Here is a 72,089-nt window from a genome sequence, read left to right on the forward strand (position 1 = left end):
ACAAATCAATGCAAAATATAGTATAAACCATTATAATACACTTGCGAATGTGAAGAGAAGAGATGTCGATAAAATATGTGATACTTTGGATCCAATAATTCAAGCACTGCCAATAAATCTCTCTTTCTAGGTTCACAAATCGATGATCTGGTCTCGACTGGTGGAAGGGGTCCCATATCAGTGATGGCATCCAAGCAATGTCCTTTCTCGGTAGCCTTGATTTCTTTCCTTCTTTCAATCTCGTGAAATGCAAAGTGTTCCTTATGAAGGGAAAATCATCTTTTGACAGCCTGATCCAAGAGAGAATGCTGATTCTCTGAGTGCCTGTATTCAGGTATTTGCCACTTGCCCTTGGCACATCGAGGATATCTTCAGGCTCGATGGAAATAAGCTGAAGAAGTAATGGAAGAGACCAAAAGATATACCTCTCCATGTCTAGCGTGGAGAGGGACCATTCCGTTGTCGCTCTTGGAGCAAGAACACGCAACGAGAGCATGTGCGCTCGTACGTGTACTCAAAGTTTGAGGAACAAGTCTCTCCTCAGTACTTCACTGGGAGAGCACCTGTGTCGAGAGCGGATTGGAGTGCGACTCTATACTGAGTCCTTGCGATTAAGCATTGTTCACTGTGTTGGCCGCTACACTTATTGTGCGGTGTGAATGGACAGAGTTATAGTTAAACGCCTGCGAGCGAATTTTTGAGTGGCATCGCGGTGGACTGGTTATCCGACCGGTGTACCACTCCAATAGACTAGCGGCGAATAGGAGACCTTCACTTCATCAAGGCATAGGGAGAGTTTGATTGGCAAAGGTCAATCCAGATAGAACGAGATTTATCTTATTTGTCAGCAGCGAGCGGCGCAGACAGCAGTCATCGCAGCTTACGGTATTGTGTGCTACAGCTCTTGCGAGCCCCATTTCCTCCACAACAATACACTTCACTGCATTTCACACGTGACAGCCTCGACCGTACCTAGCAACATTCTAACGGATAATTATTCAAGTTGAGTAGCCGCGGCCCTCAGCCATTCTGTCAAGTCAATAACAATCTTAAACTTTGTATAGAAATTTCATTAGCGAATCCTATTCTTAAGAGGTAACTATACATTTCGAAAAGAGCCTGGAAATAACTTGTTCAGTTCATAACTAAAAGTACCATTGTGATTTCTCAGAATTTTTGCAAAATAAATAATAATTTTCGTTAGTTTCATGTTTTTCTTACACTAACTAGCACTACTCCAGTACCCAAGTATCCCATGAGTTACGTAAGAAATTTTGTGAATTTTTGTGTCATTTCCTTGCAGCCGACGACTCCAGAAGTTATTTATTGCTGAAAGTTTTTCAGGCATTTCTCTTTAGAACGTTAGGAGCGTCTGCCTGACTTCTGTAGTAGTGTGGGGGTGGAAACTGCATCTTGCAGGAGCCACAGGGTAAAGGGTACATCTCAGATTAATCCGTTGCGCAGAATGACAGAATAGCACCCACACTCTCACACCATGAAGGGATGAAAGTGGTTCTTAACTGTCAGCGTACCTTCGATTACTACCACAGGTCCCATGCAAGTGCAGGAGAATGTCCCCCACAGCATAATACTACTCCCACCAGCCTGTGTCCGTGGCGCGCTGCACGCTTCGAGCCGCCGTTCACCTCGATGACGGCGTCCGTGGAGACGACTACTGGCCTAGTGTAGCAAAAATGTGATTCACCGGAAGAGCCAACACGTTTCCGTTGATCGACGGTCGAATCCCGATGGTCCTGTGTCCAATGCAATCGTAACTGACGATGTGGTTGAGTAGCAAGTGAACATGTAGAGGTGATCTGCTGCCGAACTCCATGTTCAACAATGTACGATGAACGGTGTTCTCCGAAACACTTGTGCGTGGACCAGCACTGTGCTGTTTCGGCAGAGACACACAGACAGATATCCCACTTTACAGAGCACATAAGCCTACGAACCCAACGTTCTGTGAAGAGTCGTGGACTCCAATCGTTAATAATCTGTCCTTTGTCAAAGTCGCTGATCTCAATGGATTTGCCCATTTACAGCCCATATCTTCGCCTGGGTTATCCCCGTCCGTGTCTATTCTGTTTACATATTTTTGTTACCGCGTCGCGTGTCTGCAACGCCACCAGGCGGCATCGAACGTAGCGGTGGGCGGTGGTCATAATGTTTTGGCTTATCAGCGCATGTCATCCTGTCCCTCCTTTCTGGCTGTGTCTCCAGTAGGTTTCTCCCCTTGTCAGTTTAGCGGAAAATCCTCTCATTATTTATAGTATGAGCTCACCTACTTCGCAATATCCTCCCGTTGCACAACATCTCAAACGCTTCCATTCACTCTTTTCTATTTTTATCACAATCCATGTTTCACTACCATACAGTGTTGTGCTCCAAACGTATACTCTCAGAAATTTCGCCCTCACATTAAGGCTTATGTTTGATATTTGTATATTTCTTTTGGCCAGGAATGTTGTAATGTTATTTGTGCCTCACTGCTTTTTTTAAAACTAATTTGAGTCTGATTTTATTCTGAGAAGCTCAGTAATGCATGTAAATACCGTAAATGTAAATTTGATTCAAAAAGTACTTGAAGTGAAGTGAAGCGCAGCTGGACAGCAACAAACGCATTAGCGCGCAATCCCCGCAACGATGGTAGTTGAGTTGTAAATCTTTGAGTATGGACTCTTAAAAAAAAAAAAGACAATTGATTTATAAAAAAAAAGAGAACTGTTAACCTGTATCTTGTGGAAAGAGGACGTGTTGCTTGCCCGTCGCTCTGAACGTATTGTTACATTTAATGAAAACTGATATTTTAGTGATAAAACCGAGTAATGTATGTGTAAGAGTTGCCAAACATTTATGTATACAAATTTTCTGGAAGTGAAGAATAGAAATATCTTGTTTTTGGAAAAGAAGGTGAACTTCCTTGTCGTCGCCGTCTATCAATCGACAGAATTGTAAGTGTAAAAAGTTCACTAAAATACAGGGAAAGAAATGCTTTCTCTATAGTTTTCATTCATGATTTATTAATTATAGTAATTGGATTATGTTCCTATAAGTAGTATGGTGCTGAACTCCATTGACCAATTCTGATGTAGCAGGACCTTTAGTTTGAAGGAAGTTTGAGTGCCAAGAAATCTCCTTTTCTCTCGAAAAGCAGATTACTGTTTGATCTTATTTACTTAGGTACGAAAAGCTACGAAAACTTGGGCTCAAAGCTATCCGCAATACGGCGAAGTAACTAACAGAGTCGTATTTTAAACCTTAAAGAATAATAACATCATCCAAATTGTAATACGTCACCGACTGGTGCAGAAGCTGATCATTCAAGGAGGCAGCAACCAAAATTCAGGTTCCAGTTACGACTTAAAGTAAAAATATCTCAATAAAAAATCAATCTCTCTCTCTCTCTCTCCAAACACATATATAAATATTCACAATTATTAAGATGAAAGTCATTTTATAATGTCTTCTTCGCCTTTGTTTGTCTGCTTCTTATGTCCTGCTTGCTTCGTCCGTCACTTGCTATTTTGCTTCCAAGGCAGTGGTATTCCTTAACTTCGTCTGTTCCATGGTTGCCAATTTTGATGTTAAATTTCTTGTTATTCTCATTTCTACTACTACTCTTTCTCCGGTTTACTCTCAGTCCATGTTCTAAATAATTAATACTGTTCGTTTCATTCAACAAGTCCTTTAATTCTTCCTCACTTACACTGAGGATCGCAACGTCATCAGCGAATCTTATCATTGATATTCTTTCTCCCTGAATATTAATCCCACCCTTGAAACTATCACTTACTTCTGCCATTGTTTCTTCGATTTGTATATTGGACAGTAGCAGCGAAAGATTGCATCCATGTCTTGCATCCTTCTTAATCAGGGTACTTAGTTCGTGTTTGTTCAATCTTATTGTTCCGTCTTGGCTCTTGTACACGTACCTTACACCTATTTTGCTGAAAATTTCGAATATTTTCCAACACTTAGCATTTAGAATTGTTTTCCCTAGGTTGATAAATGGGATGAATGTGTCTTAATTTTTTCTTAAATTTTGCTTCCATCACTAAGCACAACGTGAGGACTGCCTGGCAACAATTTTTAACTTTCCTAAAGCCAATCTGATCGCCTCTTTCCATTCTTCTGTATATTATTACTGTCGACATCTTGAATGCATGAGATATTAAAATGATTATGCAACAGGTCCCGCACTTATCTGCTCTTGCTGTCTTCGGAATTGGATGATATTTTTCCGGAAGTCAGTTAGTATGCTGCAGTCGTTTGATAGTAGCTCCCGAATGATTTTTGGAATTCCAAAGCAATGTTATCCATCCCGTCTGTCTTATTTGACCACAGGTCTTCCGAAGCTCTGTTAAATTCTGACTTTAATGTTGGATCCCCTATGCCTCACACATAGATTTTCATTTCTTCTTCTGTTACGTCACAGAGAAGTCCTCTCCTTCCAATGCAATCTCTCCTCTCTGTTTAACAGCTGAAATTCCACTAGACTCTTCACGCTGCCGCCCTTGCTTTTAACTTCAACGACCGTTGGCTTGAGTCTCCTGTATGCTGAGTCAGTCCTTTCGATGTCCATTTCCTTTCCGATTCTTCACGTTTAACCGGCAGCCGTTTCGCCTTATCTTCCTTGCATTTAATATCTGTCTCATTCCTAAGTGACTTACAACGCTAATACCTATATCTCCCTGAACATTTTTGTGCGTCCCTCTTTCGTCAGTCACTTGAAGTATTTTTTCAGTTTCCCAAGATTCCTTATCAGTTGTCTTCCTTGTACCTATGTTTGTTCATTCCAGTTCTGTGACTGCCCTTTTTCGAGATATTCATCATTTTCAACGGAACTGTCTATTGTGGTATTCACTATCGCAATATCTACAGCCTTAGACAACTTCAAATAAATCTCACCATTCTTCAACAATTTAGCATCCCATATTTTTCACAACGATTCATCTCGACGATTCTCTTGAACTGCGATCTACCTCTTCATCACGACTAAACTGCAATCAGAGTCTATATCCGCTTCTGGTTACGCCTTACAGTGCAATATTTGACTTTGGAAGCTCTGTCTAACCATTGTGTAATTAAACTGGAATCTTCACGTGTCTCGAGAAGTTTCCCAAGTATATTTACTTTTCATGTGATTTTTGAACCGTGTATTAGCTGTTAACAACTGAAATTTATTGCAGAACTCAATTATACTTTCTTTTTTTCTAATTCCTACTACAAACCCCACATTCCTTCATATCTCTTTCATCTGTTCCTTCACCTCCTACCACTATAAAGTCTATGATGATTACTATATTTTGATCTCCATTTACATACGGAGCCACCCATTCAATGACCTCATATACTTTCTCTACCTCATCATCTTGTGCTTGTGATGTCGGCATGTATAACTGAACTGTAATAGTTGGCATTGGTTTGCTGCCGATTGTGATGACAACAACTCTATCACAGAACTTTTCAGAATAATTCACTCTTTGCCTTTTCTTCCTATTCATAACGGATACTACTCCTATTATACTACGTTTTACTGCTGGTAATATTTCCCTATGATATGTCTGAGTAGAAATCCTCATCTTTTTTTTTTCATGTCAGTGACTCCACTGTATCTAGAACGAGCCTTTGCTTTTAACTTTTCAGTTTTTCTAGTTTCTTTTCCAGATTATGTATTTAATTAGGAGTTTAAATAGGAACGTATCCGTGATGTAAATTTTCGTAATGTCTTTTCTGTGTCACTTCCTTGTGAGAGACTGATTTTGATTGTGTTGATTAATCTCGACTTTGAAATTTTCGGAAGATCATGTAAAAGGTAGCAAACTTCCCTCTTCTGCATACGCCATTCACAGTTGTCTTTACGAAGTTGGTACCGCATTGAAATCGTGTTATTTCCGATTGGACGGTTCATCCACGCCCTACACTAGATGAACCGGCGCAGTCTCGTGTGGTGAATTCGTTATTTGGAATTGTAAACCGAAGGGGTTGCCACGATGCTTTTACTAACGCCGGGACGTCGATCCTCAAGACGCAAGCACGGAGAGGCCTGGTTATCATACCACTTACGTCCAGGGTGTGGCGGGGCATACATTGACCATGCACCTATTGGCTCCACTTTCCAGTAGAATAAAGGAGATAGTGTGTGGGCGTTCAGACTGATGACGAAGTTAGGCCACCCACAAGGGAAGGGGGAATGAGGTGGTTGAAGTGGTAAGATTTACCTGTGGTCATCTCTGTCGCTGTCCCACTGCGAGGCTTCTCTCTGCCGTGACGCTCTAGACATCAGGCTCCGACGGCAGCAGTTCGACCAGATCATGAGGCTGCATCCACAGTGACGGTAGAGGTCGTTGGGAAACCACACCTCTTCAGCCTTCTGCCATGTCAGGAATTTCATTTATTTCGCATCCCTCTCTCTGTTATGACGTCCCATAGCAGCAAAGCGATGTATCTTCTTGTAATCTTCAGCTAAACGAAGGTGCTTTCAGGAAGCTGGGGTCACGTGCAGTACAAACCATTGTGAGACTTAGGAGTGGAAATGAGCTGTGACCTGCATGGGCAAGCAGTAATGCATTAACCTTTTCAGTCTTTCTTTGGGCTCGTAGAATGAATATTTTGCCAATTATTCTTTTATGTACTTTTTGATTGCCATACCTCAATCGGTAAACACGGAACCAATATACGAGGGTAGTTCGGAAAGTAAGGAACGATCGGTCGCGATATGGAAACCACAGTGAAAATCAAAACTGTTTTCTTTGCACACTTAGCTGCTCCTTCCAGGTACCTCTCTACATAGTCGCCGCTCCGACTTAGACATTTGTCGGAGCGTTATACCAAATTTCCAACACCGTCGTCATAGAAGGCAGCCGCCTGTGCTTTCCGATAACTCTGTACGCTGCTCTACAGCGCGTAGCCTGCGCCGAAGTGTTGTCTTCGTATCCAGCGTTTCATGTGAACAGAGATAATACTCCGGACGTGCCAATTAGGGCTGTGGTCGAACACTTTCCATCGAAAAGGCTGCAGGGAGCGTCTTCACTGCTCCTGCGGTGTGCGGCTGAGAATTGCCATGAGGAAGGAAGCGCGAGGCAGTTGTGTCAGGTGGGCTGCATTCATCAAGGCGAAGTGGGCCCTCCCACTTGGCGGGAGACATTGTTGTTCTAGGCACCTTTACTCGCTCACAGCGCGCTCACAGCTGAAAAAAAGTTTCTTGATGCGATCGATTTATGTCACGTATTAAGGTCTATGGTTACTTGGGCATTTAAAACATAAGCTTCAAAGTCATTGCAAACAAAGGACACCATCATTTACGTCACATATTTCGATACTCGCAAACATATTGATTGAAACCTTTAGCATACATAGAATCATGAAATTTGACAGTGTGACGCCTCCTATTGCTGCCTACTGGTACTTCCACGATGATTTTCTATGCCCAGCCAGTATTCTTCGTCTCGTCTAGAAAACGAGGCGACACAACACTATCTGTTATTGCAATAAATTTTTTTATGATTAATAAATTTAGATCCAAATTACGTATTACTACCGGCTAGCTGCGTCGTTTAGCGGTTGCCGCCAAAGATGCTCATTAACAGTTACTACGCGGCCTATTCGCATTGCAAAATGAACTAATATCTTCGGTTACTAGAATAAATAAATATGTGATCAAGATTTATTTTAATAGTAACTACTTATACACCGAATTAGTTCCTTCAAAAGTCACAGACGACGTTTAACACAGCACGATGTTTTGTCTGTTGAAAATTATTCTCTTTAATATTGATATGGTATAAACTATTGCTGTTATTATTATTATTACTGTCCAGAGAGAATCCAATACACGTTTCACTACTCGTGACACTCTGTTCGAGATTGTAGGACACAATAGTGTTTCTTTACCTCGGTTTTTATTAACACAGTTTCTTTGATATGATTCGCTGCTATGAATGGTCACAGTTAATGCCGATAATAAATATCCAGACAGGGTCTATAATCGAAAGTCAAGTTGCGACGCGATGCTTCAATAGTGACTTCAGTAACAACCATAACTCTGAATATGCAATTAATGATACCAATCTTTTATCGATTGACATGTTCGCTGGGTGTTAGCGTTATAGCCGTCAAGGGTGGCCGAGCGGTTCTGGCGCTTCAGTCTGGAACCGCGCGACCGCTACGGTCGCAGGTTCGAATCCTGCCTCGGGCATGGATGTGTGTGATGTCCTTAGGTTAGTTAGGTTTAAGTAGTTCTACGTTCTAGGGAACTGATGACCTCAGATGTTAAGTCCCATAGTGCTCAGAGCCATTTTTGTTAGCGTTATCTCAGTTCTATCAGTTTTCGTATTTTTGGCAATAAGTTAAACGAACGGAAATTTACTTTTAACTAGCCCGGCTTCCAACGAAGGTAACTATTTCACACAGTGGTGCATGAACTTACGAGATGCGGATGTTCAGGACTCAAACGCTAAAAAATCTGGCACTAAAATCTTAAAAGCTAAAGACTCCCAGGAGCCAAAGACACACAGACGCTAAAGAGCTAAACAATAGGTGCGTTGTGTTTATTTAGGAGTTGTGAAACAAAAGTGTCGTTCGTTAGAAAACTGGAAATTTTGGAAAACTTGGAAATTTGTGGTAAGATCTTATGGGACCAAATTGCTGAAGTCATCGGTCCCTAAGCTTACACATTATTTAGTATAACTTAAACTAACTCACACTAAGGACAACACGCAGGGAGGACTCGAACCTCCGACGGAGGGCTCCGCGCGAACCGTGACAAGGCGCCCTGGACCGCTCGGCTCCACCTCGTGGCGGTCGTTAGAAACTTTTCGAATAAAGCCCCATGCTTTTTACTCTATTCCATTGGCTCTTGTTATTCTTTTATTTTGCTCTGCTTTAAAACGGGAATTCGTGATTTTACGCGAAATGTGGGAATTAATCATGGCTAAAAAACTAAACTGCACCCAACAGGCCTCGGAAGGCCCAACGGTACCGACCGGCGCCGTGTCACCATCAGTCCACAGGCGTCACTGGATGTGGATATCGAGGGGCATGTGATCAGCACACCGCTCTCTCAGTCGTATGTCAGTTTATGAGATCGGAGCCGCTACTTCTCAAGAAGTAGTTCCTCAGTTTGCCTCAAAAGAGCTAGTTAAGATAAATTTTAGTTTCGAAAAAGACCGGATATGTAATGGTGGGCTACAACAAGAAGCAAGGTTTCTCAGTACAAGAACAGGATAAACTCAGAAAATTGTTAATTTGTAATTATACCTCACAAAAAATATTTCTTTTGGTATTTGTTATCCAATTTCAAACTTAAAACATTCTCGAAAGTCTTGGAATTCCTGGGGGCGATATCTTTCCGCTTTCAGTTTCAATAACATGTAGAAACCGTCGAGATTCTACACTGCTGGCCATTAAAATTGCTACACCACGAAGATGACGTGCTACAGAAGTGAAATTTAACCGACAGGAAGAAGATGCTGTGATATGCAAATGATTAGCTTTTCAGAGCATTCACATAAGGTTGGCGCCGGTGGCGACACCTACAACGTGCTGACATGGGGAAAGTTTCCAACCGATTTCTCACACACAAACAGCAGTTCACAGGCGTTGCCTGGTGAAACGTTATTGTTATGCCCCGTGTAAGGTGGAGAAATGCGTACCATCACGTTTCCGACTTTGATAAAGGTCGGATTGTAGCTTATCGCGATTGCGATTTATCGTATCGCGACATTGCTGCTCGCGTTGGTCAAGCTCCAATGACTATTAGCATAACATGGAATCGGTGGTTTCAGGAGGGTAATACGGAACGCCGTGCAGCATCCCAACGGCCTCGTATCACTAGCAGTCGAGATGACAGGCATCTTATCCGCATGGCTATAACGGATCGTGCAGCCACGTCTCGATCCCTGAGTCAACAGATGGGGACGTTTGCAAGACAACAATCATCTGCACGAACAGTTCGACGACGTTTGCAGCCGCATGGACTATCAGCTCGGAGACCATGGCTGCGGTTACCCTTGACGCTGCATCACAGACAGGAGCGCCTGCGATGGTGTACTCAACGACGAACCTGGGTGCACGAATGGCAAAACGTCATTTTCTCGGATGAATCCAGGTTGTTTTTACAGCATCATGATAGTCGCATCCGTGTTTGGCAACATCGCGGTGAAAGCACATTGGAAGCGTGTATTCGTTATCGCCATACTGGCATATCACCCGGCATCAATGGTATGGGGTGCCATTGGTTACACGTCTCGGTCACCTCTTGTTCGCATTGACGGCACTTTGAAGAGTGGACGTTAGATTTCAAATGTGTTACGACCCGTGCCTCTACCCTTCATTCGATCCCTGCGAAACCCTACATTTCAGCAGGATAATGCACGACCGCATGTTGCAAGTCCTTACGGGCCTTACTGGATACAGAAATTGTTCGACTGCTGCCCTGGCCAGCACATTCTCCAGATCTCTCACCAATTGGAAACGTCTGGTCAATGGTGGCCGAGCAACTGGCTCGTCACAATACGCCAGTCACTACTCTTGATGAACTGTGGTATCGTGTTGAAGCTGCACGGGCAGCTGTACCTGTACACGCCATCCAAGCTGTATTTGACTCAATGCCCAGGCCTATCAAGGCCGCTATTACGGCCATAGGTGGTTGTTCTTAGTACTGATTTCTCAGGATCTATGCATCCAAATTGCGTGAAAATGTAATCATATATCACTTCTAGTATAATATATTTGGCCAATGAATACCAGTTTATCATCTGCATTTCTTCTTGGTGTAGCAATTTTAATGGCCAGTAGTGTATATTCTCGGATGGACGAACCATCTCTATTCACAATTAAGTTGGTACGGAAATCTCAGTGCGCGAACGCTGCTGGCACCTGTTGAATTTTATCTAATACAGACAGCACAAAGACGTGCCTCGCACTGGTTGTCCCTACAACGGCTGACCTATTTAGGGCAAAATATAATCTCGTATTATATGCCTTGTGAGCTTAATCTTTTAAATTAATTAAGTTTCTCAGTCTTCATTCTTCGTGCCACAAACCCAGTTCCATTATTAAACCAGATAGATAGTTAATAGAGAGTAAACTTTGGTTTGGTGACAACTGCCAGGATAGTTCAGTTAATGATTAAGATGCGGTAATAATATAAAGGAAATTGCCTTTCAGTGTGGTGAGTGGCTCTTAGCTTCAACTTATATAGTTAAAAAAAAACTGGTCGAATTAAGACTGATGACCACAGCCGCTCGAGCATGGCAGCTGTGTGGCAAAAACAGTGCATGACTGAGCTTCCTGGAGCACACCTACCTCTCGTCAGTTGATTACAGCACTCACTGGCGATGTCCGTAACGTGACTCATGTGACAGAATAAGACGCTGAGACCACTCTAACGTGCTGCAGCGTGCCACAGCGCAACGACGACATCACGATCGATTATCGTTTACTGTGAAGACGTCAGCCATGTGACGCTAGCAGTCTTCAAGATTTACGGTCCGTTACTCAAAAAAGCGCCTGCTTATCTCATTATGGACCAGTCACCACTTGAGCATAATTTTTGAAAGCAGTTAACATAGGTTTTTGTGCAGTTCCGATCTTGCGATTGTTCAAAATCTATTTGCACCCACGCTCATTAGTTAGCTAAAATTTAAAAGAAAATGCAACATAATTCATGAATAGTATACCGGATGGTCTACAGACAAAGCTGCTTAGGGACTATACCGTTTCAAATGGTTCAAATGGCTCTAAGCACTCTGGGACCTAACATCTGAGGTCATCAGTCCCGTTATACACTTTCCAAACCATGTATTTTGAGAAGTTATAAATCAAAAGGAGGAAGACAACAACAGGCACTTCTCCGTTTTTCCCCCCTTCTTATCCGCCACACTGCAAGGTAGTTACCATACATGCTTCTGCAGCTTGTTTCAAATACTTCTTATACTCAGTTTCTAGGGAAAGATCTGTGCGCTTGCTTGACAGAATCTTCGGTAGCAATTCATAAGCTTCTCATTATGTGCCAGAAAAACTCCATAAAATTCAATCCTGAGATTTCACTTTCGAGACAGCCATTACCGCTCATAGGTGGGAAAGTTAGGATAAACAGCAGATCTGAGAAAGATCAACGAAGACACGAAGCTTAACGAACTACAATGCCTCCCATAACCGAGCATCTACTCTGTGATTACGTATGCTGCCAAGTTTATATTAGGTCTACAACTTTGGTTCTGCCGTTCTGCAATAGATGGCAGTAGCGGCAAGTGATGGTGCAAGTAGTAGGTCGTGTCACACAATAAGTGCAGGCGTTTGTGAACGTAACTAACACTATCAAAATGTTAGTCGATTAGTGAATGCATCATAAAGTTACTCTTCACAAAATATATCAACTTACGAGCCCAACTTCCGCCATTTGCGTGAAGTTTAAATTTTCTGCTTTGACATCATGAAATTTGCCGCTGAGGATCCTAAAATGCTTGGTAAGTTCTCTGGTTAGGTACTCATTAGTGAAAGAATATGCAGGGAATCGTTTCAACTCTTCAATAACGATGACTCTCATTTCGAAGGTCGGCATGATGTTTCAAGAGAAAATGTTTTCGAAGCTACTGAAAGCGATGGAAACAATCATAGGAGCCCATTATCGAAAGCAATTGGTGCGTCTGAGCCGAGTATTGTGAGAGAAACGACCACAATACAGCGACACACCTGAAAAGGTGCTTTTGCATCATGGCGAAGCAGGACCCCGTGTCGCATAACCCATCAAAACAAACCTGGAAACGTTGAAATGGGAAGTGCTACCGTACCCGCCGTATTCTCCAGACATTGCTCCCTCCGACTACCAACTTTCTCGATCAATGGCATACGACCTGGATAACCGTCACCTCTGATCACATGAACAAGTGCAAAATAGGATCGATTCACGCATGTCCTCAAAAGACGTCCAGCTCTTCCGCTGCTCGAAAGATGGGAGTAATTAGTAGCCAGCAATGGCCAATACTCTGCATCGTCAATTATTCGTAAGTTTTTCACAATAAAGCCTCGAGCCTAGAGAAAAAAGGACGGAAACATGTAGAACTAAAATTATTATGGTTAGGTTATTCTCTGTACGTAACAGTCCACACGCAACGCGACGGTGCTGTCTGCAAAAAAGATGATTTTATTAACACATATTTCTTATTATTGGGTCGCAAGGAATGTTAACATTCCAGTGAAAACATCTGTAACAATTGTTGCTAAAGCATTTACAGTAACAGTATAACAGTACTGCAAACTTCAGCACGTGTAATATGTTGCTAGCGATAAACATAACAAAAATAGTAAACTTATGCAAGGAACTATCACAAATGTAGCTGAAGTTTAAATGGAAGCTACCGTTTTTGGGGCAGAAACTAGTTCCCACACCGCTACCAGTTACCAAGGCGCAGTGTCACTCTGCCTATTCATCTCTTCTGCATTCTACCAAGTCTCCATGCCTACATGACAAGTTCTGCTTACCAAGTCTTCACAGTATGTGAGAGCGAATTAGGAGCGAATGGCTTCTGCTAGATAGTCTCTTGGGCACGTGTTCAGGAGTACCAGTCAACTAGAGTACAGTAATTCCACCTCCTCACAGCCGCTCCTGCTAACTTCGGGGAGTCCTGCGGTGAGTATCTTCAACACGTGGCGGAACCATGGTGAAACCACGTCCAAACATCGTGGGGTCTCTCATTACAGATGTCGGACGTCGTAGGCTGGGCAGACTTGTAAAACAGGACAGGCGACAAACTGTGATGGAACTGATATCAGACGTAAATGCTGGGCACAGTACAAGAGTCTCTCAGACTCAGTACACGAACGCTCCTACCGACGGGCCTCTGCAGCCGACGAACCACTCAGGTGCTAATGCTAACACCACAACATCGACAACTACTACTGAAATGGCACTGGACGTTGGCGCAGCAGCAGAGCGTTGGACCGTGTGAAGAATCCCGATACCTTCTCCATCACGCCGATGGGAGAGGGCGAATCCGTCGTCTTCCAGGGGAACAAGTTCTTAACAGCTGCGCTGGAGTGTGATGGAGCGGTTAGAGGATCACAGCGGCGAGTTCCGATTGATGTGCTGGCCTCCCAAGTCGCCAGATCTGACCCCGATGAAACACACTTGGGATGTGACTGAACGTGGCGTCAGAGCTCATCGTGCCCCTCCCCGAAATTTACGGGAATTAAGTGGCTTGTGCGTGCAGATGTGGTGCCAACTCCCCCCAGCGACGTAGCAAGGCCTCATTGCTTCGATGCCACAACGCGTCGCCGCTGTTATCTGCGCCAAAGATGTACACACTGGCTATTAGTCAGGTGGACATAATGTTCTAGCGCATCCTTGTAACTGCTGGTGTACTACTGTGTCTGTCTGTGTTTGCAGACCTGTGGGACAGTATCTGGCGCGCACACTCAGAGAGCCACAGCCGCAAGCATCGCCAGGTGTCCATGCAGCTCGCTAATGCCAGTCCGTGTCAATATTTTGACCTACTGTGGCGAGTTTAGAGAAACTGTCTGAGAATTTGGACCTGCAAGGTGGCCCGAACAGCTCCCTCGCGTCTCCCGCCCAGCACAACGCGCAGAGAAACCAACGTACAGAATTCAAGCCCCTTACATCTTCTCTTTCCCAATCAAATAAAAGGCAGTGGCTGTCACGTCCGGTTTCATGTCAACCGAAGACACATCCTCAGGCGACTCGCACAAGAATTAATAAAGAAAGAAAGTTGCAAAGAGCTCTTAGCAGTGGCCTGAAGACTAAAGGGACATGAAGTATAGCATCATACGACAAATCTCGAAAGTGATGGAAGCCGAAGAAGTGAATTAAAATTCGTGTCACGGTCTGGACTTGAATCCGAGTCTTTCTGCTGACTAGGCAGGAATGCTAGTCAACACACCACCATGGCACTATAGCTGACATTGCTGCACGGATACTTAAGTCCCGGCGGAGGCCCGAGTCCTCCCTCGGGAATGAGTGTGTGTGTTTGTCCTTAGGATAATTTAGGTTAAGTAGTTTGTAATCTTAGGGACTGATGACCTTAGCAGTTAAGTCCCATACGATTTCACACACATTTGAACATTTTGAACTTAAGTCCAACGCCCTCTGCAACACAAACTTCAGTTCACATCTTCAACTTACTTTCTCTTCCTAGATCGTCACTGATTGAAAAGTACTCACAGAGATTATATTTAACAGCTCTTAGCGGAAAAGTAACTGGCTCAGAGAAACTCCCCATCATTCACGTCAAGCGATAAACACACAGCGCGGTACGCCAGAGGTAAAATGAAGGTGATAGCATGGCACCTATAGAAAAAAAAAAGTGAATAAAGACCATGTGGGACAAACGGATCTTAAGACTAGCAGCGCACATTTTCAGTGTCAGTGCACGAACTCAAAAAGCGAGAAGAGCCTTAGAATGCGGAAAGGCGGCTGAGCGGCAGCAGGCAAAGCAGTACGGACCGCTCTGCAATGTGAATTTTGTGTATCAAGTGGCGTCAGAAGCGACGTCACAGTAGGCGTGAATGGTGGAGGAGGGGTTGGTCAACAAAGGCTGAACTACTTGATAAATATGTAACACAGTATACAGAAGATTGAGTCTGTTTATAAAAAACTGAAAGTGGGCAATTGAAATCTAACATATTAACAAAACCTCAGTGCTAATACGAATTCCCTCATCCAAAAAAATACAAATATAGGTTAACGGAAGAATTCAATAGGCTGTCTGGGAGGCTAAAGACCTCTGCTAATAACGAAGTGATACACTGTAGCCGGCCGCTGTGCCCGAACGGTTCTAGGCGCTTCAGTCCGGAACCACGCAGATGCTACGGTCGCAGGTTCGAATGCTGCCTCGGGCATGGATGTGTGTGATGTCCTTAGGTTAGTTAGGTTTACATAGTTCTAAGTCTAGGGAGCTGATGACCTCAGATGTTAAGTCCCATAGTGCTCAGAGCCTATTGAACCATTTTTGATGTACTGTATAGGTGTAATGTTTGTCTGCTTGCACCATCAGATTGTATTATACTGTATTGCCAGCGAACTTTCGTTTTTCCAGTATTTTATAAATAGGACTGAATCTTTTGTATACTGTGTTACATATTTTTTAAGCAGTTCAGCCAGTGTTGAGCGGCCCATCACACGTCACGCCTTCTGCAGCGACGGTTTTGTTTCCGTCCCCTCAGACGCCACCTGTAAACATCTTCCGCACTGTAGGGCGGTCAGTACTCCCTTATAAAATGCGTGTTGTCAGTTCTTTCGGACCTCTACGAAAGAACAGACACCACTCATTCATATAACTGATACGCTAGCTGAGCAATGGATGCGCCTCCTTCAGAGCAGATGCACAAATATGTCCGATCTCCTGTGGGAATCTCAGAGTAGCGGGCGTTGTGTAAATGGACAGGGACTGCTGACAGGTGGCGCTCGGTAGGAATGTGGAGCGGCCGCGAGGCGTGATGAGACAGTTCGCACAGATACGATAACGCTGTGTCCCGGATGGCGTGCCTAGTGAGCATCCGTCTGCTTTAGAGATGGGCAAAACTGTTCTTTTCAGAGATCGGAACCGAACTGTTCACTCCCTGAAATGAACTAGGTCTTTTTCATGGATCACCACTCATTCACAATAGAAAATAAATGGAAGGCACATTGCCCTTTAAACTTGGTTTATTCCAGTACTATACCTGTATTTTGATCTTATTTGATCCTATTTTGAAGTAACACAGATAATGAGTAAGAATTTTGTATTGTTTATTGAAATTTCCACGATATGACAAAGTTTTTGATTATCGATTTATTTTGCACTATCGTGGTTTTTTGGGTGATCGGAAAATGTTGTAACTTGAGATTTACATTAACAATGTATTTGGCTATAATGTATTAAAATTTCATTAACCTCGTACAAATACATCCCAAGCCATATATTTTTAAAGTGAACATTTCCTTCCGAAGACGTCCAAAATCGCAAAATCCGTACAATTAGAAAAAAAATATAAATTTGACTGTAAGTCCAAAATGCTGCATATAGCCTTATGCAGAATAAAACAAGGAAAATATTGGTGTATCACATTTTGCAATACGTTTATTGGTTCGCTCGTAATTAAAGTGTAAATTCGAGTGTCCATAATAAAAAATCCTATAGTAAGAGGAGTCGTCAGGAACCTCATCTGATCAGTTTAAACAAATAAAAATAAATTGAAAACAAATGATGTATACATAACATAATTATGTAATATACATATCGGTATTAGTACGAAGAACAATATCCAGAATAGACGAACTCCGATGCAGGGGCGCTGAGTCAAGCTGGTCGAGCCGCGAGCTGTATTGCTGCATGAGCTAAGACCGCAGAGACCAGAGTGACACCTGAGTTGCTTTGCTCAACGCTCTGGCTAGAGTCGAGAACGGTGGGGTGAGCGTTGAGCGGGCTAGTTCCGTGGGTGGGTGGAGCAGTGAGCGGCCACCACTCACCCGCTCAGAGGCAAATCGTCCATTCTCTTGCGAGCAGGTTGTTGCAAGTAGTTCTTATGTTCTCCGCTAGGAGGCTCTCTGTCCTGTTGCTCGCATCAACCGCCCAGAGGGCAGGACGTGCGACTGAAACGATCGCCGACGGAGTGCGATGCTAAGTTAAGGTGCGCCAGACACTGCACGCGGCAAGGGAAGCACAGAGACGGCACGGCATATGTGAAACACAAAATCCAATGGGGCACTGCACAATGCAGGCAGCCAGGGCAGAAGCAGGGCAGAGGCCGGCGCCGGCTGTGTTGTGTGGCGTGCAGCGTGCTCTGACCAGCAGAGGCCCCGCTGATATGCTCCGTCTCTCTCTCTGCTGTGTGAAACGTTTGGAGCTACCGTTCTTTTTTTCTGAATCACTGATTGTTCACTCCTTTGAAAGATTCAACTCTATAAAACAGTTCAGGAGCGGATCCCCCATCTCTAGTCTGCTTTAGGTGGCGGCGCGGCACGGATCTGCTGTCCCGGCCGCGGGCGAGCGTGGACGAGGAAGTGTTTACACCGCTGATACTCGCACGTGTTGTTGTCTGACTAGATCGCCACTGTTTTAGAAAGACTACGCTGCAATTTACGTTTCACAACGAATATGGCAGACCCAAGGCTTTCGAAACGATCGTTGATTGAGGGAAGAAATTCGTTTACCTGCTACAGACCTAACTGGAACACACCGATCCATTTTAAGCAGCACAATGTACTTCGAGATGACGAAAGAACTAACGCCGCTGCTCAAAGAGAATTTAAATTTCGACATTCTGATGGCCACATCAGCGATGTAATAGTAGCTCCGTCAGGCTTAGGTGTGAGGGACATTTGGATCTTTGAATTGCCGTTTCAGGTACCAGAATCGATGGTTACTGAATCGCTGCGACCATATGGAACGGTACTCAGTCATACCACTGAACACTGGTCGAGCTTTAGTACCTATCCCGTCCTAAACGGCGTCCGACAGGTGGGGATCGTCGTTAACAAACATGTTGTTGTTGTTGTTGTGGTCCTAAGTCCTGAGACTAATTTGATGCAGCTCTCTATGCTACTCTATCCTGCGCAAGCTGCTTCATCTCCCAGTACCTACTGCAACCTACATCCTTCTGAATCTGCTTAGTGTGTTCATCTCTTGGTCTCCCTCTACGATTTTTACCCTCCACGCTGCCCTCCAATACTAAATTTGTGATCCCTTGATGCCTCAAAACATTGTCCTACCAATCGATCCCTTCTTCTAGTCAAGTTGTGCCACAAACTTCTCTTCTCCCCATTTCTATTCAATACCCCCCCCCATTAGTTATGTCATCTACCCATCTAATCTTCAGCATTCTTCTGTAGCACCACATTTCGAAGGCTTCTATTCTCTTCTAGTCCGAACTATTTATCCCCCACGTTTCACTTCCATACATGGCTACACTCCTTGCCATTGCCAGTCTACATTTTATATCCTCTCTACTTCGACCATAATCAGTTATTTTGATCCCCAAATAGCAAAACTCATCTTCGACTTTAAGTGTCTCACTCCCTAATCTAATTCCCTCAGCATCACCCGACTTAATTCGACTACATTCCATTATCCTCGTTTTGCTTTAGTTGATGTTCATCTTATACCCTCCTTTCAAGACACTGTCCATTCCGTTCAACTGCTCTTCCAACTCATTTGCTGCCTCTGACAGAATTACAATGTCATCGGCGAACCTCAAAATTTTTATTTCTTCTCCATGGATTTTAATACCTACTCCGAATTTTTTTTTGTCTCTTTTATTGCTTGCTCAATATACAGATTGAATAACATTGGGGAGAGGGTACAACCCTGTCTCACTCCCTTCCCAACCACTGCTTCTCTTTCATTTCCCTCGACTCTTATAACTGCCATCTGGTTTCTGTACAAATTGTAAATAGCCTTTCGCTCCCTGTATTTTATCCCTGCTACCCTCAGAATTTGAAATAGAGTATTCCAGTCAACATTGTCAAAAGCTAAGTCTACAAATGCTAGAAACGTAGGTTTACCTTTTCTTAATCTAGCTTATAAGATAAGTTGTAGGGTCAGCATTGCCACACGTGTTCCAATATTCCTACGGAATCGAAACTCATCTTCCCCGAGGTCGGCTTCTACAAGTTTTTCCATTCGTCCGTAAAGAATTCGTGTTAGTATTTTGTATCCGTGACTTATTAAACTGATTGTTCGGTAATTTTCACATCTGTCAACGCCGGCTTTCATTGGGATTGGAATTATTATATTCTTCTTGAAGTCTGAGGGTGTTTCGCCTGTCTCATACATTTTGCTCACCAGATGGTAGAGTTTTCTCATGACTGGCTCTCCCAAGGCTGTCAGTAGTTCTGATGGAATGTTGTCTACTCCCGGGGCCTTATTTCGACTTAGGTCTATCAGTGCTCTGTCAAACGTCAAACTCTTCACGCAGTATCATATCTCCCATTTCATCTTCATCTACATCCTCTTCCGTTTCCATAATATTGTCCTCTAGTACGTTGCCCTTGTATAGACCCTCTATACAGGGTGTTACAAAAAGGTAGGGCCAAACTTTCAGGAAACATTCCTCACACACAAAGAAAGAAAATATGTTATGTGGACATGTGTCCGGAAACGCTTACTTTCCATGTTAGAGCTCATTTTATTACTTCTCTTCAAATCACATTAATCATGGAATGGAAACACATAGCAACAGAACGTACCAGCGTGACTTCAAACACTTTGTTACAGGAAATGTTCAAAATGTCCTCTTTTAGAGAGGATACATGCATCCACCCTCCGTCGCATGGAGTCCCTGATGCGCTGATGCAGCCCTGGAGAATGGCGTATTGTATCACAGCGGTCCACAATACGAGCACGAAGAGTCTCTACATTTGGTACAGGCGTTCCGTAGACAAGAGCTTTCAAATGCCCCCATAAATGAAAGTCAAGAGGGTTGAGGTCAGGAGAGCGTGGAGGCCATGGAATTGGTCCGCCTCTACCAATCCATCGGTCACCGAATCTGTTGTTGAGAAGCGTACGAACACTTCGACTGAAATGTGGAGGAGCTCCATCGTGCATGAACCACATGTTGTGTCGTTCTTGTAAAGGCACATGTTCTAGCAGCACAGGTAGAGTATCCCGTATGAAATCATGATAACGTGCTCCATGAGCGTAGGTGGAAGAACCAACTAAAATGAGCTCTAACATGGAAATTAAGCGTTTCCGGACACATGTACACATAACATCTTTTCTTTATTTGTGTGTGAGGAATGTTTCCTGAAAGTTTGGCCGTACCTTTTTGTAACACCCTGTATACTCCTTCCACCTTTCTGGTTTTCCTTCTTTGCTTGGAACTGGGTTTCCATCTGAACTCTCGATTATCATACAACTGGCTCTTTTTTCTCCAAAGGTGTCTTTAATTTTCCTGTAATCAATATCTATCTTACCCCTAGTGAGATAAGCCTCTACATCGTAACATTTGTCCTCTAGCCATTCCTGCTTAGCCATTTTGCACTTCCTGTCGATCTCATTTTTGAGACGTTTGTATTCCTTTTTTCCTGCTTCATTTACTGCATTTTAACATACATATCCCTTCATATTTATATATTGGCGGATATCGAGCAATTGTGATTTACGATGGCCAACCACGCACATGTTCTGGCTGTGGTGGAAAAGGACATATCCGATCGCAGTGCATACAACGCCTCGTCGTGCAACTGCCACATGCAGAAGCGCCACAGCGAGAAGTTCCCACGCAACTGCCAATGACGTACGCGTTGGTGGCCCGCCGGGAGGTGTTGTCGAGTTCATAGCGTGACAAAGACGTGTTGATGCAAGGGCAGACAGAGTTAGGGCAGCATGGAGGTGACACGGAAAATGCTCCTCGACCTACGTCACGTCAGATGAGGGACGAACCTTCCGCACCCTCACATGTAGCACGCGGCGTGAAAGTGGAGGTCGAGACAGTGGCGACAGCAACGGACCAACAAACGCACCAGTGTGGCGTCGCCTACGGCGGCAGAGGGCAGGGCGCACAAACTACGATCGCCGAAGCGTCGCAAAAAGCGTCGCCGTAGTTCGGGTGACATGTCATTCGAGCAGAAGAACTGTCTGACACGGACGCTGACAGGATTCCTTCAGATGGTGACCGGGTGTCCTGACTTTCAGACTGCCCCTTTTCATTGACACCGACTGACCTGTAACTGCCAACGGAGGAGTCATGGACAGTGACCCGGCAGCCACATCAAAATGCATCAGAGTACGTTTCTGGGATTGATGACCAATGCGACTGGGCAGAACCAGTCGAAGAGATACAGGAACTGGCACCCCCACTTGATGGCGACTCACTTACAGGATGCACACCATGGAAAGAAAACAGCGGAGGGCAACCGGTTGGCGGGCACTCCTCTCAGCAGGAGTAGTGGACTAAGGCCCTTGGAGTTCACAGTGACATGGCACGAGCATGACAATGACAACGGACCAAGTATATAATGTGGAACAGTGAACATTAACACAGCAGGATCGCATGCAAAGATGCAACTTTTCCGGGACATGATTTACGCCACAGACGTCGATATTCTGCTGGTGAAGGAAACCTGCAGTGCTGCCATTCCCGGCTTGCGTAGTTACAACACTTACCTAGCGCCAACTCCTTACGTAGGACGTTGCACGGCGATATTAGTTCGGAAAGGGATTCCGGAGAGTGACCTCGATTATCTCCCTTCGGCTCGGGGTTTGGCGATGACCGTGAACGGCATTCGTATTGTCAACATCTATGCACCCTCCGAATCTGACAATCGACGGGCGGAGGAGATTGGGCCCCTGTTCAAATGATTCAAATGGCTCTGAGCTCTATTGGACTCAACATCTTAGGTCATCAGTCCCCTAGAATTTAGAACTACTTACACCTAACTAACCTAAGGACATCACACTCATCCGTGCCCAAGGCAGGATTCGAAACTGCCACCGTAGCGGTTGCGTGGTTCCAGACTGAAGCGCCTAGAACCGCTCGGCCACAGCGGCCGGCGGCCCCTGTTCCATGGGACATATTGTAAGTAGGCTGTTGAGGTTTTTTTATTGGTAACGCCACCTCTGTATGAAAATCACTGGCTGTGCTGTGTGCAGTCTGTGGCTGCTTTGCATTGTTGTAATACTCGCCATTGTAGTGTTAGGCAGCTGGCTGTGAACAGCGCGTAGCGTTGCGCAGTTGGAGGTGAGCCGCCAGCAGTGGTGGATGTGGGGAGAGAGATGGCGGAGTTTTGAAATTTGTCTTGAACTGCTATATATATTATGACTATTGAGGTAAATACATTGTTTGTTCTCTATCAAAATCTTTCATTTGCTAACTACGCCTATCAGTAGTTAGTGCCTTCAGTACTTTGAATCTTTTATTTAGCTGGCAGTAGTGGCGCTCGCTGTATTGCAGTAGCTTGAGTAGCGGAGATTTTTGTGAGGTAAGTGATTTGTGAAAGGTATAGTTTAATGTTAGTCAGGGCCCATTCTTTTGTAGGGATTATTGAAAGTCATTTTGCGTTGCGCTAAAAAAAAAAATATTGTGTCAGGTTAAGCACAGTCCAGTAAAATTATTCAAAAGGGGACGTTTCATATGTCGACCCTTAGCCGAGGATACCTCACTGGAATCTTCTGATTTTTTCTTGTAGTTTGTGTAATTATTGTAGCTTTTGTTTATTGCTAGCGCGTAATTGTAGAGAGAATCTCCTTTGTAGTTGCAGTCTTTCATTGTTGTACAGTAAAACAGTTGTGGCATGCATGTAGATTTGCACCAAGGATTTCGCAGCTGCAATTAACTAGATATTATTTTCAGTGTTATGTTAATGTGTTCTCTTATTTTTGCTCTTCAAATTGTGCTTTTCTGTGTTGTTGTGTGAAATATTGTGACAATAATGGCGTGTGAAAAACGTAATACTAGGCTCCAAAGTAAACTGAGAAATGACAGTGAAAACGAAAGCAGTGTGTTAGCACCACCGAGTAATGAATTAACTGATGTTGAAAGTAGTAATTTGGTAATTGTGCATAGGGAAATGGAGCGGGCGGCAAACAATGGCGTAGACAGTGAAACAATTAGTGAAGAGGGAAGCATTATCGATCGATCGGTCGGCAACAGCTCGCCTCAGGAATCGGGAATGACAGGACACAATTTTGCAAATATTGTAGACTCAGGTTTTGGGTTCTCACCGTTTTCTCAAATGAGTCAAGACACATTTTCCACTTGTCAAAATGTGAATGTTGCCGGTGCAAATTCATTGCCGAAAAGCACTGAGGAACATGTTTCAGACACCAGTGCATTGTTATTACAATTAATGCAAGAAATGGGACAAAAGCTTCAAAAGTTAGACACAGTGGAACAAAATCTTAAAAAATTAGACACAATGGAACAACACCAGAGACAAACACAGCAACAGTTAGACACAATGGAACAAAATCAGAGACAAACACAGCAAAAGCTTCAAAAGTTAGACACAATGGAACAAAATCTTCAAAAGTTAGACACCACACTTGAACAAACACGTGAAGATTTAACTACTGAGTTACATCAAATCGAATCGAAATGTCAAAAAGTCTGTAATGACGTAAAAACACAAATATGTGAGCATTTCCAACCTATTTTCTCGCGTCATGAAAATGCATTACAGAATCATGAAGCAGCCATAAAAGAACTGCAAACTATTGTTCATGAAAATCACGACACCCTGCAAGCTAAAATTGATTCAGTTCCATCTACCGATTCGGTTACGCAACTTGCAAAAACTCAAGAAAACTTAAAGGACACAGTAGATACGATTTCAACACAAATGGACAGTCTGAAACTTGGTTCAGAAAAACACACTGAGGAAATAAGTACACTATCAGAGAAAGTAGTTGAACTTTCGGATCAGCTACGAAGGTAGATGATAATCTGAATGACACAGAAGAGTGCGAACAAATTAGGAAATTCAAACAAAATCAGAATCAAATTAATACGCAACACCAAAGAGAAATCCGGGAAGTACAAGATCAGCTGACACAGGTAATACAAGAATTACGTATTTCAGAGGACACTCGCGCCCCAATACAGGAAGAGGGACATAGAAATACGGAACAGCCACAAAATAATAACACAGCGCATTTCGGAAATTATGAAAGAAATTGGCAAGCTGCACCGAATTTTGAAATGGAACCGCCGAAACGACGTAACAATGACCGATATGCGACTCGCCGACATGATGACTTTGACTATAAGCTGTTCATTACTACACGTAAATTCAAAACATTTAAGAATTCTGCCAACGACATTCATCCACAAGCGTGGCTCCATCAATTCTCTCATTGTTTTCCCCCCAAATGGTCATTAGAGCACAGATTAGAATTTACGTGTGGCTACTTAGAGAATGAACCAGCTGTAAGAATGCGATCGGTCATTCACGATTGCCACAGTGAAGGAGAATTTTACCATGCCTTCCTCTCAGCATATTGGTCTCAAGCCACACAAGACCGAGTAAAACATGGCATCATAATGATGAAACATTTCGAACAATCTGAATTCTCCAGTCTTGTGAAATATTTTGAAGACATGTTGCACAAGAATCAGTACCTGTCAAACCCATACAGCCCCTCAGAACTCATCCGCATTTCCTTAATCAAATTACCTGAACATTTACGACATATTATTTTGGCAGGACCTTGCAAAGATGACATTGAAGCTTTTCAGGGGCTCTTACAAGAACTGGAAATTGACACTGACAGTCGCGGAACGCGAAAACAGGAGCACAACAATTACAGGTCACATCCGTCGCAATTCCGCGATGAAAGAAATAATAACTGGACACGACAAGGCTATTCTCACAACGCAAATCGTGACCAAAACAGACACCACCCATATGACAACCACTGGCAGAGTAATAATAGTTACAGAGAAAGATCGCATTTCCGTAGTAATGAATATGGCAGAGACAATCATAGAAACAGACAATATGGTAACCAGAACTATTATTATCAAGGGAGACAGAATACTTTCAGACGCAACAGTTCAGCGCGCAGTTACGATTCAGGGAGAAATTCTCCACCACATGACCAACAAACAAGAAACTATGTAAACTACCGACATGACGACAGACGATATATTCGTAACGACAGACCCGAATTGCATCAAAACTGGCGGGATTTAAACAGGCCAGGGCCTTCTCGTCAAAGTGAATTTGTAGAAGTTAGGTCTCCTAATCCCAATAACGGCGCGCGCCAACAAAGAGACAGACAATGACTCGCACAGCAGGCAGCCGCGTGCGCCAGCTGGCTCAGGGAAAAATAACATAGACGCTAACCTTGAGAAAAATTCCAGTATTCTTTACCGACGTATACCACTTTATAATTGCGTTAAAGTTGAAACTCTGCGTACTAGGAAGAGCAAAGGTTTACACCACATTTCACACGTAAAACCGTTTATTGAGAAATAATGTGCTTTTTTAACTTGAGATCTTAATGCAACATTTTGGTTTGAAAATACATTCTGGATTTAAAGTACTTTCTGTGAGATACCAGATGACACAGTGGTTAGTTTATGTGACAGCTACACGATTTTATCACGACGCTACTAATGAGTGACAATATACAATGTTGCTTTTGCAGTGTTTCTGTTTTATATCTGCACAGTTTTCTGAATTCTTCTGGAAAGTAAAACATGTTTTAGTAGTAACTTTTGTGGTATAGCTACAATGAGACAGCCTTTTCCATAGTACAACAATACGTTACAGCATGGTAGTTTCTTCTTCATGGCAATAAGCATAATAACTAAAGATATCTATACACAAAGCATTTTACTTTTGTTTATCATGAGGTAAGTACATTGACTTCTGCAGAACTTAGCTTTCGGAGGACGATAACTACGAGACTTCCACAGAGATTATCTTACAACATGACGCACAGTTTAGCGCTACAGTACACGTATTTGAGTGATTAATTTCGCACTCAAAACATTTATTTTTTAAGATATTTGAAGTACAATGATACAAGGGTTTTCCGTGATATATTTCATTCCATTGCTGTAATCTGTAACACCTGAGGGTATAATTACATTAATCCTCAGGGGGGTACACGCCTACTTTGTGTACCATGTGTTTGGCAAGCACAAGGAGCCCTAGCTAATATGGTATTTGCTTATACAACTTTACACATCGGTACCATATTTCTCTAACACAGAATTACACAGCTATCTGATTATTTACCTGAGAGAGACAAACATTTATTTTACTACATCAGTGACAGACGTTTACATAATTACACCGTTTATAGCGTCCCCAGTGCCATATTATGAAAAGACAATATTTATAAAGAAGACATTCATAATTTGTAAGAGATTTTTTTTTCATGTAGCCGTAAAATAATAATTTCTCTGTCCAAGTTTCAAATGCAAAGAAATAATTTATGACAAAATGATCTAAAGAGGAGACAAGATACACTCTTTTGTTAATTTTTTAGTCGTCTTCATTACTTCTTCTCTTGTCTTTATTGTGTGTCGACGGACATCTTTCGAATGCTGGCAAATGTAAGCATATTTGTATGAGTTAAGCATATAATACACTGATTTAATATTATTGTGCGCTGTTAATTTGTAAGAGGTGATCCCGATTTCATGTCCGCCTTCCTTGAATTAACCTGCATTCAAGTAATTTACAGCTCAACAACCGCAGCGGCCGATGCCGCCAACGACGCCATTACGTGGCGATATTAACTTATGAAAAATTTGCGGAAGCGGAAAACTCGCCCGCTATTAGCATAATATTAATTTTTCTCCACAGCCGCCCGACGTTGCAGAAAATACTTAGCTTTAAGATTCTTATTTTCAGTACCATAGCCGAGAGCCGAGCCAGGACTCCGACTACAATACAATGGTTAACGGAGGTAAGAAAAATACTCTCGCGCGTGTGTGGGCCGCAATTTTAATTAATAACTAAAGCTCTTATGCTTTAAAATGAACTGACTAGCTGAGGAAATTAATATGAAAAGTTTATTACATTGTTCAACTTAAATATCATTTTTATTAAGGCCTATCACGTAAGTCGGCAACAATCAAAAAATAATAATAACAATAATAATATATATATTAAATTACGACGGCCGACGGACGCGAGATAGGCGCCCAACGTGGGGCTCGATTAATATGAGTCTATTGTAATGAATGTAATTATGTATGTGTCTAATTGTTGTAAAATATTAATGCTTGTATGAATTCTTTTACATGTACAACAACAAAACCACACCCTGAGGAGATCTGGAGAGGAAAAAGTGTAGAAAAGAAAAAGAATTGCGAGAAAGAAAAATAAGTAAGGTAAGGCCTATTGTGCAAGCATCCTGTGTAGCTCTGTGCGGAATATCGAACCCATGTGCACATGAGATACCTTCGGTGTTTTGTGTATTTATGTGTTTATTTTTGGAGGGGATAATTATTCGTTTTGTTTATTTATAAGTTTATTTTAGGAGGGGATAATTAATCGTGTGTGTATCAGTGTTAAAGATTCGTCAGTGGCTTAAAGTGAATTTAGTATGGGTAAGATAGGACAACCTAAAGCATTCGTACCAGAAGAACAAAATTCTGTTAATATGGAAAGTGAGGATCATTTGCAATACGTAAACGAATCCCAAGCCACCGCCTCGGATAACATAATTTCCAGAGCGGGGGGCGAGAATCTGTGGACGGTGAATGACGCTCCACAGCAGAATGGTAATAGAGTAACAACTCCACTGCCTGGGCAGGGGGGCCAATCGAGTGCTAGATTAAGCGGGACACCAGTATGCTCACCGATTGCAGACCCATTTGCAGAATTTCTGTGCAGGTTAGAAGAAAGAGATAGGGAAAAAGAAAGAATGTTAGAACAGAGGGAAAAACGAAGAGACGAAAAACTGGCTCAGATGCTGCATGAGCAGGAGAAAAAATTAACGCAAAAGCTCATTGAGCAAGAGCAGCGCAGTGAAGCAAAACTAGACAGTATCCAAAGCGAACTTGCCGAGATGCGGGACGCGTGCAAAGAAATACCCGATCTTGTGCAAAGCTTAGCCGGCGAAATGCAAAAATTACAGATATCGCAGGCTAGGCTTGAAGATAATGTCCAGACTTTAACCAACCGCGTGGATAATGTGGAGATAGATGCACGGAAAAGTATTGACGCACATTTGGAAGTGCAAGCTCAAAAAGTAGAAAAAGAATTAAATGAATGGCTAGAAGTAAAGGATCGCGAGATATCTGCAAAGATTGAAAGCGATGTAAAAACAGCTGTAGAACAAGCGACTGCGGCCGCGAGTGTAAATATTGACGCTAGCGCTGCCGCACTACATGCCGAATTAGCACAGATCAAATCCCGTGTGACAGCGGAGTTGCCAAATTGGCAACAGGAGGTCACGCGAAGACTGTCTGCGTTGGAAAGCAGTGTAAACAGTGGCGGACAGATCATGAATCCGACTCCGCGTACTGCTTACTATAATAACGCTGACGGTAGGCAGGGTGCGAGTGCGCAACCGCAACCTAATGCGAATTATGAGCACGAACAACATGCGATACCGTGCAGCGCACATCACGAAGTGATGAATGTCCCAGAATGTAGCAATCAGACGTGCAAAAAAGAGGACAATGTAATAAAACACAGGACATTCCAACCTTTCAATAGCGAAAAACGAAATGTCCACCCTGTTGTGTTTATTAAGAGCTTCAGGAATGTGTTTCCCAGGACATGGACGGAAAGACAAAGAATACAGTTCGTGGTCTCCTTTATTCAAGGTGACGCGGCACTGTGGGCCACCGACGTGTCCGAAAAATGTCTAACGATGCAACAGTTTGAAGGTGCATTCTTGCAAAAATTCTGGTCCGATAGCGTCCAAGAAAGACTACGAAAGGAGTTATACAGTCCTGAAATGTACAATCCTAAGATGGGAACGTTACGCAAATATTTCGAAAAGTATATAAACAAAACCAGGTACTGGGACGAGCCAATGTCCGATCGTGACATAATCAGATTAATAAAAATGAAGTTGCCCAGTGAAATTAAAAGATATTTCATCAATGTGCCGAAATACGATATAGAACAATTCATGGAAATAGTGGATTCTGTTGACTTATTGATCGAAGATATGAAAACCGAAAACAAGTGGAACCATGCAGGCTGTAATCAACAAAAAGCCGATTACAATAGCAGCCACAGTAACGGTAGTAACTTAGTACCAAATGGTAACGGGGTAAGCAAGAGAACCGGCAACAGAATCGAGGCACAAACAGTGGCAATGGTTATAACGGCAACGGTTATAATCGTCAAAATCGAAAGAGACATCATGATGGACGCATGAGTAATGGATATAATGGTAACGGCAATCCGCAATGGCGGAACAACCGAAACCAGTGGCGTGGTCGTAACGAACCGACACCACAGTGGCAACAAAACACAGCGCCACAATGGAACGCCAACCCAGGTCCATCACAGAGCATGTCAGGAAGTTACAACCGACCACCGCTAAACCAGAGCCATACACAATATCAAAATACACCATCGGGGAGGCAGGGCGGCCAACCCAACAGTAGCAACAACAACAACCAGAACCACAATGTGAGGTTAGTGGAAGTGACAGACAACTGTCAACCCACTAATGCTCATCCGTTAAACTAAAGACAGCCACAATACGCTCTCCGTTGTTGGCTGCAGGATGGTGTAGTGAGAGCACATTACGGATGACAGCCATAAACTTTGTATGCTGAGATACAATGAAGGAACAAAAATAGAAAAGGAACTTGTAGACATACCGCAGAAATGTAACCGAACCGACAAAAGTGTTGTGCAGGCTATATTGCAAGCAGATATGTACGGAGCACCAATACAAATAATAGTCGATACCGGCGCTTCAACCAATGTCATGAGCGCAATTTTTTACAAGTACTTGAGTCAAAATAATAGAATACCAGTATTGCCAGTGAAGAATTGTCGTGTAACAGGTGCAATAGGTGCACAATCTCATATCATAAAGCACCAGGTGCAAGTCGAGTTTACGGTAGGAAATGAAGCAATGAAAAGCTCGTTCCTAGTAGTTAAGGGATTAGGTGTTGCTTGCATCCTGGGGATGGAATTTTTACGCCAGGGGGACGCAAAAATCGACCTCTTGTGCGGGGAAGTAAGCCTTATGAATGAGGATAGACGTGTAGTTTTGCCATTGTTGAGGACACGGGAAGTGCACGGTAAATATTGCCGGAGCTTTCAAACGAGATTCGAAGGAATACAGGTAATGAATTTATATTCTGACTTAAGTACAAGACAAGCATGTTATAAAGAATTTATTACTGAAGACAAAGAGGAAAAAAGGAAACTGATAGCCATGAAAGTTAGGGAGTCAGAACATTTGACTGAAGCACAACAAAACGAATTGACTCAGTTACTTACAGATTATGAGAATGTGTTTTCGGAAAAACCCGGTGTTATTGAGGGCTACACCTATAACATCGAAGTGGTACCTCACGATACCTTCTGTCACGGAAACTACACCATCCCGTGGTCAAAGGAGGAGGCAATTACGAAGGAAATAAGAAAAAATACTTACAAAGACTTAAAGAAGTTCGCTCAGTAGAGCAACGTTTACATTTGTGTGTAGTAGGTTAAGTTTATAGTGTATTTTTTTTCTGTGTGTAAATGTTAAGATTTTAGTGTAACATTTAAAGACAATGAGGCACACAAGATTAGTGCGATTCAGTTTTGTAGATGTTAAGGAATAATAGTATTTTTAAGCAATTGCATTTTGAAGAAAAAAAAATGAACGTAGGTTTAAGAATATGTTAAAAATTTCATGTTGAAAAATGCTTTAAAAATATTAAAAAAAAATTCAACAGCATGTAATGATGAAAGAATTTTTCATTAGTGTGTCATGAATATTTTTGAACTGCAGTAGTAATGCAACTTATGAAATTCAATATTATAGTGTATATGTTGTTCTATGTATTTATGTCTATACCGATCTTGAAATATGCTCAATCATAATTTACTAAACAACATGAGTACAGGATGTACATCACCCAAGGTACCTCATGTGTTGTGGACAAGGTACAAAGCAAATCAGTAAACGCGACTACCGCTAAACACTGTTAAAATATATTGCCATCTGCTAAGGCAGAGATTTGCACGAATTTGTAGTGTAAACAAAAGTCACAAATCTAACATTAATCTAGGAACTTGCACGCTAGGCCTAGATTATAAAATGTGTACAATAATGCGAGAGGCAAGGTTTTGTAAAGTCGAGCCTGGCTCTGGAGGGCAAGTACGCAATGAGTGGGCAGACATGACATGGGGACTTACCTCAGATGAGACGGAAATACAATTGTATAGTCAAAAAATCTGAAGGCAAGTACCACTCTAAGTGGAAAATGAAAAGAGATAATTAGTGCGAGAGACTGGTAAAATCCAGCACGAGCCAAAATCCAGTTCAGACTGAATGAAATACATTAGTGTTTATGAACTAATCGAAACAGTTACTTTAAACAGTGTGAAAAACTGTGAAGGTGAAACTGTGATATGGACAGTGAAGTGCTAATATTGAACGTTCAACAGCGGTAACGATGCCAAACGCCAATATTACGCACGAAAAAGTGTGAATTTGCTTATAAATGTGAACTGTTAACGTGAAGTGAACCCACAGTCAATATTTTTGGGACAGACTGTAATTTAAGTGAGTACAACAATGCGAGATTGGAATGCGATGCGTGGACTGTTGCAAAACAGCGACCGCAGAAACGGCGAATGTTTGTGCTAAACTCGTATTGGGACACTCACCAGTGCCTGCGAGTGTGGCGAAAATAAATAATTTTGTCAAGACAAAAACTGACGTGTAATGGAAACAGTATTGCATCAAAACTGCATTCACGGGAGAAGGTCCATGTCATGTATTCTGCAAGACAGTGCTAGCTTGACACTCGGAAACTGGCGAAAACTTAACAACTACTGCCGCACTAATAAATGCTTCTTTCCCACTAGCGTAACCATCTGCAGCGGGAAACAAATATTACGTTGCTTGTGTGTATGTTTCATGTACTACGTCGGAGATGCGTAGCAGAGCTGACTCCTACCAACAAGAGCGGGGGGCGAATATCATCCCACTCCGCCACGCCCGGGCGAGACAGAAGCGCATCGCCAACGGTGCAGCCGATCAGCTGATTCTGATGTTCCGCGACGACGAGACACACGCTGGCGTCGGGCGGGCGTTGACCTCTCCGCAGCCGCCGCGACCGCCGAGCACAAAACACACCAACCGACGCCGTCGCGAGCCAAACGTCGCAGCGTAGATCATCAACGACACCGCAACCAAGTGTTATAATGACCTCATTTTTTGCATAGTGCAACAAAAATATTTATATGCACATCCTGTACTCCAATGACAATCCAGAAACAATTAAGTGAAAGTGACCCAAGCACTTAGTCTGTCGCTCCACCGATGTTTTCCCCAGGTTTCCCTACGGCCGCGCCAAATGGGGAGCGAACAGTTGACACCCCTGGGACTTCAAATATTCCGGACTAACTCGTGGTTGTATACCTTGAACTTCATCTGTATTACACCTTGTGTGCAACACACCTCAGTAATTACTACTGTGTAAATATACGATGTGACATATGTAAACTGTGAAAGAAATATCTGCGTGTGGACACTGTGGACATGAAAGAGGAAATATTTATGTCAAAAAACACGAACATTTTTTATGACATAAACATTTCGGGGGGCAATATAGCGTCCCCAGTGCCATATTATGAAAAGACAATATTTATAAAGAAGACATTCATAATTTGTAAGAGATTTTTTTTTCATGTAGCCGTAAAATAATAATTTCTCTGCCCAAGATTCAAATGCAAAGAAATAATTTATGACAAAATGATCTAAAGAGGTGACAAGATACACTCTTTTGTTAATTTTTTAGTCGTCTTCATTACTTCTTCTCTTGTCTTTATTGTGTGTCGACGGACATCTTTCGAATGCTGGCAAATGTAAGCATATTTGTATGAGTTAAGCATATAATACACTGATTTAATATTATTGTGCACTTTTAATTTGTAAGAGGTGATCCCGATTTCATGTCCGCCTTCCTTGAATTAACCTGCATTCAAGTAATTTACAGCTCAACAATCGCAGCGGCCGATGCCACCAACAACGCCATTACGTGGCGATATTAACTTATGAAAAATTAGCGGAAGCGGAAAACTCGCCCGCTATTAGCATAATATTAATTTTCCTCCACAGCCGCCCGACGTTGCAGAAAATACTTAGCTTTAAGATTCTTATTTTCAGTACCATAGCCGAGAGCCAGAGCCAGGACTCCGACTACAATACAATGGTTAACGGAGGTAAGAAAAATACTCTCGCGCGTGTGTGGGCCGCAATTTTAATTAATAACTAAAGATCTTATGCTTTAAAATGAACTGACTAGCCGAGGAAATTAATATGAAAAGTTTATTACATTGTTCAACTTAAATATCATTTTTATTAAGGCCCATCACGTAAGTCGACAACAATCAAAAAATAATAATAATAACAATAATAATATATTAAATTACGACGGCCGACGGACGCGAGACGTTGGATAACTTCACACTTACGAAATTGTATGTTGTTTGTACTTTGTGAACTGTTCATATTTTTTCAGAACCATTGTGATACTATGAGAGCTTTGAATGATGTATTTGGTATGGGATCATGATTTTTAAAGTACGTTTGAGGTAGATGACACCACTGACATGAGCAGAGAATTTCTTTTAGGTTTTGAAATTATTGGAGGAAGCTACGACGATTTTGAGAGTTGACTGAGGTGTTATGATGTTATTATTACGATGACTATGTGTATTACGCTGTTGCGGTATGTTTATGATCAATAAGCTGATGCTATATGAGTTATTTGATTATGCTACGTATGTTATGATGAAATATTGAAGAAGTGTTGACGAATAAGGTAAGGAATAATGAGTAGTGGTTAGGGACTCTGATTTGTGGAAAAGGATGTTGGGAACCAAGAATCGTACTTTAAGAGTTATGAAATGTGTGTAAATGCGTGAATGTATCACAATGTCGACGAAAATTTTTTTGGACACTGTTATATCAATAAGATTTTGTTTCTACAGATTTGTAACGCTAATTCTTGCCCTGTGAAATTTTTTATATGAGACTGGCACTGTAGCGGAAACTTCTGTCGTAAATATTTCAGTAAGAAAGGTAAGTGACCTTGATGTAATGCGTTGTGGCGCCCAGCTGGGCCAGTCGCCCGGAGAAAAAGCCATTAGGTGGAGAAAAAAAGAGGCCATTAACCTCGCTTCTGACATTCCTTTGTAGAAAGCATCGCAAAAACGACACGGTCGAACTTGAAAACATATGATTACACTGTGGAGCTCTTAACTTATGATATTTATGGAAATGCCTAATGAAATGACGAGAAATATTTTTACATCTGCACACCTGATTATGACAAGCGTCTTTCTACGAGAGTTGAGAGAATTTCTACTAACTTATGAAATGTCACATGACTATTGAATGATATTTTTATGCTTTGGTTTGCGTAATTGCGTATTTCATTTGATATCTGGTTTCCAGCTGTCTTGCAGCATTGGTTTCATAAAATAAAATTAAATGCATTTGCTAATGTGAACACTTTTTGTCAACAGATCTATTAAATAATTACTTTATGATCCACATTCTTCGAAAAAGGAGCTGTTGGAATGGAAAGAACAATAAGAAAGGACTTATAACAGTAACTGCATATATAATTTTCTTTTCAAGTACTTGGTAATTTTTATGGTAGAGTAAGTTGTGGTGCACCACTTTAATTACATAGACATTAAGATGTGAACAGACATTTCCCTTATCTGCATTGTTGTCTTTAGTGTACTATTTTTTCTGCTTGAGCTTTGTCATGTTTAGATGCTGCTGCTGTTTGCCATGCATAGTGCTACTAAATTTCACTTTGTATTATTCTTTTAAGCCAGTTTTACTACTGATTTATTTTTCTTGTTTGCTGCTCATTGCCTTATATTAGTTGTAATTTATGCTGCTTGCTTTGCCTTTTGTATTTTTTTATCATTGCTGTTTGTGTTAATTGTTTTGTGCTGCTGCATTGCCTCGTTCCTTAGTTTAGCATCTGAGCTCAGTAGATTTAAGTTAGCTCAAGAGGGGGTAGACTATATAAGAGAATGAGTTGCGATGAATTGGAAGAAATGCATTGAGATGTCATACGAAAAAAGTACAGAAAACAGGTATAGATAGGACTTTTTGGAACTAATGAGGAACGAAGGGAGATCTCCGAGAAGTAAAGAAAGCTTTGTTTGCAAAATACTGCAGTAAAAGAAACCCTGTCCTTTCCTTGTGTTATCCCACTATGTGTTTGTGTTCCCTTGTGTATTTATGTTTTTCCTGTATTTAAATGTTTATCTGATAAGACTTATATTGTAGAATTTTTCTAATACTAAGCTACATTCACTATGATGAGGAATACTGTTATCCTCAAATATAATTGGCATTAATAATATGTTATTTACCTTGTAAATATGCTTAGACATTATTTATTCTGTTTTGTTTTAATGCTCATGTATAAAGTTGATGTTTCAAAAGTTATTCTGATCTTTTATGTATCTACTTATCTCATAATTCCTGTAACATTGATGTATATGTTTATTTCTATTCTGTTGTTAAACCTGTACTACAAATGTTATCTGTATTGTTATGCTCTTTAATGATGTATTTTGTACCTTTGTTATTGTATTCTTATGTTATAAAATTGTAATTGACACCAGTTCATCAAATTAAGTAACTTGTAAGTTACATTTCACTGCACACGTTTCTGTTGGTCATAGCATATGGAGAATATGTGAGAAGTAGGGACTGTTAGTGTTTGCACGTGTGTTAATAATTCAGCAAGGGACTGGATAACAGCATTGTTGGTTCTAAGGACAATTCCAAAAACTCTGTGAGTGCACAAGTGGTGGTTATGGTCTTGCTATATTAGCCGCAAGACTCTTCAATGGTGATTGTGCATCTGCACAGTCACAACAGATGGCTGCTGGCCATCTCTACAAGGACTGCAGTGGGTCTGCATCTTTGATGACCCAGCAGTACCATTATCTCTACAAGGACTACAGTGGGTCTACATCTTTGATGATCCATCAATACCATTATCTCTACAAGGACTACAGTGGGTCTGCATCTTTGATGACCCACCAATACCATTATTTCTACAAGGACTGCAGTGGGTCTGCACCTCTGGTGGCCCACCAATACCATTATTTCTACAAGGACTGCAGTGGGTCTGCACCTCTGGTGGCCCACCAATACCGTAATCTCTACCAGGACTACAGTGGGGCTACTCTGTGATGACCTACCTACCAATATTCTTCAAAACTTCGACTGACTCTGCGGTGGGTTTGCTCTGTTGAGTACCAATACCTGTCTGCATGTCAAGAGTCAGCACTGTCTTTCCGTTGGAAGGACAACACGACTTCTTCAAGATTGCATGGAAATCCACTAGTTCCGTGTGCATTTTCTTTTACTGTTCATACTTTGAGAAAAACACTGCAATATGATGAATGATCAGGACTATCTTTATGGACTGTGAGAAAATTTTAGCTTTTGACCAACATTGTATCAATAAGTGTGTGCATTGGATTTCTTTGTTATTGTAATTATGAAAAATTTTAACAAATATGTATTGCCCAGTGCCCAAAACAATTTGTAAAATTTTTTGTGGGGAGCATGGGGGCTATGTAAGTAGGCTGTTTAGGTTTTTTTATTGGTAACGCCACCTCTGTTTGAAAATCACTGGCTGTGCTGTGTGCAGTCTGTGGCTGCTTTGCATTGTTGTAATACTCGCCATTGTAGTGTTAGGCAGCTGGCTGTGAACAGCGCGTAGCGTTGCGCAGTTGGAGGTGAGCCGCCAGCAGTGGTGGATGTGGGGAGAGAGATGGCGGAGTTTTGAAATTTTTAAAACTGGATGTCATGAACTAATATGTATATTATGAGTTTTCAACATTATTAAGGTAAATACATTGTTTGTTCTCTATTAAAATCTTTCATTTGCTAACTATGCCTATCAGTAGTTAGTGCCTTCAGTAGTTTGAATCATTTATTTAGCTGGCAGTAGTGGCGCTCGCTGTATTGCAGTAGCTTGAGTAGCGGAGATTTTTGTGAGGTAAGTGATTTGTGAAAGGTATAGTTTAATGTTAGTCAGGGCCCATTCTTTTGTAGGGATTATTGAAAGTCAGATTGCGTTGCGCTAAAAAAAAAATGTGTGTCAGTTTAAACACAGTCATGTAAAATTATTCTAAGGGGACGTTTCAATATGACCACATGTTAGTAGGAAGGGATTTCAACCGTGTTCTCAGACGGAAGGATCAAGCCCCTAATTTCAGCTCCTGCTACGCATTGCATGCGATCTGCCGGGTCATGGCACTAATGGACACGTGGGAACGATCCATGCGCGGCGAGAGGGCTACACGTTTTTTACTAGCCACTCGTCGAGCATGCTGGATCGGATTTATGTTTCTGGCGGATTAAGAGATCACGTGATGGCTGCTGAACGTTGGCCCACAGCTTTTACGGATCATCTTGCATATTTATACACGTTAACCCTCCCACTGCAGTTGGTCTGGCGGAGCAGTAGTTCGTGGAAAGTTAATTCATCCTTATTCTTGAATTACGAAAGTCGCTAGCTGATCGAAGAAACATAGAAGACATGCACTCGCCGTCTACGATGCACCGAACGGTTCTTTCATGGTTGCTGCAATTCCCAAAACCAGCGATACGAAGAACTCTCATAACGTATGACAAGGAAAAAGCGAAATGGCTCCGATATACACTTGAATACTACCACATGGTGCTCCGTAACCTGTCCTCCAGAGCCCCTTCGCCGTCAAGCGGAAGTCTATCGCATTCAGGCGTGCATTTTATCGATCACGAGACGTGCATTGGAGGGACTTTCGATCCGTGCTCGATGCTTGGAAAACGTCGATCGAGAGCATATTAGCATGCATCGTGTGTCCAAGGGACATGCGCGTAATTGCCTATCGTTGATCACTGTGTGATCACTGTGATCATGGTGATGGTCGGCCCTTGACGTCACTACAAGACATTGGTTTCTGGAGCATTCGCGCCCTCTTTTCACTGGGACGCCGACAGGCAGTTGGAGAGGAGAAGAAATTTTGCGACAGACACCAACGGAGGTGGATGGTTCGGATGCAGAGGCGTTATTGGAACACCTAACGACATACGGAGGGCACTCACGAAGGGCGCGGTGCATAAATCCCTTGGGCCAGATGGGTTGACACTCGAATTTTATCGCGAATTACTGATTTAATGATGTACCAAATGGTGTTGATGTATAATGAGTTATTGAGCCCTGATATGGACGTCACTTCAGTTGTGTTCCATTGATCATACTGGCTAACATTTGTTCTCCAAATGGAAGTTGGATGATTATCATTCTGCATAACGACTTGGGAGTCCAGTCATCCACGGAACAGTCTCATTTCCATCCTTCAAAATAGGGTACAAGAACAGTGCAAGTAGTACACGAAAATACAGAGTGACTTGGTGAATAACTGGAGCAAGTTGGGCTTACACCTCGGGAAACAACTAGAATTGTTCAAGAAAGAGAGTTCCGTCTGAAGCTGGAACACCAAGCATTTCAATCTAGGTTTTTAATAAAATTATGCCACATGGGCATATTTTGTAGAGTCAACTGCTAAAATGAGCAGTGGATCCACTGACTGTACAACTATTCCAAAGGGGTCACAAGTATAACCGAGGTAGCATCATTAACACAAAGAAGCTGCATTTTGCGAAGAGGCAGACACCGGGAAACGAAAATCCAAAATCTTTTTCTGCAAGAGAAGTGTGCGATACAATTATCACACTGGTTGCTGTACGGTTCTATTTCACAGGGCATCTCATCGCTAGAAGTTATTTAATTCCGAAAAGTTTGTTACGTATGCAACTCAATTTCTGTGAAACGTTTCTGCACAGGTTTTGAGAAATATATCACTTCCTTGAATGAAATAATCTAAGTTCAGATGCCATGCACGAGGAATAATCTTAGGACTCTCACTGGTGCTGTTTCTATTCTGCAGTTACTGCTGGAACATGATTTCAAGGATACTCTTAGCGTAACAATGAACTCCTGAAAGTAATTGTTGGCATACTGATGGCAACGTCTGAGGTGGAACGATTTTTCTCTACCACGAAGATAACAAAATCCTTTCTGCGAAGTACTATGAGTCGGCTTATAGCACTGGCAGCTCTCACCATCACGAAGGACTTCGGTCGCAGTATAGTAGACCTCCACGAACGCGTCATTGATAGATTCCCTGTTCGTAAGGAGAGGAGAATGGGTTTTTCACATAATGAAAGATAGGTGTATTCCCCTATAATATTTATAGTGTCATCCATTTTTAGCCCGTCATGTTAGTTATTTGGAATCGTGTACTTAAATTTCCGGTCAACGCCTAGAAAAGACTCCACGAACCGCCGTTCATTCTACATGCCAAAAATGTGTCGAACGAAGACGGAATTTTCTCACTTTCCCTGTAGTGTTTTTTAAGGCCTCTTCTTACTTGCACAACTAGTTACGGCTTAAAATGTCGTTTTCGAGGGTTTACCCAGAGCAAGGTGCCACAGACATTGTAACGAAAGTGAACATACACGATATAGTTCCTGATGGTTTACAAACTATCGTAAACGTGTTACTATTCTTGATGATTTCCAATCAATCGTTTTTCAACCACCATTTTTAAAATAGTCTGTAAGCCCAGAGGGAATTCGAGAACATTTTTCCACACACACGCGACTAATCATGTGCATGTGGCGCTCCCCCCTCCCCCCCCCCCCCCCCACACACACACACCCTGTCCACCAACTTTATCCTCGTACACTTCCACCAGTTTCGGTTTTAGCAACTAATTGTGATCCGCACTGTACAAAAATCTTGAATCTACACACCACCCTCTCAGCTTGTCGTCACAAACAACGGCTTTTGTCGCTCGGGCCTCAAATCGTCGCTGTATAAGCCACCACGAAGGTTGAGATAATGTGAGTTGGCCGCCATTTTCACGTCTATTGCACATTGCTAATGAGACTTAATTAAAATGACAGTGTGAGTCGAAACTTTTTGTGGAACGAAGAGGAGGCATTGATAAATGTCACGACCTTCATCAGACACGAAAGTATTCGGCAGAAACAGAAATGACAATAACGATAAACTCAATACCAAAAGCGGTATTCTCGTAGTAGAAGAAGTTCGTAATTCTGCTACCTTGGAAGCTAAATAACCCATGATGTAAGGAAGAAGGATATAGGAAGCTGACTACCACAACCCTACACAGCGTCGTTCATTGTCAACAGAAGTCTGTCAGTAGGAAACATGGGCCTCAATGTCAGAACAAAATTTATGGAAAGGTGCCTCTGGAACACGTAATTGTGTGGCAGTGAATCATGAACTGTGGGAAGGCCAGAAGAGAACCGAATAGAACAGTTTGAGACGTGCTCCTGAAGGACACCGAAAATTTAGTGAACTGGTAAGAAAAGAAGATGTTCGCAGCAAAATCGGCGCCAGAGAGACTGTATGGAGAATACTAATTAGAAGAAGGGAGAATATGGGACGACATGCATTATGATATCACAGGGAGAGACATAGAGCATAAATTGTTTGGGAAGCCAGGTATTGGAATAGATAGAACAAATAAGTGAGGTTGTTGGGTGTGGACAGTGTTCTGCGAAGAAGAGGTTGTGCGCAGGAGGAAAAATCGTGAAATATTGACGGTCCACATGATATCCGTCATGATACTTCTGGAAGACTAAAAAAAAATCACTTGATAGTTTATGACACACAAAAATCGCAACATTACCGAAAATTCTGCCGTACTGCAGATCTCACGTTAGTAAAGGAAACAATCTGCTCTAAATAGTGAAATCAGCGTAATCGTATGGTTCTTGGAACTACCCACTGCGATGACATATTGGTCATATACGCTTTTCAGCGTGTCGAATGTCACAGTAGCTCTACAACGCGTCTAATAGAGCCCACACGCTACGTCAGGTTTAACACCATCATAACGTTTAATAGGTTTCACACACCGGAACTTAAGCTGGAACAGTCTGTGTAAGACCACTTAACGTTTGTACGTTTACTGTAGCGTAATAAGACTGTGCCAACTTTTATAGCTGTGTAAGGCATGACTTCATAAAACACGGCTGACAATTAACGTCAGAGCCTGTCATCACGAGGTCAGGATCAAGTGCGTACGCTTCTGGAAGTCGTCAAGGGAAGTCAGCTAGCGACCTCGTCCAACATGTCCCACAGTACGCTACACTCGTTTTAAAGTAGGTACTGAGAGCTCAGCCCACGGCCTTGCCACACTGTTACCATCGGTTCATGTCAGATCACCGAAGTCAGGCGCTGTCGGCTTGGGTAACACTTGGATGGGGAACCGTCCGGGTCTTCCCAGTGCTGTTGGCAAGCGAAGTGCCCTTAGCCATTGAAACAGCAGCACTGGTCACGAAAACCGTGAGAGCAGTGTGCTGTTCTCATGCTCCTCCATACTCGCGTCCGGCGACGCCTAAGGGCTGAGGACGAGAAGGCGGTCGGTCGGTACCGTCGGGCCTTCATGGCATTTTCGGACTGTATCTGCTTTTTCTTTTCCTTTTTATTGAGAGCTGAAATTTAAACGGATTTCTGCCTTTAAGTGAAACGCCCATTTTAATTTATTCAGTTTTAAAGAAAGTTTCGAAGAAACATAAGAATTTTGAATAGCGAATACTGTCTGCTGTTTTTTGAACGGTTCAAGTGGTTCAAATGGCTCTGAGCACTATCGGACTTAACATCTGAGGTCATCAGTCGCCTAGAACTTAGAACTACTTAAACCTAACTAACCTAAGGACATCACGCACATCCATGCCCGAGGCAGGATTGGACCCTGCGACCGTAGCGGTCGCGCGGTTCCAGACTGAGGCGCCTAGAACGACAAGAGACTGAAAATATATGACAAATATTCAGCTGACAATACATGACAAAAATTAACTGTCTAATCACGGTATAATAGAGATTTGTGCCGCTACGAGATACTTTTACATTACTTTGCGATGGTTCCTAATATATTATAGAAGGGAGTTATCCAGGTAACTTGGTAAACAGATATTAATTCATGCTGGTGCTACAAATAAAAGCAACGTATTTTTGCAGAAAAATACCACAGAGGTTCGCATATATCTTGGATTCTACTGAACAGAATCAGTATTGAAACCTTCACGAGACAAATCCGAACATATTACCCGCTCTTCTCCATATACAAGTGTATCGATGTATCCACTTGCAACACTATTTAGTCCATACTTCTTCCTTTCTTCAGTTTGTTGAACGAGCTTCATCGGGAGAAAGATTCCAACTCAAGCCTGCTGAGGTCAGCCGGTCGCGGTGGTCTCGCGGTTCTAGGCGCGCAGTCCGGAACCGTGCGACTGCTACGGTCGCAGGTTCCAATCCTGCCTCGGGTATGGATGTGTGTAATGTCCTTAGGTTAGTTAGGTTTAAGTAGTTCTAAGTTCTAGGGGACTGATGACCACAGCAGTTCAGTCCCATAGTGCTCAGAGCCATTTGAACCATTTGAACTTGCTGAGGTCAACTCAAAGCATAGAGGCCAACAATGTGTGAATGTAACATATATGTCGATATCCAGGAAACATGAAGTCAATATTCGTATGTTGACATCATACTGTCAATATATGGACGATATCGACATACATTCCCGATAACTGCACTTACGAGTTCTTTTTTTCTGTATAGTTTTTGACACCTGTCAAATAAACTTAACGAAACGAATATTTACTGTATTTTTCCAGTGTCAAATTAAAATGACCATCTGCTCGAATAGTCTAACACTTCTGTTCGCGGATGATACGTTTCACCCTCGGACTAATGCCATGACACGGATCAGAGGAATGTCGTCAGCTTATCTGTTCCACGTCGGTGACAAGGCCGTACTAGATTTTTGGACTTTTCTACAGAAACGTTTTACTGCTCTTCAGCACCACTCGCGCTATCGACGGTACTATGCCGTGTACATCCCCATGTTTTCACGGTGCATGACTCCTCCATCAAATTTCGGATTTGCAGCGGCATAAATTCAGCTTCTTCTTCTTCTTCTTCTAAGATTTCGGCTGCATGTCGTTCAGCCATCTTCAGAGTAAGCCGAAAGACTGACGCTCCAGCACTGTCTCCGTCCCTTTCAACTTCCGAACCGCTCCGCTGCACTTGCGGCCACAGATACAAAGGCGCCAGAGACATTGATCGGCAGCAAAGAAGTTCAGTGAGCCCGAATGCTATATGTGGCTGTACAGCAGATCCACGCTGGGATGTTCGATGTATATGACTCTCAGCTGCACTGTCGATGTCTTTGTAAGTTAATTACAGGAAGTGCCGGATTCCATGACTTATCCAAGCTGTCTGTTAATTAAATTCGTCGCCAATGGAATTTCAATTGCTTGTTTTACCACCGAGTCCCAGAAACATGATACAGACGCCATAATTTCGACGATTTCGTACAACGCGGAGTGACCAGTATGAATACAGTGTTCTGCCACATCCGATTTATTTGACTGCTTAATGCCATACCTGCGGTGTCCCGCCGACGTTCAGACGATTCGTACAGTCCATAGAAGATGTACGGAACATCGCAGGAACACCAGCCTTTTACAACCAAATAAATCGTCGGTTCCAGAACAGTGTACTGATACTGGTCACTCTATGTTGTACGAAAAGGTCGAAATTTTAACGCCAGCATCAACTTTCTGGGACTCGGTGGTGAAAGAGGCAACTGAAATTCGCTTGGCGACGAATTTGATCAAGGGAGATAACTGCTTCGGCGCTTTCCGTATTAAAAAACGTTGCTACAGTGCAGATAAGAGTGATTCGTCGACATTCCGGCATGGGTCGACTGCGCAGCCTCAGATATAACTCGGGCACACTGCAACATCTTTGCCGCCTGTTGTGGAGCGGGTCGCGAGTTTAAAACGACGGAGCGAGTGCTGAGTCATCAGTCTTTCGGCCCACTCTGAAGATGGCTGAACGGTATGCAGTACAAATATAAGAAGAAGAAGCTGCATTTATGCTGCTGCACACATGAAATTTAATGCACTGTGAAAACATAGAGATGCACATGGCATAATATTGTTGATAGTGCGGGTGGTGTTAAAGACGAATGAAATGTTCCTGTAGAAAAATCCATAAATCTAGAACGCTCTTATCTTGAGGACCAGATAAGGTATCGACATTCCTTTTATCCATCTGAAGGCATTAGTCTTAGTTCGAGAGAAAAACGTGTCTTCCAGGAACTAAAACATAAGGCTATAAGAGAAGATTGTCATGTTAATGTGATGCTGGAAAGATACAGTAAATATACGTTTCGTCAAGTTTATTTGACAGGTGTCAAAAGCTATACCGAAAAAAAGTGCTCATAAGTCCATTGATAGGGGAAAATTATCGATATTGTCCATACATTGACGATATGATGTCGATGTACGAATATTGACACTATGTTTCCTGGATGTCGATATTTATGTTACATTCATTTATTGTTGCCCTCTCACTGTGAAGGTGGTTGAACGATATACAGCCGATATATTAGAAGAAAAAGAAGTTGAATTTATGCGGTTGCACACACAAAAGTTAATGGAGCAATATTGTGCCATTTTGCTCGGTAGCGTTTTCTTGGACGCTCCCAGCACATGGGATGTGCCAGGCATGAGAAGGTAACTTCGTTATGGATGTCTAATTCTCAGCACAGTAACAGTGACAGGGACTCGCGCATTTTTTCTTCGTGAGGGAGTGCCCAAACGTCACCTGTAGGATAAGGGGATCAACTTGTATCTAATCGCATACACCGCGAGTGTGCAGCACTTTCTGTTTGTTCCACCGGGAGCCGGTGTTTTCATATTTTTCGTTATTATACATTCCAATGTATAAAGGAACCAGCTGTGGAAAATAAACTTTGATGTGCTCCCCTCATTACATATTTTTCATTACTGTACACCGTGAATTACACTCCTGGAAATGGAAAAAAGAACACATTGACACCGGTGTGTCAGACCCACCATACTTGCTCCGGGCACTGCGAGAGGGCTGTACAAGCAATGATCACACGCACGGCACAGCGGACACACCAGGAACCGCGGTGTTGGCCGTCGAATGGCGCTAGCTGCGCAGCATTTGTGCACCGCCGCCGTCAGTGTCAGCCAGTTTGCCGTGGCATACGGAGCTCCATCGCAGTCTTTAACACTGGTAGCATGCCGCGACAGCGTGGACGTGAACCGTATGTGCAGTTGACGGACTTTGAGCGAGGGCGTATAGTGGGCATGCGGGAGGCCGGGTGGACGTACCGCCGAATTGCTCAACACGTGGGCCGTGAGGTCTCCACAGTACATCGATGTTGTCGCCAGTGGTCGGCGGAAGGTGCACGTGCCCGTCGACCTGGGACCGGACCGCAGCGACGCACGGATGCACGCCAAGACCGTAGGATCCTACGCAGTGCCGTAGGGGACTGCACCGCCACTTCCCAGCAAATTAGGGACACTGTTGCTCCTGGGGTATCGGCGAGGACCATTCGCAACCGTCTCCATGAAGCTGGGCTACGGTCCCGCACACCGCTAGGCCGTCTTCCGCTCACGCCCCAACATCGTGCAGCCCGCCTCCAGTGGTGTCGCGACAGGCGTGAAAGGAGGGACGAATGGAGACGTGTCGTCTTCAGCGATGAGAGTCGCTTCTGCCTTGGTGCCAATGATGGCCGTATGCGTGTTTGGCGCCGTGCAGGTGAGCGCCACAATCAGGATTGCATACGACCGAGGCACACAGGGCCAACACCCGGCATCATGGTGTGGGGAGCGATCTCCTACACTGGCCGTACACCTAGACCGGCAAGGGAGCTTGCTGTTCCAACAGGACAATGCACGTCCGCATGTATCCCGTGCCACCCAACGTGCTCTAGAAGGTGTAAGTCAACTACCCTGGCCAGCAAGATCTCCGGATCTGTCCCCCATTGAGCATGTTTGGGACTGGATGGAGCGTCGTCTCACGCGGTCTGCACGTCCAGCACGAACGCTGGTCCAACTGAGGCGCCAGGTGGAAATGGCATGGCAAGCCGTTCCACAGGACTACATCCAGCATCTCTACGATCGTCTCCATGGGAGAATAGCAGCCTTCATTGCTGCGAAAGGTGGATATACACTGTACTAGTGCCGACATTGTGCATGCTCTGTTGCCTGTGTCTATGTGCGTGTGGTTCTGTCAGTGTGATCATGTGATGTATCTGACCCCAGGAATGTGTCAATAAAGTTTCCCCTTCCTGGGACAATGAATTCACGGTGTTCTTATTTCAATTTCCAGGAGTGTATAAAATCCGCTACAGCTGTAAAAATTATTCTTTTCTAAAAAGAATAGCACTTCCCAGTTTCAGAAAATCCGTCCCATCTCCAGGTGCATATTAAAATTTGTCCACAAAGAGTGGTGAAACACGTTAAAATGCGCATCCATGGTACACGACATGCAAGCAAAGAACCTCTTCTATCCTAGGTCTGCCAGTAAGCCTCTTCCATAGGAAGACAATGGACCAGGCTTAGGGGTACGCCACATATGGATCCGCGTGATGATAGATCGGCGGTCTTTCGAACAAACGGATATCATCTTTGAGTTGTGATTAGTACTGGTCTGATAGGTGCCTATGAAGCACTGTGAGACACCGCCCATCAGTAAAGGGACAAAGCAATTTCTGACCCAGTCTCCACTGTTTCCCGATGAAGCTAAGATGGCTGCGATGACATCATCCAGGATGAGGGTTTATAGACTTGGCAACAGCGCATGACGACATCCAAGATGGCGGCCATGGTGTCATTCAAGATGTCGGCTTTTGGTGATAAATTTGAATTTTTGTGGGAATATAGGTGAACTGGGCTACCTCCACTAACCTAACCCCCGCCCCTCCCCTCCCTGCCTAGCAGAAAATGGCAGCTAGTTCAAACTCCATCAGAATAATGCAGCTCTACTAACATAAGAAAAATGGCGGGAAAGAAAGGGCAGTTGGCGTACCTCCACTAACCCAAGCCATCTGACCACCACCTCTTCCCAGGTATTGGCGTGAACTTTGAATTTTGGCAGGAAATAAAGGGCACTTGGGCTACCTCCACTAACCTAAGTAATCTGACCGCCACCTCGGCCTGGGAAATGGCGGGAAGAGGACTTGGCCTGTGCTGGACATAAGTCTTTATTTTTCATGTACTAATTGTTTAAGCAATTAGAGGCAGTACCACCATCGAGTGTAGTTGCCATGGGATCCAGAGTCCTACTGGCCTAGTACACAATACTGCCAACAGAGGGCTCTGTTGTCTGTTCTGTGACATAATCTAAGATGGTGGTCTGGGGTGGGGAAAATGATGGGAAGCAGTGTGTTTGCCATGAGGTATGGGCCTAGTACACAGTACCACCACCAGAGGGTGCTATCATCCCTTCTGTAACTTAATCCAAGATAGTGGTCTGGTGGTGGAGAGGAAGGGCCTCATAACAGGAAATTCAAGGGTGTATTGTTTATTTATAAAAAAATCAGTTTGTGGGAGTGGGATTTCTCTTGCTCGTCATTGTCTGCTGTTTGGAATCATGTAGGTCTTGTAGGAAGTAATTACATGGAGAAAACATGTGCCAAACCAAATGTTTGGCACTGTACTCTATGTGTCTTAACCTAATGTTTGACTCTTTGTCGGCACTTAACGTATTGTTCTATTTAGTGGTTTTCCATGTCATCCCCACTTCCTTAAACTATTCTACCGCCCTTGATACCAAATTACGTAATTAGTTGTGACCTTCCACCATTTTCTGATACACTTTTCGAATCTGAAATGCTTTTGAACGCCATTTCTGGCGCATTCTTCTTTGTCATCCACTCCCTTACACTATAGAATTGCATTTTACATAAAAGCTATACAAATTATCCTAGTGTTATGCACTTAACCTGCTGTACTGTTCCATGTCGCCCACATATGCACACCCCCACAGTAACTATTGTACAGCTAACAGCACATTGATATAAAAAAATTTATGCAAATAAATCAAATGGATATTTTTTTACATGAATGAGGTAGTTTTTTTTTATAATTTGCAACATCCTATTGGTCAGTGAAATCGGTTGAATTCAGTTTAAACAAAAGATTGCGAGTAAAAAATACAGCCACTTGACACCCAACACTGCTGTCGCCCCAGCCACCGCTGCTGCCGCTACTGCAGCTGCCCACGGTACCGACCTTACCCCGCCACAGCATCACCAATCACATGACGTACAGCACACACCCCTGTCCACCTCGCCACAGAACTCCAAGGTGCGCTCACAGTGATTCCATACATGAAACGCCTCTGGGCAGCATGTGTGTTTACCATAGCTGACACTATACCTGTGGATACTAACGTCACAGATCGCGCTATAGAAATCTGTTCCAGAATAGCACAGGCTGCTTTCTCCCTAGCGATCCCAATGGGTCATACGAGTTGCATCCAGCTCTGCTTACCTGTCCCAACGTGACTGACGCCTCACTCGCAGAAAACTAGTCGTCACATAGTGTAAATGAAATAGCAAGACATGGTAGGGAACGGAATCAGGGAAGCAGTCAATTTTTTTCCGCCGAGGTACTATTATACTGTATGTCTATTGAAGTACCAGCGGTACATGCAATTTGACTACTGTATCTTATGCTTTTCAGGAAGACAGAGAACCATCCACTTGTAAACTTACTTGCATCTGCGTTAAGGGTTAACACAGTGCGGACGGGGTAATCGATTGAGATGGAGCTGCAACGAGGTACGATTTAATGGTAGACTGATGATGCATTCTAGACAGGGAGAAGCTGCTGCAGGCAAATTTTCCACTGTTCTCTCAAGATGAATCAGTCACGTGACATAGCATGCGTTCGACTCATATACAGCCACGTGTTCTCTACATGATTTAAAGCACTGTCTGCTTGCGATCGTTAACAATAAACCTGTCGGACTTCCATCTCATGTGTGATGAAACGTGACGCATTCCTCTAAATGAACTTAGATTTATACAATGTACTCCATCCCCCTGTCGCATCCTGGGTGTAAAATCGAGGCTTCACTGTCATAGTTAGGGATAGGTGCTTCTGAGGTACTGAAATTCCTCTGTATACATTTGCATAACAGATGTGCTGTTTATAGAGTTAGTGGTGGAATGACTTGTAATTTTCACATGTCGGACACTGCTGCTATGCGTTTATCTGTTTTCTTGTAACAGGTATCCCCCTTTACTAAAGATAATTTTACATAGGGCTGATGCAGGCATAGTACAATTTCTGAACCATTATCTGACGTGATCAGTGGACACTATAATCTCTGTAAAGCTATACTGTGCTCATATCATGCACAGCAAATGTTTTAAGGAAGTAGTTTTTTTGCTTTACGGTTCTATAACATCGTTTACCATAGTGAAACCGTGAAGAAGGATGTATGTCATGCACTTGAAATATATTTCTTATATTGGAATATTAACAGCGCTACATTCCATATGACTGAAAGTTCGGAAACGCATGTGTTTGTGTTCTCTCTTACCAATACCTTCCATGTACTGATCCTAGATTGGAATAAAATTGATAGCGTGGTTTATTTATGTAAAAATGCTTCGAACTCCATCTGTCTGGAGCTCTATGTGCATTAAAATCATTCGATTCTTGTTCTTCTTAACCATCTGTTATTACATCACGACACTTTCAAATCTTTTTCTATACATCGATGAGGAGTGCTAGCCTCCTGGGCATGGGAGCATATCGAGAAATCTTGTGCACTTGGATGGTTGAGGACTCGGCAAGCTCCATTCATTCATGAGACGTGGAAAGTAGAGGTCTACTTCTGGTCAGTTGCAGATTAAATCGGTAACGGTGCTGCAAGGTGGATTGGTCAATGACAGTGTGAGGAGGGTCTTTCACTCTCTAATTTTTCCCAATGACAGCGAGAATGCTCTGTGGCTCCCATACACAGAGATTTGGATCGTAAATTAAGCACTATGCTCGAGGTGTCAGTAATTTGTAGAGCGCTGTCTGATATAAATGGTTCAAATGGCTCTGAGCACTATGGGACTCAACTGCTGAGGTCATTAGTCCCCTAGAACTTAGAACTAGTTAAACCTAACTAACCTAAGGACATCACAAACATCCATGCCCGAGGCAGGATTCGAACCTGTGACCGTAGCGGTCTTGCGGCTCCAGACTGCAGCGCCTTTAACCGCACGGCCACTTCGGCCGGCTGCTGTCTGATATACTTTGATGGTGTATGTGCTTGAGAATTAACAAAGAATGGACGTATAGTCCTCGATCCACATTCGCAATTATACTCGGAAGTGGAGAAGGGGTGGTTTAGCTATGATACTGAAAGTGGGAAACATGCTGTCACATCACTGGTCCACATTAAAATTACTCTAAAATTGGTAACATTGTTCGCACTGTGAACTGTGATGCTTATTGTTACAGTACATCAATGGTGTCTTTTCCATCCCATCTGTCCACTGCTGTTGGTTAGCAGATAATGATTGACTGATATCACTTGTTTGAGTGGAGGAAAAAGTTTTATTGGAGGGATAAAACCTTCTGGGGTGGATAGCACTGACACAGTGATAGCGTACATGAATGCAATGTGATGATCAGTCGAAACGGAATGTAGAGTGATCAGCTATTCCATCACTACAACAGACAAGTTTAAATGTAGAGTTCGTGGGTCACCTTCAGACCGTAGTTTGGAAATTCTCCACAATGCGACCAAACTCTTCCAGTTTCCTTAAGTTGTAAGTGTCTTCTATTTAAAATCATCCAGTGGGTGTGGCGTATTAGATTTGCGCTGTGCGACATCCACTTTTCTGCGAGAGGCCATGGATCAGAACGTCTTAATATCAGTTTAAAGTCTGACACCCAGACCTCAAAGTCATGGCAGAAAAACAAAAAGTGTACAAAGCATGCTACAGCAGAGAAAGAATAATGTTTCACACAAGGCGACAAGGCCACAGGGAGCGTCTCTTGCGATTTACAGTATAATCCACGGGATAGGATCATCCACCTACAGTACAGGTGATGAAGCTTTAAACTGGTATATGCAGTGGATCAAAAGCTGTATATTTAATAGGATCGTCTCACACCGGCAGCAGCAGCAGTTTGACAGGTAATTGACAGGTAAATTCAGTGATGGATGGGGTGTCCAGTTAGGACTGCTAGGACGAATGCACCCTGTCCTGTTCTGGGAAGCCCTGCAACAACTCTCTCCACACCGGGCCCACACCGCAGCTGTGTGTCATCGTGCCAACAATGACACCAAGGTAAGTTCTATATCGGATGAAGTTAGTGGAGCTTTTATAGCTGTTAATTTTCTCTGATAGATGGTACAGAATAATAATGAAGCATGTTGGGCTGATAGATGTGAATGGAAGCGAATCTGCTAGTTTGGGGATGTACCATATTGCACGCAGTTTCACCCAATGGTCAAAACACGTTCCTGTTGCACTGACTCAGATCGTTCTGTTTCTACATGGTCTGCAGAAGGTGGTGGATGTCTTTCTCTGACTTCTGCTCAATTCCAACTTAAATTGTAACGATCACATGTGCAAAGCTGAAGAAGTGGGGTCAGTTGCATGAAGCTTAGGGACTGACTAAAACTGCATTGCAATTTTACTCTAGCAGATGGGTTCGAGAAAGGTGACTCGTTTCAAGATATGAGAGTGCCAGAAATATGATTCACTTGTGGCTGTGATCCAACATAGGTATGTGGTTGAATGGAAGGACTTGATTCCAAATCACAGACATTATTTCTAGCGGACAGTGTAACACTAGAGATCTGAAAAGCTAGTATACATTTCTCATGACCTCAATCAGCACACCATCTACTACTGTTTATGATCCTTCTCAATCAGTCATCGCTTATAACTCAGTGGATATATTACAGAACATATGACATGGAATCAAGACAGAATACGTTACACGTACTGGAGAAATATCTAGGGGCGTGAGGCAGTGGCAGATAGTAGTTTCATACAACGTTCCTTAGCCGAATCACTTTCAAAATTCAGCTATTTCATCAAGAGTTTGCATTGTGGGCTACGTGTAACTGGACTGCTGGTCTGATAATATATACTAGTATGATCAGCGGCTCTGTATTTGTCTGGAAAAAAAATTCATTAGGAGGTAATGCTATATATCGATTTATAAAGCCAGTATACCTTTCACATGGATACTTGCGTGCTACTGTAGAACCAAGACTGCTTGTGACAGTAACATACAGTAGTTGTTGCGATCGGGTTTTTTAACATCTGGCGGTTTGTAAGACGATTATGCCTCTCTTTCTAAGACACAGTGGTAACACTTGCAAGAAAAACTTAGGAGACATGTCCACCCATCGTAGATTTTCTCTGAGTATTATTTTGTATCATCTGGAATCATTTATTTCCCAAGTATTATAGTAAGTAGTAGTAGGGAATGCGTAATAGCTTCACCTTGAGCATCAGGCTTGTAAAGTATGTGTTTGTGTTCAGACATGTGCAAACGAAAATATGGATTTGACATCGAATACTGTGCCTCTCCTGCTCCAACAAGTCAGCCTGTTTGACGTCCTACCCCCCTTAAATGTGTAGTCCTCTAGACGGCTGAATAGCAAAACTTTGTATGTGTTGGATAGCTTTCATGATCGTGTGGAAATCTGAGAAGATTCAATATGGACGTGTGTTTGCACCGGGCCATTATGCCCACCCATGTAAATTGTTTGGTTGACTGTTCACATTTCGTGTCTTTACTCAGCTGAGACAACATCGATTGTGGTGTGTGCATCTAGTAGGTGGAAGACATGTTTGCTGATTCTCTAGACATGAGAAACACCTTAGTTGACTTTGTAAATTATACGAATGATTTGGAATCTGTTACATCACCAACATCAGTATTCACGAGTGGAAATATCAGTTTTGTGTATTTGTTTCGACTTCTCACGTAAAGGTCTTCGCAGGTTGGATGAATTTCTAGTTTCTCAATGGTCTACAGCACGTTCGACCTCACTAAAGCTTGGAGTTTCTAGAGATATAATTTCCAATCTATGTCTTCAGAATTATGTTGTGCAAGCGATCGGTAGGATACTGCCGTGTGCTTGATATCGAGAATTACCGCGAAAATGGTATAATATTGTGCCAAACCATGTGAAAACACACGTCTACTTGTAAATCCTGAGTCTGGAGATGGGTGTAGAAAACTGAGCGAGCAAGCAGGTCTGGACCAGAAACAGTAACACGTTTGTGGTGAGGGGAACGAACCCGAATTTGTAGAACCGTTCTGAGAGTGACTGTGGTCTACTGAGTGTGCTCTGGTCACCCGTCGGGGGTGGATTACCACCAACCTTGCATGGAAATATTTAGTGCTGTGAGGAGTATATATATGGTGCTGTCTGCCTTCACATTGTATGTATGAATGATGTAAAAGGGATGGTCGCAGGATAGGAAATGTATGTTTACTACATCGACATGGTATGCTGTGATATGTATATTGCTGGGTTGGAGATCGGTTTCACGCTCTAATGTTCAAGCTCCCGTCCTCAGTGGGAGAGTAGTGTAGTTGAGTCAGAGTCTTTCTGTATTTGAGGTTATGTAGGTGCACTTTGCTGGGTTTAATTGCCGGTGCAATTGACGATCTGTGTAAAATAGCTTTTCCTTTGTGCTGAAAGTCTCGTCTGCAGAAAGAAAGAAAAGACAGATGGTGCTTCCACACACGCTGCATCAGTGGACGGAAAATTCGATAAGAGCAAATCATATTGCTCAATTCATTCACAAGATATCCTTTGTGCTGGGATGTAGTTGTTTCTACATAACGGTGAGAACATTTACATATGTTGAAAGCAGGAAGGGTAACATGAGATGGATGGGGTGTCATGTTAGGACCATGAGGAAGAATGCATTTGAGGTTATTCTGAGCTATATTCGTAAACAGGTTCTGCTAGGTCAAGGATTTCCGTGCATAGAAGACGAAACATCATAAAAGCTCCTACAAAAGCGGCAGTTAACTATTTCTGGGAAAAAAAAACAATTTTGGAGATGTCGACTTGGCTCTTATTTTACATAGCCACATGATGTCAGTATAATATCGAGAACCTTTTAGATGGTGAGTCAGCACGCGGATGTTTCACAGTGAGGTGTCAGTCAATCTGGGGCAGGTAAGCATGGCACGATGCAGCTCATATGTCCCATTAGGATCGCTAAGGAGAAATCAGCCTATGTTATTCTGGAACAGATTTCTATAGCACAATCTGTGACATCAGTATCCACAGGTATAGTGTCAGCAACGGTAAACACACATGCTGCCCAGAGGCGTTTCATGTATGGAATCATTGTGAATGCACCTTGGAGTTCTGTGGCGAGGTGGACAGGGGTGTGTGCTGTACCTCATGTAATTGGTGATGCTGTGGCGGCCGTAGCCGGAGTAGGGTCAGGGCAACTGCAGCAGCAGTGGCGGCGGTGGCTGGTGGGCAGCGGCGTCGGGTGTCGAGTGGCGGGATGTTTTTATTAATGATCTTTTGTTTAAACTAAATTCAAGCGAATTCATCGACCAATAGGATGCTATGAATCGAAAAAATTACCCCATACATGTGAAAAATCGATTTAATGAAATTGAATCAATTTTTATTATATCAACGTTCTGTTAGTGGTGCAATAGTTAAGGGGTTGGTGTGTGTGAGTGGGTGACATGGAGCACAACAGCAGATTAAGTGCACAACACTAGGTTAATTTGTATAATTTTTAGTAAAACACAGTACAATAGTTTAAGGGGGTTGGTGACAAAGAAGAATGCGCCTGAAATGGCTTTCAAAAGCACCTCAAATTCGAAAATTGTACCAGAAAATGGTGGGAGGACATAATTAATTACTTAATTTGGTATCAAAGGCGATAGAATAGTTTAAGGAAATGGGAAGAAATGGAAAAAAATGGTTCAATTGGCTCTGAGCACTATGGGACTTACATCTGTGGTCATTAGTTCCCTAGAACTTAGAACTACTTAAACCTAACTAACCTAAGGACATCAGACACATCCATGCCCGAGACAGGATTCGAACCCGCGACCGTAGCAGTAGAAATGGGAAACCACTTAACAGAACTATGGGTTATGTGCCAACAAAGGGCTAAACATTAGATTAAGACTCATGGAGTACATTGCCAAACATTAGGTTTTGCACATGTTTGTTCCATGTAATTACTTCTTACAAGACCTATATGTTTCCAAACAGCAGAAAATTATGAGCAAGAGAAATCCAAGCCACACAAACTGATTTTTTTAGTAAATAAACAATACACCCTTGAATTTCCTGTTATGAGGCCCTTCCTCTCCACCACCAGACCGCCATCTTGGATTAAGTCATGGGAGGGACGTTAGTGTCCTCTGGTGGTGGTACTGTGTACTAGGCCGAGACTGCATGGCAAACTCACTGTTTCCCACCATTTTCCCTCACCCCCAGACCGCCATCCTGGTTTATGTCACAGAATGGATGACAGAGCCCTTTGGTGGCGGTACTGTGTACTATGTCAGTTGGACTCTGGATCCCATGGCAACTACACTCGATGGTGGTACTGCCTCTAATTGTTTAAATAATTTGTGCATGAAAAATAAGGACTTATGTCCAGCACAGGTTGAGTCCTCTTCCCTCCATTTCCTAGGCTGTTTGGCAGTCAGATGACTTAGGTTAGTGGAGGTAGCCCAAGTGCCCTTTCTTTCCTGCTAAAATTCAAAGTTCACACCAATACCTGGGAAGAGGTGGTGGTTGATTGACTTGGATTAGTGGAGGTATCCCAACTGCCCTTTGTTTCCTGCCATTTTTCTTACATTAGTAGAGGCTGCATTGTCCTGATGGAGTTTGAACTCGTCGCCATTTTCTGCTGGTGGTGGGGCGGGGGGCGAAATAGGTTAGTGGTTAGTGTAGGGAGCCCAATTGACCTATCTTCCTGCCAAAATTCAAACTTTCCTCCAAAATCCGACATCTTGAATGACGTCATGGCCGCCATCTTGGATGGTGTCATGTGCTGTTGCCAAGTCTACTGGCTTCCATCTTGGATGACGTGATCGCTGCCATCTTGGAGACAACTGGCAACAATGGAGAGTGAGGCAGAAACAGCTTTGCCCAATACTCCCATCTGTCTTCAGGCAGATGCATGTGTGACTTTCCACTAAGTCTGGTCCGTTGTCCTCCTCTGCAAGAGGCTTTCTGTCAGAACTAGGATTGTGGAGGATATTCTCTTGCATGTTGTGTACCAGGGATGCAGTATTTGTATTTAAACTTTATTTAACCTCTAGGATGTATCATTTCTAGAGTGACATTTTAATATGCATATCAATATGGGACATATGTTCTGTACCTGGGTAGCAATTTCCTTTTAGAAATAAATAATTTTTGTTACCGTGGCGAATTTTATCATTGACAATGAATAACAGTTGGGCATGTCCCACGAGGAGAAACTGATAGTACGTTCTCTTGTTGTTGGGGAATAAATCAAAGATGCAAATGAAAGTATTGTTTTCCCTGAAATGAAATAGTGTTTGCTGAGTTAAAGCAAGAAAGTGGTTAGCGTAATCGCATGAAAAAAAGGAAAATAAATAAATAAAATAAAGCGCATTAGCTTACGAGAAACTGAGGAGCCTGAGGCTCGGATCGAATCAGAGCCGCCAGCTGTGTTTGGGTTTTAGACCGTTTTCCTCTCTCCTTTTGAGAAATGTAAAATACGATCACACTCAGAACAAAGTTTGTGCAGACAGGTATACCCACCTCCCCTTCGGTACCTCATGGCTGCGGCGACAGGAAGGGCATCTGGTTGCTAAGTCAGACAAAAATAAATTTGGCAAACTTTGAATGGCACTAAACCCATACTAGATGAGATTAATACGAAGATGAAGAAGACGATGCAATGATATGACAAATGTTACATATGACTACAGACTTTTTAAATTAATGAAACGTGCTACAGTCGCAGGTTCAAATCCTGCCTCGGGCATTAATGTGTGTGATGTCCTTAGGTTAGTTAGGTTTAAGTAGCTCAAAGTCTGGGAGACTGATGACCTCAGATGTTAAGTCCCATAGTGCTTAGAGCCATTTGAACCATTAATGAGACATCTAACGAGATTAAAGCAAAAATGAGAGGAAATTTTGAATGAGATTGAAAATGGTCGTGTACATGAGGATGCATTAGAACTTCACATTTTATATGTTAGAACGATGTCTTGTTTTGACACACATTGTCAGTAGTACTCCTGTTTCTATGTATGACCCTCCACGCTTCGTGACTGCTACTGAGTTAGGGAATTCTTAAGAAATCGACAAACTGTACAGTCCTAAAGCACCGACCCTACACCGCAGAACTGCATCAAGAGGGCGCTGACCCGAGCGGCAATGGAAAGAGCGGGCGCCGCCACACCCCCAGGAAGACAGAGTTCAGCGCTCCCGGCCAACGCTGACCTGACCAGCCGCCCACTGCCGTTCGGAAGCAGTTCGGTTTCAGACTGCAAGAGCATTAGTACTCAGTAATAGGAAGCCAATTCTTAGGCTGCGCTGTGCGATTAGTAATAGCGTGTGAAAGTAATTTACACATGGAGCCACCTCATAAGGAGAAGTTATGTTCCTTTCCCTTTTAGTCTGCAAAGTGTTATGTACAGATAATTTTAGATTCCTGCCATTGGCCATCGGAACTTCCCTCCTTCCCTCGTTTGTGTCGGTGTCGACTCCCACAGAAGCCAACATAATGCCTGGCGACAAGGTTTACACAAACAGCGCTGTGTTCACTCTCCGCCGCTCCATCGCAGAGCGTCACTAATATTCATCTCTTCTCTTTCAGTGTCTTTACTTACAGACTATCCGCAAAGCCTCCGCTATTTGTGTATTTGCCACCTTATAACTAAATTTGTTGCGGCGCTCCTCTCATTAAAATGACCTCTAACCCACCTCTTACACCACCTGCGCCTACTACTCCGTTCCTGCTGGCTTTCACGCCATACAATTTATTCAGTTTCAGAACCTCCAAAAGTCACAGTTGATGACTGCAGTCCACCAGTTCATTAATGCATAAGCCACTGCTGCATCGTCTCAACAGGATAGCCAGCCATACTCACGGCACCGTCTCCGTGCATTCCTCCGTTCCGAGCTTTCAGTGTACAAAAAGAGGAGTGGAACAAATGGTACGCTCAGTTTGACGCCCATTGTGCTGCACATCAAGTGCACGGTACTGTGAACTTGTCAACAGACGGCACAGGAAGTTACCACCTCGCTCAAAAGTTATTCCTCACTAGAAAGCGGCAGGTACTGTTTTTCAAGATCTAGTTTACCCTCTCAGTAAGGATTATAGAAGAAGAAACAGGAGTCGATTTAGTAGTCGATTTAGAAGAGATAGGGGATCCAGTTTTAGAATCGGAATTTAAAAGAGTTTTGGAGGACTTACGGTCAAATAAGGCAGAAGGGATTGATAACATTCAATCAGAATTTCTAAAATCATTGGGGGAAGTGGCAACAAAACGACTATTCACGTTGGTGTGCAGGATATATGAGTCTGGCGTCATACCATCTGACTTTCGGAAAAGCATCATCCATACAATTCCGAAGACGGCAAGAGCTGACAAGTGCGAGAATTATCGCACAATCAGCTTAACAGCTCATGCATCGAAGCTGCTTACAAGAACAATATACAGAGGAATGGAAAAGAAAATTGAGAATGCGCTAGGTGACGATCAGTTTGGCTTTAGGAAAAGTAAAGGGAAGAGAGAGGCAATTCCGACGTTACGGCTAATAATGGAAGCAAAGCTAAAGAAAAATCAAGACACTTTCATAGGATTTGTCGACCTGGAAAAAGCCTTCGACAATATAAAATGGTGCAAGCTGTTCGAGATTCTGAAAAAGTAGGGGTAAGCTATAGGGAGAGACGGGTCATGTACAACATGTACAACAACCAAGAGGGAATAATAAGAGTGGACGATCAACAACGAAGTGCTCGTATTAAGAAGGGTGTAAGACGAGGCTGTAGCCTTTTGCCCCTACTCTTCAATCTGTACATCGAGGAAGCAATGATGGAAATAAAAGAAAGGTTCAGGAGTGAAATTAAAATACAAGGTGAAAGGATATCAATGATACGATTCGCTGATGACATTGCTATCCTGAGTGAAAGTGAAGAAGAATTAAATGATCTGCTGAACGGAATGAACAGTCTAATGAGTACACAGTATGGTTTGAGAGTAAATCGGAGAAAGACGAAGGTAATGAGAAGTAGTAGAAATGAGAACAGCGAGAAACTTAACATCAGGATTGATGGTCACGAAGTCAATGAAGTTAAGGAATTCTGCTACCTAGGCAGTAAAATAACCAATGACGGACGGAGCAAGGAGGACATCAAAAGCAGACTCGCTATGGCAAAAAAGGCATTTCTGGCCAAGAGAAGTCTACTAATATCAAATACCGGCCTTAATTTGAGGAAGAAATTTCTGAGGATGTACGTCTGGAGTACAGCATTGTATGGTAGAGGGAGCGGTAGAGGGCAAAAACTGTAGAGGAAGACAGAGATTGGAATACGTCAAGCAAATAATTGAGGACGTAGGTTGCAAGTGCTTCTCTGAGATGAAGAGGTTAACACAGGAAAGGAATTCGAGGCGGGCCGCATCAAACCAGTCAGTAGACTGATGACCAAAAAAAAAAAGAGGATTATAAGCAGCAGGTACAGGTTGCTGCAGCTCGTTACAAATTCTTTTTATTGCGGAAAAAGACTTAGCATACATCCGTCATTGGGTCACTGAACTTCAGGGTTTGACACAACTGTGCCTTTTTCAGTGTAGCTGTGGACAGTACTACAGTGACTCAATGATTCGTGATGCAGTTACGTAGAGTATTCCAAACAGTCGGATTCGTGAACAAATTCTCAAACATTCTGATTCTACTTTGAAACATGTGCTATAAATTATTGAACATTAGGCTTGTGTGATAGTGGCGTGGAAAACTTGGAGGTAGCTCCCATTTGAAGTTTAACACCAAGTTCATATAGGCAAGGCCTTGTAACCGACCACCATGCGCAAACAGGCCACCGCGCCGTGGAAAGAGTAAACAAGTGTCAACACCTGTGTATGCTGTGTAATCATATCCGCCGCTGCTTTTCCACGCGTAAAAGACAAAACTGCTCTTTGGGGAACGAGATTTGCTTTGCTTGTGGAAGCCAGATCATGTACAGTCTGTGTGCTTGCAACAGAAAAGGAACTCCAGCCACGTTCGCTCTCGCAAGTGCGGGGCACTTTCTCGCTCAGTGAGTGTTGCTTCTTTTAAACCGGCTACTGGTACTAGTAATGGCCAAGTGCTGTGCAATGACAGTCAAACAAACTGTCTGTGAACTTAGTCACTGTCAGACACTGTGTGCGACTTCAGTTAGACACTTGCACTTCTACATGTACACCTACATCTACATTCATACTCCGCAAGCCACCCAACGGTGTGTGGCGGAGGGCACTTTACGTGCCACTGTCATTACCTCCCTTTCCTGTTCCAGTCGCGTATGGTTCGCGGGAAGAACGACTGTCTGAAAGCCTCCGTGCGCGCTCGTATCTCTCTAATTTTACATTCGTGATCTCCTCGGGAGGTATAAGTAAGGGGAAGCAATATATTCGATACCTCATCCAGAAACGCACCCTCTCGATACCTGGCGAGCAAGCTACACCGCGATGCAGAGCGCCTCTCCTGCAGAGTCTGCCGCTTGAGTTTGCTAAACATCTCCTGTAACGCTATCACGGTTACCAAATAACCCTGTAACGAAACGCGCCGCTCTTCTTTGGATCTTCTCTATCTCCTCCGTCAACCCGATCTGGTACGGATCCCACTCTTCAATCCAGCCACACAGCTGGTCTGATATTCCGTAGGCTCTTACTTTGTTTATCAAGCGACAGTGCGGAACTGTATCGAACGCCTCCGGAAGTCAAGGAAAATAGCATCGACCTGGGAGCCTGTATCTAATATTTTCTGGGTCTCATGAATAAATAAAGCGAGTTGGGTCTCACACGATCGCTGTTTCCGGAATCCATGTTGATTCCTACAGAGTAGATTCTGGGTTTCCAAAAACGACATGATACTCGAGCAAAAAACATGTTCTAAAATTCTACAACAGATCGACGTCAGAGATATAGGTCTATAGTTTTGCGCATCTGCTCGACGACCCTTCTTGAAGACTGGGACTACCTGTGCTCTTTTCCAATCATTTGGAACCTTCCGTTCCTCTAGAGACTTGCGGTACACGGCTGTTAGAAGGGGGGCAAGTTCTTTCGCGTACTCTGTGTGTAACTTCCGTTACATTGCTTAATCGTGCCACTTGTGAACAGATGGGCACTCCACAGTTGACAAAATCTAGCATGCAACTTACTGCATATGATGATCAGGACATTCCAATACTCAGTATATTTAGTTCGTCTGCCACATTCCAGGCTCACCCCACAATAGAGTCATTTACAATTTTGCGTTTGTGAAAACATTTTTGGGTTAGATTCAGTTGATTTGTTTGGTCTTCGTATTCAGGACGATTTACTTTCTGTTTCTCCTGTCGAACCAAAGGACAGTATTACTCAGATGATTGTGTAGTTTCCTGATTTGTTTTCTCAAGGACTAGGCAGAGCAAATAATTTTGTGGCACACGTTGCAATGAAGGACAACGCACAACCTAAGTTTCTTCGGACACGTCCCGTCATTCGTGCACTTAGAGACAAACTTGCAAGTGAACTTAAGGAGCAATTATGTTATTGCTCGTATCTAGGTTAGTCAATGGGCTTCTCCCTTAATAACCTTACCAAAGCCTTCTGGAAGACCTCGTCTTTATGTTGGCTTTAAATCCACTGTGAATCCACAAACAATAATTGATGCTTATCCGTTGCCTCGCCCTGAGGAATTAATGGACAGGCTTGGTGCAGACCGCTATTTTTCAAAAATTGACTTACGCGATGTGTATTTTCCAAATTCCGCTAGATGTGGAGTCCTATAAAGTGTTTGCTGTCAACATGGCCTAAGTAACGAATTTCAGTCTGAAAAAAGGCAGATTTGTCCAGGTGGCACTTCAAACCTGCAGCTGAAATAGTTGCAAAACCATACATAGGTTACTGGTATGTTTCTCAGTGTAATTCCTGATACGAAAGTATAAATATCATTCGAGCTGTGTTTTTGTTGAATTAGATTTTAATCTCCATTTCCTGAGCCAGGTTTCAAGTTTGCTGATATAATTGTTGGCTTGCTCATTGACTGAATTGGGGGGTGGTGTGCACACAGATTTAAGCATTCATTCCGCCACTTGGTCTTGGAAAGCACAGTATACATGTATACAACAATGGGGAGATGACACCCTGAGGGACTCCCACGTTGGGTGTGAAGTAGGATGAATTTTGATCCCCAGCTCACACTTTTCTACTTCCAGTGAAGTTAGCTATTATTTGTACTCTTTCAGGAGGGAAGTTGTGTTTTAGCCCTTTGTGAAGAAGATCCTCGGGCCATAACTTGTCGAAGGCACCTTCTACGTCCAGAAAGAGGGCAGCAGTCGCATCTGTTAAGTTGCAGGATTCTGTTACTTTGATCGTTTAATGGATCAGCGATACTGTGACTGTTTCTCAGTGTGTTCGTGTGGTATAATGATGTTATCTTCTGCAAACTGTTGAAGTCTGTTGTTAATTATTGGTTCAAAGGCTTTGGCTATTATTGGAAGTAATGTGTCAGGTTTGTATGAGTTATGGTTGTTTATTTTCGTTTTCCATGTCACAGAATCATTCCAATATTCGCATGTTTCCATGGGGACGATATAGTTTTTTAAGCTAAGGCTGTATTAAATAAAGGTTATAGTGTTTGACCAAGTCCTTTGTGGTAGAAGTATTACACAATTTAATAAAGTTATACTAGCGAGAAAATTTTACGTTTAATCTGTATCTGGATAAACACATCAAACTTGCTTCAGTCTTTACTACTCCCACTGCTAAAATTTTCGTTAAGAAACTGGTACATTTCATTAACAGATAATGGGTCTATAATTGACTTGAACAAACACACTACAGCCAACTAGTGGACTTGTCATTCAGTTTTAGATTTACTAATTTTAAGATCTGTATTAAAAAACTGTTTACTACTTGAATTGTCTATCGATAAAGCACATTTCATTAAATACTCTCTGTTGTATGTTTTCCTAACAACATTGTTTGTGACTGAACTCACAAAATTCGCGATACATACACTGCTATTTTTTAGTTATTGTTCTTCCATAAACTACGAAGTGTTTGTCGTAGCTTCTTACCTTTCTTGCGTCACTGGCTGCGGCTGGGTGCTCTGTGGTCTCTGGTCCACTCCTGGTGTAGCTATTCGTTGTCTTCTAAAAGTGACTATCGTCGGTGTTCATTTTGAACAACTTTCGTTGAATGCAACCAAAATCATACTCCAGAACATTGTCCATGCACTAATATTATAAGGAAATGGTCGTAAGCAATTGCAGAACTGCTCCTGATTGGGATTCTAGTGCAAACGCTATCTTGCAATAGCAAAGAGTATGTGCCTGGTTATGTTTATTTATTCAAAGGCTTGCATCTTTGTTCAGTATTCTAATCTATTCTGTCTCTCCGGAAAAGGGAATGAAAGCAAAGAACGTTAACTTGAAATAATTTTGTACTGGTTGATTTTAACATCATGAAAAGTATTAAATGACAGATGAAGAAACTTACTTAAGTTCTTTGCATAAAAAAATTCAACTATATTCAAAAACACAAAAAGACGTGTACAGTTCTAAGTGCTTGTAGTTCTAGTCTTAACCTTTCCTGCTGAGAGTAGTATACCGAACGGTGTTAATTTTTTTTGCCATACTTTGAATAATGCAGTGGTTGTACAGCTTGCAGGAGAATCTAGTTGTTTGCTCGTAGAATGAGCTGCAACTGCTCCTCGAAAGCTAAAACCTAACGAAAAATTACTCTGTAACTATAAATCGACAGGAATCCATCAGTGCGCTTTGACGGCGTATTTAAAGGAAAAATGGATGGTAGTCAGTAAATAGATTTCACTCACTACTTTATAATAGGACAAAGGTTTCCTTCCAAATAAACTTGGTCGTGTCTGCAGTTTCATACCACCAACCCAGTATGCATAAATACGGACGATCTATAAGACACCGTAGTAGTTCATAGCAAATAATATAGAGTTCAATGAAAATAATCACGAACACGTAGCTTTTTCTGCATATAAATAAGCCGTTGTTCTTCGGACATGGCTTTTCCTATACACCATTCTAACAAGTTCTAGTAACGATTCGTAAGTATTAATGACTCAGACTTCAAAATTTCCTCCATGGCTGCTTACAGCTGTGGTGTCACCGCCAGACACCACACTTGCTAGGTGGTAGCTTAAATCGGCCGCGGTCCATTAGTACATGTTGGACCCGCGTGTCGCCACTGTCAGGATCGCAGATCGAGCACCACCACCCGGCAGGTCTCGAGAGACGTACTAGCACTCGCCCCAGTTGTACGACGACGTTGCTAGCGACTACACTGACGAAGCCTTTCTCTCATTTGCCGAGAGACAGTTAGAATAGCCTTCAGCTAAGTTAATGGCTACGACCTAGCAAGGCGCCAATTGTACCATTTCATGAATCTAAAGAGTCTCACTTGTATCATCAAGAATGCTGTATACCAAAGGACGAGATAAAAGTTAAGTGTTCTAGTAGCTATGTTCTTTTCTTTATCACATTCATCACGTATCCTGTTCCAGACTTAACGCCAGACGGCGTGAGTTGACGCGTGCCCTTTCGGCTACTTCACTGTGGACTGGCTGCCTTAACAGTCCACTACAACAGCAATGCCTTGATTTTACAGAGATCGACTCACTTCTGACTGATTTCTTCGTCGTTTCACACAGAAGTGACCGCTGCATTCGAGGGTACTACTAACGTTGGTAATTCACAGAATAATATGAAGAAACTGCAAAATCATCCGAAGAATTGTTCTGTGTTACTGGTATGGGAATGGGTAAGTGCAATCATTTCAGACAAAGTATGTGTAAACCCTTTCCATGAATTTAACAATCTCCAAAAATTCACCATTTACTTCAAGTACGACAGTGCCCGCATCACCCGTGCATCTACGACAGAATTTGGGAGGGGCTTGCAATGAGTGGGTAGTTAGCAACATAACAAAAGAGCATTTCAAGACTAGCCTCTCCGGCAGGCGCAGACTTTAATAGAGCTGATGTCGAGCAATAGTTTCTGGATTCGATAGTCGATACACACCGTTACTTTGGAAGGTTCCAGTTATTACCCGACATCTTGGCTATTTACTAGTGTTGATGCAAAGTGATGAACAAATTTTATGCTCTGAAATCTACCCTGAACGATTCATATCACATAGTGATAACGCCATCAGACCTTTTGACTAAGTAACAGGAGACGAGTGTACGCGCGATGCGCAACGAAAGGGGGACTTTTAACCAAATGGTAGACAATCCCCAAGTGTGATGCATCACACCTAAGAGGTCCAATTTGTACAACGACAAATGTCTTTGTCCTCTGCTACCTGTTTTGCCTCAGAACCAGCGAATATTTATCATGTGTGGTGAAGACAATGATTTGCAGTCACAGCATCAGGAAACCAAGGAATACCTGCATCGGCACCAGTTTTCCTTATTTACAGAATATCTTTTACGAAACAAGAAATTCCAATAGCGAACGTACGCACAATATAACCCCGGATGAAATACAATGTGTGTCTACACACCAGCCCTACGAAAATACATAAGAATTCTGACACGGAACCAAACACGTGTGGCGGAAATTGGCAGTTCCAGGCAAATTTGTGAATTAATGAATTCGCGAATTCTAAATGTAGTAAACAAACAATGTAATTTGTCAACAGGTAATTTATACAATTTCGCCATGTTGGCGTTGAATAAAATTCGAGTTCGGGTATGTCACATTCCTTCCGAACATGATCTCAAAATCACAAAAGAAATGCTGAAAGGTCATCATGGTACGGCGTGGTGACGGAAATAGAACTGACCACGGAAAAAAAAAATACGACTGGCACGAAGACCTTTCTGTGTACAGTGAGAACTTATAGCTTCCGTCGCTCCTTTCTTCTTAGGGGCAGAATGTTTTCACATCTGGAACTCGACGAGGAATAAATTGGTTATGATAAACAGCTGTGATATATAGGACATGACCTCAAGCGAGATCCATGACAGATATCCTGCAAAACGATTGGAAACTGTTTGCAAAATCTAAATAAAGCTCGTCACAAATATATCAAAGGTCACTTCACTCATTACACGTTAAATACATGCAGCCTTGTGACGTTCACCACTATCTTTCGCAGCAGCATTGGTAGATCAGGATTAAGACGCAAATAAAGTACAACAAAACGTTTCAAAACTTTCGCGTTTCGCACTCTCCATACAACAGAAATCTGTAGTTTAAGAGGGGAGTAAAGATACGGTACCGCCCTATAAAGCGTAGCCGATGGCATTATCAGATTAATCCTTAGCAAATTGATGGTTATCACTTTCTTCTGCAGAGAGCTTTCCATTTTCAAGAAAATTCATCGAAGGTGATTTAAGTTGTTTCACGAGTGTTGTCCTTTCATGCTGAAACAAGATTTTTGAAAAATCGTCACTTCTAAAGAAGCAAGAACTTGATTTTTATGTACGTGCAGCATTTTAATATTACTAAAAGGCGAGTTACAAAGCAGATAATTCATTGAGTTAGAAGTAAGAAAGATTTCAGTTTAAAAAAAAAATTTCAGCTTTTGAGGAACAGCGATTTTACTTCAAGGACATTAAATGGGGATAATGCCAATCCAAGACAGAGAAAAATGGTGACCCGAAAGTACGGATGAAGCGAAGGAAAGAAGACTGTTTACAAAACAGTACGTCAGGTGAAAGTCTTCATAATGCTGTAGTGTTCGAGCCCAGAGGATCCGGGGATTATTTTTTTCTGTAACGTATGGCTTGTTATAACTGTGTCTCCGATTTGTTGATGCGAAAAGTAGTCAGTTCTGAAACTGCAAGAGGACATAGGACCACATCTAGTAAAGCAGCGTATCTTCTAGTCCAGTCTCCAGGATATTGACAGCTTTACATTTCACATGAAAACGAAGACCAGATTGAGGCAGTGGTTTCAAAAAGTGGAGAAGCAGAAGAAATACCTTTTCTCCTGAGTAAAATGCCAATTATGAGTTACTGCAAGTTAAAAGTGGCAGCATTCCTATTAAATTAAATTCTAGAGCTATCTTCAAAACAGGTGGCGCTATTGTGTTGTGAAATTTCTGTTGTGCTTAAAGAAATAGTGAAAGGTGACTGTAGCATTCTTCTTTAATAGGCTGTCTGACAAAAAGAATCCACACGCCCATATGTAATGTGGAACTGACCCACTAGATGTCACGAGAGGCAGACTCGCCAGTGCAAAAGGTGGCAGCACAGAATCGGTAACAGCAGAATGGGTCGCTCAGCGGAGATCAGTGACTTCGAATGTAGACTGGTCGTTAGGTGTCACCTGAGTAACAGATCCATCGAGACATTTCAACCCTTCTAAAGCTGTCTAAGCCAACTGTTGGTGATGTCATTGGGAAGTGCAAACGCAAGGGAATAACGACAGCTAAAGCAAGACCAAGCATACATCTACCAACAGGCAGGGACTACTGAACGTGGCGGCCCGTGTTTGTAAAAAAATCCCATCAAGGGGAGTTAGAACGGAATTTTTTTTCACATTTTCTGATTTTTATCTCATTATAAAATTTGCAGTTTTCCGAATAAAATGATATACATATCGCTTGTAAACGCACATGGGAAGTGTTTTATTTAATTTTTTAAAATATAATCTACACTGGTTAAAAATATTAAAATTTTCACGTTCATTAACTCAATACCTAATACAATACGTAATTTTTATACAGAAGGTTGTGTATTGCTGTATTATAAAGGTTAAACTACGTGTTTGTATTGATAGCACTGTCAAAAACAGTATCGTATCGTTTCATACCATAAACTCGCGTTGTATGTCGAAATGCTTACGTTTTTGCGAGGAAAAGTGACGAATAGATTGTTAAATCTCTCAAAAAGTGAAGTATGACGCCAAAACGAAGTATTTTTAAGAAACATGGGTTTCATGGTAATAGATTTTCGAATAAAGGGAAACATTGTGTTCAATATATGGTGCGTGAAGTTACAGACAATGAAATACAATCAAACTCGTCAGCATCTAGAGAAACACCCATTAATGCTTCGAAGATTAAAATAAAACGCTGTAATACACAGTTTTGTCAAAACGAAAATGATGTAAATGGTAGGTTAGGTTATATTCTGATAGATTTACACATCTTAACGAGGGTGTTACGTGAATGTGTGTGTTATAAAATATGTGGAGGGCCAGTTAGTTTACATGAAGGCAGTGTGGTATCAAACGGACTAGTCAAGTTGTAAATATACTCATTGTCTGGAATTCCAATAAGTGTAAAGATAATTTTGAAGTAAATGTTTGGTGATTTTATGGATTGAGAGCTATTGGGAAAGGACTCACTGCAGCAGAAACAATGTGTGCCGTGATGAATATGCCACGCCCACCTTCTAAAATCGACAAGTATGCAGGATTTATTGTACCTGCTGTGGAATCTATTGCATGTGAGTCAATGAAGGGTGCTGCAAACGAAGCTGTTGAAATAAATGATGGTATGACTGACATAAGAGTAGCTTTTGATGGCACTTTGCAGAAGCGCGGCTACAGTTCTAAGAATTCTGTTGCTATGGTGACCAGTGTGGATGCTGGAAAGGCAATAGAGCTACAGATTTTAACCAAACATTGTTATAAGTGTAAATCAGGGAATGAAGGGGAAATCTGTCACAGAAATTATGAAGGAACAAGTAGTGGTATGGAGGCCTCTGGAGCTATTGAAATTTTTAGTCGATCTGTGAACGAAAGGGGAGTGTGTTACACTAAGTTCTTAGGTGATGGAGACTCAAAAGCATATAACAATGTAGTAGCCGCTCAGCCTTATGGTGGGAAGATTATCACAAAAGTGGAATGTGCTGGTCATGTCCAGAAGAGGATGGGCACCAGAGTGAGGAAGTTGAAACAAAGTCTGAGAGACAAGAAACTTTTGATGGTAAAACAATAAGAGGCAGGCTGACAGACAAAATGATTGATGAACTACAGCAATATCATGGGATGGCCATTACAAATAATACTGAGGATTTGTTGAAAATGAAGCAGACAGTATGGGCTACCTTCTTCCACAGACTGTCAACTGATAAATAACCAGTACACCACTTTTCCCCTCCTGGACCTGATTCATGGAGCAATCCTAAATTACTAAAGAAGGGTCTGTATGGTGAGACTAAAAATCCCAATGAGTCGTTCAATAATCTTATATGGGCTCGCTTACCAAAAAATGTTTTTGTTGGAATGAAGACACTAAAGTGGAGGGGTCAGTGATGCTGTTGCTGCTTTTAATGATGGCAACATTGGTAGGGTGAAAATGCTACAGCATACGGCAATTAAGTCTGGAGTGGACTGTATCAGAGAACTTGAAGGCACGGACAAGGTTGGCATCGATAAAGCAGAGTATGCAGCACAGTTGGCCACTGAGGAGTCCAGAAAGAAGAAAAAACTTAGAAAAAGATGAAGAGGATGATATATACTATGGTGCAGGGTGCTTCTGAGTGCTAAAAATAAAAAAATTAAGCATATATTAAGTGAGTTACAGACTTTTGAAACTTTAGAAGCGGTTCCTGAAAGCCAACTGAAAACGTCTGCTCAATGGTGGTGGAGCAACTGGCTCGTCACAATACGCCAGTCACTACACTTGATGAACTGTGGTATCGTGTTGAAGCTGCATGGGCAGCCGGCCGGAGTGGCCGAGCGGTTCTAAGCGCTTCAGCCTGGAACTGCGCAACCGCTACGGTCGCAGGTTCGAATCCTGCCTCGCGCATGGATGTGTGTGATGTCCTTAGGTTAGTTAGGCTTAAGTTTCTCTAAGTTCTAGGGGACTGATGACCTCAGATGTTGTCCCATAGTGCTAAGAGACATTTTGAACCGTTCCTGAAAATTTACTGTTGCATTTTGCCCTAAATCTCAGAAACCACTTCGAGTAGAGTATTCAAATTTTCAGGGACTAATAACATACATATCCTTAGTCTACTGAACTAAAAGAAGGACATAATGTTAAGTATCATTAAAATTATTTATGATAATGTACAAAAAAGTACACAAAATTTTAACCGTGTAATTAAAAAATTTTATTTCCGAAAGCTGTGGCTGAAATGCAGTTATTGTAGTTCAGTAGATTCAGAACATTATGTTTAATGTACTGTAAAAGTTTCATGTCAATGGCTACAGTGGTTCCTGAAATACTGGGAAGCCAAGTCACTAAATTTAACATTGTCGGGATAGGGCGTTCCAATTTTCCTTAAATCAGTTGAAGGAACCACTCGTCAGTTCCAAAGCGCTACCAGAAGTCCAGATAGCACAAATACTGTGCGTAGGGAGTTACAACGAATAGCTTTCTATGGGCGAGAAGTTCCTTACGACTCACATACTTCTGTAGTCAATACTGACAAAGAGAGGTCCCCAGAGATGCAATAAATTTTTTGATACCAAATATACGGTGATGTACGTTAAGGTTCCAGGTATCATACCTTGCAGTCATTCACCCTGGTTGGACCTCGCTTGCATATAACTGAGGAACACAGATTTCGTAATGTTGTATGTTACTCAGTAAGGCTTAAAAGAGAAAAAAACGCGTTTCATGGGCAGGTTATGTGCTGTAGAGCAAAAGGTAATAGATTTCCACGCATGAGGCTGTTAGTTCGAACCTCATTGGGTGTAATAATTTTTTTAAAATCTTTCTCGAAATGACTGATTTTTATTTTTATTCAGTTAGCTGATTTAAATGTAATTTTTTACTTCAATTCCTTTGTCACATCATTTTAATCACCACATAATTTTTTTTATTTTTTCTAGGTGTCATTCTTTTTCTAATCGGAATATTTAAGAATATGAGCTCAGTTATACTTATCTATTACAATATTCAATTATTTGATAATTCTGATCTATCAGTTCAAAAACAAAGGACGAAATTTGTATTGGCTGTGCAATGGTGTGAAGAATTACTAGCTGTCCAATTTTTTGCACGGTAATCGTCATACAAATATTTGAAGCGTAACCTAAATATCTACTGCAATATCGACAAGATAACGCAGAGGAAGATTTAAGTCAAAGAAGGGTTTAAAAGTAAAACTAAATTAAAGCAAAATGAGAAATAAATTTAATGAACTCAGTAATGTGGACGAAAAAACAGGGCAAATAAAACAAAAGAAATTAAATCGAGATCAATACATAAAATTAATTAAAAGCACATGAACGACTTCAAGTGGAAAAAAAATGATAGGAAGAAAAACGGGAGCAACTGAAGTAGTTGATACTATAATTAAAATTATATACAAAGGAATGAAAATAAAAAAATTATATTTAAACCAATTAATTGAATAAAAATGATGATCAAACTCTTTTCGATAAAGATTTAAAAGTATTGGAA

The sequence above is a fragment of the Schistocerca nitens genome, chromosome 4, assembly GCF_023898315.1.
Source record: "Schistocerca nitens isolate TAMUIC-IGC-003100 chromosome 4, iqSchNite1.1, whole genome shotgun sequence".
Classification (NCBI taxonomy): Eukaryota; Metazoa; Arthropoda; class Insecta; order Orthoptera; family Acrididae; genus Schistocerca; species Schistocerca nitens.